At 46.4% G+C, this 71,851-nt stretch overlaps 1 protein-coding gene across 2 annotated transcripts; it reads left to right on the top strand.

Moving 5' to 3' along the window:
- The first annotated feature begins 26,596 nt into the window (after positions 1 to 26,596).
- On the top strand, positions 26,597 to 31,133 carry IRF2BP2 (interferon regulatory factor 2 binding protein 2). 2 transcript variants are annotated; one of them, XM_040967770.1, is made up of 2 exons: positions 26,597 to 27,712; positions 28,403 to 31,133. In XM_040967770.1, exons 1-2 carry the CDS (start codon positions 26,677 to 26,679, stop codon positions 29,116 to 29,118), a joined length of 1,752 nt encoding a protein of 583 aa, XP_040823704.1. In that variant the 5' UTR covers positions 26,597 to 26,676; the 3' UTR covers positions 29,119 to 31,133. The 2 variants fall into 2 exon arrangements, with proteins under 2 accessions (XP_040823704.1, XP_040823703.1); XM_040967769.1 differs by having other exon boundaries at positions 26,598 to 27,760.
- Positions 31,134 to 71,851: the final 40,718 nt, after the last annotated feature.

Here is a 71,851-nt window from a genome sequence, read left to right on the forward strand (position 1 = left end):
AGAGAGGAAGATCTTCCGTCCGATGATTCACTCCCCAAGTGACTGCAACAGCTGAAGCTGAGCCAATCCGAAGCCAGGAGTCAGGAGCTTCTTCAGGGTCTCCCATATGGTTGCAGGGTCCCAGAGCTTTGGGCCATCCTCAACTGCTTTTCCAGGCCACAAGCAGGGAGCTGGAGGGGAAATGGGTCTGCCAGAATTGCAACCGGCACCCATATAGGATCTTGGCGTGTTCAAGGCGAGGACTTTAGCCACTGAGCTACCATGCCAGGCCCCCCAGTTATTTCCTGAATATAAGTATCTGGAAAGAGATTTATAAGACAAGAGAATCTAAACACTTTTAGGACTCTTGCTGCATAGTTCTCTTTTTAATTTTTTCTTTCTTCCTTTCTTCCTGCTTGTTTTTTTTTTTTTTTTACCTTTTGCCTCCCCTCCCCCCAAACGTATAGATACATGAAAATCCTCTATACCTCCTGTCCCCATGTGTTTCTACATAGCTCTTCCCAGCACTCTAGCACATTTCAGAAAATATCAAGGGGCTTGCGGCCAAAGGATGTCAATGATGCAGTGATGGTCATTTTAGAGTAAGGTGTTCAGCTCTGTGCAAAGGTAACTGCAAGTCTGAGTTATTCCAGCTATTTCTCTCATTTGCTGTCTGCCTATAAAAGGTCCCTGGGCTTTCTAATTGCACCACAGCAGCTTTGCTCCTCTTGATCTCTAAATATTCACTTTGTAATGAGCAAAGTATACATTCCAGTTACAAACATTCACCTCCCTTTCCTAGTTAAGTTCAATTTTAATGACAGGAGAGTTCCTTAAGTGATTCTCATTTAACTTTCCTATGTTCTAATTCCCTTTCTTACCTCTGTCTTCTTTATATATAAAACATATTCTGAAAAATATGCAAAAACATTAGATATCATATATTAAGACAACTATCACATATAGGAACTTAAATGTGAAGCTGGCACAGTAGCACAGTGGACTAAGCCACTGCTTACCACATGAGCATCCCATCGAGAAGCACAGGTTCAAGTTCTGGCTCTTCCACTTCTCATCCAGCTTTTTGTTAATGTGCCTGAGAAAGCAGTGGAAGGTGGCCCAAGTACTCAAATTCCTGACATTCACATGCAGACCAGATAAAGTTCCTGGACTCTGGCTTTGGCCTGCCCTGGTCCCTTCATTGTGACAACCTGGGGAGTCAATCAGTGGATAGGAGATCTCTCTCCCCGTCTCTGTCTATCTGCCTCTCAAGTAAACAGATAAAACTTTTTACAGAAAGAACACAACTGTGAACACACCCGTGCTAACAGAATGAAAGCAAACATGTATTTAGCTGGGACCTTGGGATAGTAAATGTAACTCCTTCATTTAGATAAAGAAACCTCAACTTGGAGACGTGAAAAGGCATTGGGTTTCTCATCAAATCAAGGATACAGAATAGGAAAAATGATAGACGTAATATCTGGCCTCTTTACAGCCCCTTGCTGTTTACTAAACACAGTCACACCCAGCATTGAAAGGTACCACATTTCCTGGCTTCAGCAAATGAAATCCCCACCTCACCGTGTTCTATTTCCCTCCGGGAGAGTCATGTGGCTGATTTTATAACTGGTAAGATTTCATTTATTGGTTGTTGGGGATGCCAGCATCCTCCACCTGGTCCTTGGAAGGCACTGAAGATGAATTCAAGCAAGAAACAACAGGCTATGACTTGGGGTGGGCTAATTTTAAATGGAGAGTAACACATCTTATTGTAAGAGTTGAGAAACTATGGCTGCATCTGGGTGCCACAATCACAATTCAGAGGGAGTTGGGGATTTTATCTATTTATTTGAGAGGCACAGACAGAGAGCTTCTATCCTCTGGTGCATTCTCCAAAGGACCATAATAGCTAGGCTGCAGCAGGCTGAAGCAGGCAGCCTGGGGACTCCTTCCAGAGTTCCAGGTTGGTTTCAGGATCCAACTTGAACCAACATCTACTGCCTCTCAGGGCCCACACGAGCAAAAAATGGGAATCAAGAATGGAGCTGGGAATAAAAACCAGGCACTCTGATATTAGCATCCTAACTGCTGGTTGGACTGCTAGGCCAAGCACTTTCCCTGGATTTTCACATTTTACAAAATGTTGGTCTACTTTGAGGTTCCTAAGCACAGATGAATTTGTGGCTCAATGGCCAAGGGCAGGTTTCTCCAATGAAGGAATCAGTTGAACTACCTTTGCTGGACATGCCTTCATGGAAAATGGTGGTAAATACTTCTATGACATCATAAAATAACATTTGTTACTATCTGGAAGAGTCATCTCACTAATTCATTTCATCATTCATGGGGCACATTTGGTTTTCAGGTCCAAGGCTGGGGGAGGGAATGGCAATACAGAAAACAACAGGGTATGATTGCTGCCTCTGGAATGTTCCCTGTCTGGCAGGCCTGTCTGTTCGGGCCATATCTACAGGATCTGTCACCCACCCTAGCATAGTTCATTATCACTGTTTGGGACAGCTCCACCATGACCTTATCATCCATGTAAGGGGTCTTCTGGCATCACACATTTACTCTTTAGCAGCAGGTGCTACCTTTCTAGAACCGTTGTTAACAACAACCACAGCCAGGGTGCTTAAAATGTCAGAAATCTATTCTCACTCTTGGCTTATGGGGTTGCTTGCAGTCTTTGATGTTGTTTGGTTCCTGTTTCATTCCAGTCCATGATCAGACGGTGTTCTCTGTGTGTCTCACAAGGATGCCAGACACAGTGCGCCTTCCCTTGTGATGTCTGCAAGATCCTATTGCCGAAGACGACCATGGTCACAGGCATTGTGAATCAGGTCTTCAGCAGAGCTTTTAGCTCAGGGATCTGAGACATCCTTACTGCTTTCTCAGCAGAAACCAGTCCACCACACCTGTCTTTCCTTTCAGGCTGCAGCTGTGGCTTCATAGGGCTTTCTCCCAAGAGAATGCAGCAGCCAGAAACTGGGCTGCAGGAACTTCTGAGTGGTTTGTTGATGGTTAAAATCCTGTGCGCTGTGTTTTCAGGAATAAGAGGACAGGACAGCCTAAAGCAGACCTTCAAGTAAGTGACATTTCTTGTGTCCCTCTGTCTTTCATCTTTATGTGTGGATAGCACATTATCCTTCATCCTAATGTCTTGCTCTTCTTGTTCCAGTGAAGCGGCAAAGAGAGTAAAAGTGCTGAGCTGTGGCTGTAAATCATGGGCCATTCGAAGCACCCCCCGCCCATCCATTTGTACCACTCTTTGCAACAAGGGGTTGCAGCCAGTGTCCTGTTAGATCCTGTTTCCCTTCTCTTTAATTGAGTCTGAATGGCCTATCTAGTAAAGCTTTTATTTAGGTAGTAGAGTGCGTATCTTGTTTCCATTTCAGTCATTTGCTTAGCACATGTTCCCTCACCCCCACTTGCCATGAATGAACACATAACTCTGAAGAATCCAACCCAGCTGGTTGCAGGTACTGTCCCCGGTGCATATAATAATCCCACCTGAAGAACAGACTGCTAGTGCCTGTCCCCGCCTTTGGTTCAACAGCACTATGGCTCTCCTGCAGAGACCAGCAGTGCAGACAGGCAGCTCTCACTCATGCCAGCCCTGCTCTTTGTTAACCCAAGATGCTCTCCCTGTTGATTGGAAGCGATGCTCTGCTTGACCCAACCTCACCACTGAAACTGTGCTGGGCCCAACTCATTCCTACTGCTTTCACCAGGCAAAGAGCTGGAATCTTGCTGGGAAACGTGAGCTCTAGGGGAGCAGCTTTTCTGTGTCCCATGGCCACCTAGCTTTACGGAGAGCAAGAAGGCTTCTGTGCAAAGCAGAGGAAGAGCAATAATCTTTTCTGCCATCAGGAATTGCGATGAAGCTCCTTATGGCAGGTAACAATGTCCTGGGTGTCAATAAAGACATGTCCAGTCACAGTTCTGGAACCTAGTAATGTGTGACCTAATATGAACTGCAACGACCAGACAAGCATCTGGAGAACATCCAGGCAACTAAACAGGTGTACTTTTTAAATCTTTGAATTTGGTACAGGGCAAAAGGAAATAGCATTTCCTAGTAAATAAATAAAAGTCCTGGTAAATAAAGAAAAGTCCTAAGAGATCCTTGGGGGAAGAGCAGCTACCTTTCTTACAATCACAGACAGTATTATGAAGGAATTTTTAAATTCTTCTTTAAAAAGGATTTTTGTTTTCTTATTTAGTTGAGGGGCAGTATAACGGGGGCGGGGGGAGGGAGAGGGGTTTTTCATCCAATAATCTACTGCTCAAATGACCACAACCAGGTAAAGCCAAGAGTCAGGATCTCTATTCAGGTCTTCCACTTGGGTGGCGGGAATTAAAGTCCTGGGGCCATCGTTTATGGCCTCCCATGTGCATTAGCAGGAAATTAGAGCGGAAGCAGAAATGGGTCTCTGATGTGGAACATAGGTGTCCCAAGTGGCAGCTTAGTCTTCTACATCGTAAGGCCCACTGTAAGGTTCTTTACACACAAATGAGTTCAATAATAAATTAAGTGGATAGTCAAGTCTGTCAGTTGAAAATGAGAGGAATGGACCCCAAAAATGGAGTGTCATAAATCTACAAAATTCAACAGTAGTGCCACATCCTCAAGGTCTTTGTCTTGACTTGATTCTCAATTCAGCAGTTCCTATTTTTTGACATAGTGTCCACCCAAAGCTCTAGGCTAATTTTCTATCCATTTAATCATTCAAGAAGAGTTTCTTTTTTCTAATACTTCTAGTATAACTATCGGTTGGCTGCTGACAACCTTGGCTCTGATAGGCCTAACTTGCCACACATGCTGATTGCTGACCCAGTGTGGTCTAATGAATGTGGATAAAATGTTCACTAGCGAGGCTTGTACCATGTGTAGGAGTGACAATCAGCTCCTTGAGAATAACAAGGAGTGTCAGGAGGAGGTTAGTTCTATAAAAGAAAACCAAGGTCATGGTTAGACATGGATGTTGAACAGGCATGTTCATCAGATGCTTATGACACTATACAAAAACAATGCACATTGTTCTGAGATTCTGATTAAGAACTACAAAATCAACCCTGGTCTTTTAGACCAATTCTAAAATGGGTCAAGTTTCAGTGTCTTTCATAGGATTTCTGATTACTTTGTACAAATAACTGAGTCAACAATAAATTCTTTGTTCCTCTTGCTGGTCAAAGTTGTCCGGCAACATTTTCTGTTAATCCTTAGAGTATTATATAAATCCCCAAACCTTCTTTTTGGAAATAAAGGTAACAAACAGATTTTTTTTAAATGTTAGAATACAACTTTCCTGTTAAAAATAAAACAAACAAAAAGTCCAGGTGAGCAGAAGGAAAGAAATCATCAAGAATAGAGAAGAAGAAAATTAGCTTCAGGAAAGAGTAGAAAGAAAATCAATGAAGCAAAAAGTTGGGTCTTGGAAAATGGTAATAATACCAATGAACTTTTAAAAAAGAATTTATTTATTTGAAAGTTCAGAGGTGAGAGGAGCCACTCTCAGATAGCTGCAATGGCTGGGGTGGGGCCAGGCAGGAGCCAGGAGCCAGGAGCTTCATCCTTTCTCTACATGGGTGGCAAGGACACAAGTACTTGAATCATTTTCCACTGCTTTTCCTAGATGTATTAGCAGGGAGCTGGATTGGCAGTAGAAGAGCTAAGATACAAATATGGGATGCTGACGCTGCAGGCCATGGCTTTTACTTGCTATGTCATAATGTTGATCCCAAGACAAACTTTCAGGGAGACATGCAAAATTGAAGAATAGAGAAGACACAAGTCCCCAGATGATGTAACAAAACAATGGCTATGACTGTAGATCCCTCAGGCAGCAAAATAATTCAAAATTTGACAACTTAGAATATATGGATCTATTTCTTGAGAACTACAAACTACCAAAACTCAATTGGGATGAAATGAACAGACTGACTATTCTAAACATTAAAGGCATTGAATTTATAATTAAAAGGTCTTAATGGGACAGACATGTGATGCAGCTGTTTGTTACTTCTTGGGATGCCCACACGCTACACTAGAAAGCCGGGATTGAGTTTCCCTTCTTTTCTTTTTAAAAATGTATTTAGTTGTTTGAAAGGCAGAGTTAGACAGAGACAGAGAGAGAAATATTAAGGGCGATCTTTCATCATCTGACCAAGGCTGGAACAGGCTAAAGCCAGGAACATCAACTGGATCTCCCACATGAGTGGCAGAGTTCCAAGAATTTGGACCATCTTCCATTGCTTTCCCAGGCACATTATCAGGGAGTTTGATAGGAAGCAAAACAGCCAGGACACAAACCAGTACCTGTATGGGATGCTGGTATAGCAGGTGGAGGGGTCAAGCCACCATGCCGCAAAGCTGGCTCCATGGGATCCAGCTTCCTGCTAAAGAGCACTAAGCAACAAGAGATACTTCAGATACGTGGACCCCTGCCACCCATTAGGGAGACCCAGATGTAGTCACAACCTCCTAGCTCAACCTGGCCCAATCTTGGCTGTTACTTACAGGAGACCAAGCTTAATTTGATTTAAAAAAAAAAAGTACCTATAAACAACACAAATCAAAACCAAAAAACAAATCTACAACTAACATCATACTTAATGCTTAAAGACTGTCTTCCCTTTAAGATTGGGAATAAAACAAGCATATCAGGTCCAGCAACATAGCCTAGTGGCTAAAGTCTCACCTTGCAAACACTGGGATCCCATGTGGGCAGTGGTTAGTGTCCCATGTCCTGGCAGCTCCATTTCCCTTCTAGCTCTCTGCTAGTGCCTAGGAAAGCAATGGAAGATGGCCCAAGTGCTTTTCCTTGGGAAAAAAAAAATCACAGATGATTCACAGACATATATAACTAATTTTTGACAAAGGTGAAGAAGCAATTCAATAAGAAAGGGACAGCCTTTTAAACAGATGATGTTGGATCAATCCAACATCCATGGGCAAAAAAACAGTCAATCTCAACTGTAATAAGACACCCTATGAAAAATTACAGATCACCTACTTAAATATTGAACAAATCTTTAAGACTTTTAGGGAAAAAACACTATACATTTTTGAGAACTAAAGCCATTCAAAGAGTTCTTAGCTTTAATATCAGATACATGAGCCATTAAAAGAAAAACTGATACAACCAACCCCACAACCCCACTAAAATTGTCAACTTTTTGCTCTGTTGTAGGCAGGAGACCCATCAGACAGGGCTTTGTGAGCCAGGGTTAAAAAAATATGGATTTAATTCTTAGAAAAATTGGAAGTCATTAAGGGATTCATGACCAAAAAGAAATGACTTGATTTAAATTTTTAAATAATCATTCTTACTTGCTGTAGAAAGAATATATGTCTCTATGATGTCAGATTCAGCTATATGGGAAATATAGAATATGGACCCAATTATTATTTTTTTGGATTTTACAGTGGTATCAAAGAAATAAACATTTACCAGAAATCACACTTCAATCTTTGAATTTTTATCTTTTTCCAAGCTAGGGAAGTATGATGTGACCTTCTCTTGAAGCCCAGACACACCTCAAGAGTGAACCACCATACTCTGCAGTGCGCAGTGTTGCTCAGATGGGCCCAGCATCTCCATGTCCATTATAGCCCTGGTCTTCTCTATTTCCCTCATCTTAGCAAAAAGCTTCCATCCACAAAATCACTATATGGCCACTGGAATCTTGACATTATTTCTGCGTCAAAGACTATACCAGTAGGGAAGAAAAAGGAAACAAAACATTTCCTATCCCATCCAAATCAACTTCCTACAAAGTCATACAAATACAAACACATGTGCTTACATTACACTGACCAGGGTTTCGTTACACGATCCCACTTAGCTGATGAAGCTATGCTTTCACTATGAAGTTTGTGTTACTAAGGTGCTTAGAGCTTACCCAAAGCCAAGCAAACCCAAAGTCACCTAATGGCTCCAACATAATGCACATTTACTTACCACTATCACGAAGCGCAAAATGATTTCCTTGATTGGCAGGTGACCTTCCATTGAGTGGTGACTGAAGGACTCAGTTCTTTCTACCTTCTACCTCTTCCTTCCCAAGGCTTTGTCTTTTAGGATCTTCTTACTTGTTTGCATCAAGCTATAGAGGGAGAAAAGCAATGGGGGATGGACAAGGGAGGTTTCTGTGGTTCAGGATGGAGGTTGACAGATTCCTGACACCCACTAACGGCTGAAACTCAAGTGCACTGGTGCATAACTGCGAGGGAAGCCTAGAAATTGGGTCTAGCCATGCCCAAGAAGACACAGATTTGAGACCAACCAACAACCCTGGCCACTGGGGCACTGAGCTTAGCTGAGAAAGAAATTTGAGACACAAGTAGAAATCTGTGTCAGTCACAGGAGGCAGCAGCAGAGACAAGACCAGTTAAAATGAAAGGCTAGCAAGCGACAACTTGCTGTCAGCAGCGAGATGGCATGCATTCAGACCAAAGGATGACAGGGTTCTGCCACAGCTTGTGTTTTGCAATGATGCCTCACCACAGATATGTCACAGCATTATTTTCAGCCTGCAAAACATTCTTAAAATAAAATCACCATATTTTAACCAATCAATTTATCTCGACTATGTTATTTTCTTAATGTTATAAAAGACTATTTTAATAGTTTAGAATGTGCTCCATAATCTGGTAGTAAGGCTATAGAAATGCCCCCAGATTAGGGTACATGGAAAAGATACTGGGAAACACACTGTTAATGAGTTAACAGTACTGTAAACCCAACCAGGGAAATCCCAGGATGTGAATTTTTACATATAGCATGTTGATTTGGAGGTACTATTTTTATGTTTTCAAGGCCTATATCCACTGTGCATTGTATTAATTTACCTTTCTTTCATCTTGAGTTGTATTTAGCCTACAAAATACAACACTTTACAAAGAAGGAATCTACAGGTGAGACTCAATGCTCTTGATTCTTGCCTAAATGACTGATGTGTGGAGGGTATGTGCTTTGTGACTCTGCGATGGCTCTGTGGGGTCTGGTCAAGTTAGAGCCTTAAACAGATAGAATAATGGGCCTTAGCTACATAAGAAGAGAGAGAAAACATGACACTGGGAAGAGAATGAATAGATTTCAACGAGCTGCTGGTGGGACAGAACAGGAAATGAAGCTATGCTAAGAGTCATTGTCAGGGTGGGGGGCATGGGGTCAGACTCCTGTTTAGGAGGCAGCTAGATCACCAAGAAGACAACCTGGAATTTGTGTCAGTGATCTGGATGAGAGGTGAAGAAGCTAGGTTGGGGCAGGACCATGGTGGCATGGAACCCGCAGTTCAACCTCAGGTTCTCCGACAGGAGCAGGAGAGGAAAGGAAAGTGAAAGCCTGGCACCTTGGTGACTGGAGTAGACTACAACTGGTGATGCTAATAGGAAAATCAGAAGAGTTTGAAAGTCAGCGAGGATGGGGAGCCTGCTTAGTGTTTGTTGCTGGAACCAGTGATGAGAGACACAGCTGGAAACAGCCAACAGGCAGTTAGGAGTACAAAATTAGAACTCCAATACAAGGGTAGCGGTGGAGGGAGACTTGGGAGTCATTATAGCAGAGACAGTAAACAAAAGTCATGAAATGGAGTCAGTCTCTGAGGTATGAGTATAAATAGAAAAAATAGGAAACCAAAGACGAACTCTTGGGCGCTGTATAAATTAAAAATATGAGATGACTCCAAGAATACGCAGTATGCACTCACAAGCCTCAATAAAACCAGGTGTCAATACCAGAGCAGCATTATGACTTCAGTGGTTCCTGGAAATGATATTTTGGGCTTTGTGGGCCTTCTTCTCCATTCATAAAAAGAAATTAAAAACAACATTCTATCGGTACCAAAATATAATTAGATAGTAGAAGTATGTGCTAATGTCCTCTGGGGCATGTGGTACTGTGAGCAGTTTGTAAATTTCATAAAGAACAAAAAAGAGGCACCTGAAGTTTTCCCAGTGCAAAGAAATGATGAATATTCAAGGAGCAGAAAATGCTAATTGACCCATAATTCCACACCATATAAAGACAAATATAATCTGGGCTATTGCAGGCACCACCTCTAGTGGTGCTGGCATTCTTTATGGGTGCTGGTTTGTGTCCTGGCTGCCCTACTTCTGATCCAGCTCCCTGCTAATAACCTGGGAAAGTAGCAATGTGTGGCCCAATATCTCGCACCCATGCATTCACATGGAAGACTCAGAAGAAGCTCCTGGTTCCTATCTTGGGACTAGCCCAGCTCTGGCTGATGCAGTCATTGAGCGGTGAACCAGTTCCTGTATTAACATGTGCTGTCCAGTCTGACTTGTGGAAGTGAGGGTCTTTTTAGAGGGCCTATCTTCCCTGGGCACTTTATGTCAAGCCCAAGGCTGGGCTAGTCAGGCTAACCTCATGATGGAAACACTGACTGCACCAGGCAAGGTGCATGCAGTCATGACTAGCAGGTTGATGTTATCTTCCTCTTTTCATAGATGAGGAAACTGAGGCTCTCAGAGGTTAAACAGCTTGAAACTTGTGTAGCTTGTGAGTGGCTAGGTTAGCATTTGAGTAATGTTAGGCCTGGCACAATTCAAACATTGTGCATTTTACCGCCTTGTTAAATTAGCTCTGCTTTCTGATCAAATGATTGCAACAGCCAGCATTGCGCTGTGTCAAAGCCAGGACCTTGCAACTCTTGCTGGGTCTCCTACACAGGTGATATCGGCCCAAACATTTGGACTGTCTTCTGCTGCTTCCCAGGCACGTTAGCAGAGAGCTGGATCAGAAGCAGAGCAGCTGAAACTCAAACCCATGATCTGATATGGCATGTCAGCACTACAAGCGGTGCTACAAGATTCCCCTCAGTGCTGACCCCTCCTTGTTTCAGAAAGAACTACAATGAAAACATTTTGGCTTTAATATCTAAAAAAAGCATCACAGGTTCTACTGTGCCTAACTGACATGTAAGACAGTATGGTAGAGTGAATAAAATCCAAAATCATGGGTGATTAAAAAATTGCATGCTTCAGAAAGTATGTGTGTGTGAGAGAGGGAGAGAGAGACATAAGGAATGTGGGTTGTGCTTCTTTTTCTTTCTAATGCTACATGCTCATGTTTTGATTGACCTTGATTCTTGCAGGTACATTGGCTCTGAATTGAGACTTGCTACAGAGGAGTTCAGGACAAGATGAAAAGGACAGTTGTCTTTGAGAAATCAACTTTGGTTTCACCATGTTTATTCCTGAATTCTGCTCTCTAGAGAATATGATTCTCTGATTAAAATGTGTCTTGCACATCCTAAACACAGTTATTTTCAGGATAGCAGTGTATGATTTTGATGTTCAAGGATCAGGGCAGATGGGAGGGGGCTTAATTTCAGTTTCCTAAATAAAGTGAAATTTAGAACTCCAGACAAAAAAAAAAATGAAAACTTGAAACAGGTTAAATTTAACTATAAAAGATGACACGGCTCAAAAGAAGAAAGGGCTAGACCACAAATCAGGCGCTTTCAAGGATTTGCTTCATTGTAGAGGATACCAGGCACAGCAGCAAGGACTCAGACATCAAGAAAACAACACAAAGGGGCAGAGTCATGGGTGTGCTTGCACCACACAGTTGCACACACATTTAGGGACTGCCTAGCATGTGCCAAGCGCAGTCACCCTTCAGGGTCCAGTGTGGGCAGGAGATGGTCCCAGGACCAGTCCACTCCCATACCAACCCCTCAGGGTGACCAAGTCTTTCATAAAATGATAGCATTGGCATACAGATGATCTACACGCTTTCATATACTTTGTCACCTGCAGATTACATGTAATAACCTTGTAAATATAAACATTACCTATAGCAGTTACTGTTACACTGTATTACTTAGGGAATATTGTGAAGGAAAAAAAAAGTGGACACATATCCAGAAGAAGAGCAATTAAAAAAAAAAGCTGTTTCCTATGCGTGGTTTGTTGAATCTGTGGATGTAGAACTTACAAGCTCTTGTAGACTAGAGTCTGGAGCTAGGAGGAGGTAGAAAGGCAGAGAACAAACACAGGAAACAAAATCCAGGGAAAGGAATAGAGCTGGTACAGGATATTGGGTCAAGAGCCAAGGTGAGGAAAAGAATCCAAGGAATGACATCAAAAGCGGTGGATGACCTGAAAAGAATTAGCAGAGATAAGAGACAACATTAGAGAGACAGCTCCAGTGAAGTCATTGGCAGCTTTGGTGACAAATACTCCCATGTCATGGGGGTTGCAGAAGGTTGCTCAGGATCCGCATAGGCTCTACCAGCATGGGTGCATTGTAGAGGTGTAGGATTCAGCCTCCTTGGCAAACAATGAGCTTCAAGAAAGTCAACATAGACTAGGGTCTGCTGCATACATGTTCTAGTTCTTCCCATGTCACTGACTCCTCCCATCAAATATTTCTATGTCCACTTTTCACAAAGAAGAAAATTGGGGCACAGACAGGGTAAAAAACTTGCCAAAGATCACAGAGCTAGTAGAGTGATGGGGCCTGAGCTGGAACCTGGGCTGTCTAATGTACTTACCAACACTCTGCAGGTTCTGCCTCCTTGGGTTTAACCACAGACAGAAGAGATTCTGAAAGAATGGTTTATCCTGAATGTATGGAGGTTTTCTGAAAAGTTTATTTTTATTCACTTGAAAGGCAGGAAAAGAACAAGAAAAATCTTCTATCTGGTGGCTCACTGCACAAATGCCCACAGAAAGCAAGAAGCCCAACCAGGCTGAAGCCAGGAGCACAGAACTCCAGGCACCCCTCCCAAGTGGGTGGGAGAGACACAAATGCTTGAGCCACCACTCAAGCCTTCTAGGATGCACATTAGTGGGAAGTTAGATTGGAAGCAGAGATGGGATGTGATCCCAGGCACTGGACAGCTTCACCTTCTGTTCCATAATGCCCACACCTACACAGACATCTTTGCCTTTTGTCCTTGTTCCCCAAACACTACAGTATAACAGCAATTTACATATCATTTACAACATATCAGGCATTACAATAATCTGGAGGTGAAGCATACAGAACAACATACATAGGCTCCATGCAAATACTGTTTTGCACAAGGAACTTGAGCATCTGGGAATTTTGGTATCTGCAGGGGACTCTGGAACAAATTCTCCATGGAATTGGAGGATGGCTATACCTTCATATCCTTGTGGACTCTGTGGGACTCTCAGGACATTGGTAAGCCTCACATTTTACTCGGCAGTTAGTTTTGCTGTTCTTGTATCAGTTTACAGAAGTGAGCCAACTGCATAAAAGTGATCCAGCTGGGTTTGCACAGTAATGGGGAGGACACCATCCCAGCACCTGAGGTACATCCCCAAGGCTTGCACCTGGCAGGGACTGGGGAGCCGAGGAGGTGGAGCCCCAGAACTGTGTGAAACACAGTAGGGAAGCCCAAAGACAGTGCCCTGAGGTCCCAAGAAAAAGGAAGTGGGGACTCCCATTCCAAAGAGCAAACATCTGGTTAGTTCCCAGCCCAGCTCTGGCTCTGCATTCCTGTGACCCCTGTGGCCCCCGGAGTGCAGGCTTGACTTGAGAAGGAGTGATTTGTTTTCTCACCCTGGACATTTAGAAAATACACAATTTCAAAGCCTTTTTCCCATTAAACACAGTCTTGAGGGCATGTCTCCTGCTTTGTCTGTTGAGTGGAGGATTCATCCTGTAAGAAACAATGACACTATTAAAAATGTATACATACATTATTCATATATGTGATGTGCATGTGTGTTTGTGTGTGTATATGTGTGTGTGTGTGTAGCTAAGAAGGGAGAGATGAGCTCAGGTTTTGTTTTTGAATTCCTAAAAGAAAAGATACTATCTAGACACAAAGGGTTATAATTTGCTTCCTTTTAAAAATCAAAAATTAATGACATTACTTTATCAGCACGGAATGTGTACAGTTGACCTGTAGGTCTTTCTCTGTCTGGTAAGGAAAATACATCCCTTGAAAATGTGTGTCCATGAACAGAGAGAAAGTCGGAGGGATAATTGTCATAATGGTTGGGTAATAGGGTTAGGCCCTGATTTTTGTGACCACAATAATTGCTGCTTCTTGCCATCACCGCAGCTCAAGGAAAATGATGGTGCAACAGCCATCAGAGACATGGGAAGGGAGACAGTGTTTTCTGTTGATGAGAAATAATGGCGTTCACCATGACTGCGTTAGGGATGTCACAGCCGGGGAGGAAACGCGCTCAGTCCTGCTTCTCTCGCATGCATCTGTGTGGATCTTTAAGTATGTGCTGACTGCATTTTTAAAAATCCAGGACCACTTAAGAATATTAGAGAGAGCTGCCTTTTTCATCAACTGTGGACTTCATGAAGTGTCTGTAATTTTGAATGATCACCTCCCAACTTACTTCTTTTCTAAGGGATACAGCATTTCATTTAGAATACTCCTTAAGCAGATGCTCAGTAACAGATACAAATGATTATTAGCAATAAGAGTGCCTGTTGAGGAAAATTAGCATGAAAAAAATCAAGTATGCTTCTCCATTGTTTTGGGAAGTGCTGCTGGGCAAAGAGGGACTAAAGCAAAAAACCTGAAAGCTGTGTATTTTTCACCAGATGTCACCTCTTCATGGTTCTGAAACATGGCCTGAAACTCTCTGTTCTGTGTCACTGTGTGGCTCCAGCAGCGCTCAGTTCATGTGCTGTTAAGAATGGAATTTGCCATATTCATTTTCCCCTCCCGACAGAGCTTTTTAAAAACAAACTGCCTACAGTGATTTGCAAACTTTGTTTTCTTTCAAGACAATACAGTAAACTGTCATCTCTTGCACTCCCAGCTCCGAGAACCATCCTCCCCCCTTCCACAGAGTGCAGGGAGGCAGAGGCTGTTGTGGAGTCCTGGCCTTGAGATAGGACGCATTGAAACTGTTCTGCACACTTCATCCCGTGGGGCGCCTGAGGATGCAGTGCTGGCTGTGGTCCAGGTGCTTTGGAGGCAGTCCTAGAAGTAAAAAACATCCATCATCTTAGTAAGATCTTGGGTTGTAACGGTTGCCTTGGGCCTTCACTTTTTTCTTCTTTCTTTCTTTTAATGAAGCTCTGGTCACAAAGCGCTCTTTCCACCTGTGCTGCTGTGTGTTTTTCCAGCTGGACTTTCACCAGTCTTCCGCTCTCCAGAAAGGTCTCACTCTCTCAGCCCAAGGGTATCTTGTTTGATTTTCTGAGGATTCCTTAAACTTCCAGCAGGTGTATTGGCTTCATGGACAGCCTAGTGGCCCATGCTTGGAGACAGTGGTCTCCAGATGTGGGCTTGTGCCTTGACAGGATGTTTCCTTTGTTCAGCTGAAATCTAGAGAGATTTAAAAATATATATTTAAATACATGGAAGCATATGGGGAAATGTTTGTTAGTCTGCATTTTCTGTGACTGCAGCTTCCTCACCAAACCCAACTGCAAGGAAATCTAGTGACAGCTGTTGTCAAACAAAAGTTTTTGTCCAAAGATTGGAATTCACTGACCTATTTACTCCAATCAGCTGTTGACTTCCAAGCCTTATTTTCCATTGTTCGTCTTCCACTCTCCTGAGGCACTTGGGTGCATTTTGCCAATAGTGGTCTCCAGATTGGTGGATATGATGTTTGGAATTATCATAGATAATTGTAGTTCTTGCCTATGAGATGAAATCCATCCTCCCAAATGCTGATCTAAGGCTTGTTCTTTGTGCCTCCAACTCCACTGCTGCTTTGTTGGTCTGTTTGATTTTGAGTGAATTTAGAATTCAGCTCCTAAACCAGCCTTAAAAGTCCTAACTGGAAAGGAAGCAGATGACACTTTCTGTGGCAGACCTTCCTTGAGAAATACTCACGAGGTATGTGTGGGGCGGTGTGCATAAAGTGTCTACTTTAATGATATGTTTATTTTTGATTTGGAAATGAAGTCCACTTGCAGATTTTCATGGTGCCACCAAAACTTACTGGTAAGACACTCTTACACTGTCCGCTCCAACCCATGGTGCCTTCTCTCCTTGCCCCTGTACTGTTAAGAATGCCCTAGGCTTTTCTCATCACCTTTACACCACAAAATTTTAGGGGACAAAAATGATGCCACAGTCATGGAAAGAGGCCTCCAAACAACTCCAACTACCAGCATAAAATTTAAAACTGTGGACAGTAGTAATTTAGGGATATTGATGAGCTTCAGAGCCAGCTAAGGAATTATGCCATCTGAACGGATAAAGCATTTTTCAAAGTGGGTTAACAGAAAGCAATATTCTGAGAAAATCACACTGATTCTCACTTTCTTTCTGGCTTGTTGACTTCCCAAAATGCTTAAACTAGAATATAATTACAATATTTCTAAATGATCATACAACTACTCCGAAGCTTGACAATATTCCTCCCAACACTCACGATAATATCCACGGTATATATCTGGTAGGTTACCCATTAAACCATTGTGACAGATCATATTTCTGGTTAATTGTTAGTTCCTTATGACCGTAGACTTTGCCTGTGTATTTAATAACACCATCTGCTGTCTGGGGTAGCAATACTACCTTTTTACATGAGGATTACTGTTCTTACTTCATAAACAAAAATGCTCAATCTGAGGTGTTGAGACTCTACCATAGAATTATTTAAATTATACTATGTACAGAAAGCTTAAAAAAAGAAACTGACTTTCTTCTTTAGATTGGCTTTATTGGCTTCAATTAAAACATCATACTTTATATACCATAAGAAAAGCATAAAATGAAGATTTACAGGTTGTATTCTAGGTCTGCAAGGTGAATGTTTTCAAAGGACTCTGTTATGCCAGTCCTATTTGTCTTCTTTAGACTAGTTTCACATTGTCTATAATCTCTGGGAAATTTCCTAATGAAAGAGGCGATGGAAAAAGGTAATTTGCACAAAACTGAGATGAGATCTTTTAAAAAATTATGTTTCATCTATCGCCCAGGATCATTCTGATACACTTTGAGAATTCTGCTGGTTCCTAAGAAATAGTGAAGGATTTACTAACATGTGGTCTATAATAAGGTGAACTGTAGAAGGGTTCCAAGTCAGCTACCTTTGTTTGGGTCTCAACAGATAGTGGTGCCTGTAATATGAACTCTTGGTGATCAGAGGGAAGATGTTGGAAAGAGGGTAGAGCCAGGTCCGTGCTCTAGAGTACACCAACTTCATGCAATTCTCCAGAAGAGGTCTAGCAAATGGGAGAACTGGCTGGCATTTCAATTAATATCTTCTAGGTAAAGGGGAAATGACGTCTGTTTGAGTCAGGAGAAGAAAACTCCATTCCTTTGTGCTTATACTTATTCGTCCTTTAAACCTCCACCAGTTATCATTCAAAAAAAGAGTTGAGCTAAACAAAAATTACTGTTTTGTTTTGCCAGGGAAATTACAGCTCATTGAAGGTGAAAACGTTTTTGAGAAGTGATACTATTAAGAAGCAGGAAAGAGTACTGGGGAAGCAATGATTGTAGGTCCTTTGTGTCTATTGTGAAGTGCCTGACCTTGGTTATGAACTGTGACAAGGCTGGAGGACTGACCATAATAAGTCCAGCACTCATTCAGTAAAAGACCTTATGCTAAAATATGGACACTTCACAGAGTGTCGTGTGTGTTTTAATTATTTGAAACCATAGAGGTTGGTTTGAATACCCACCACATGAAACTAATAAGGGGGCTGTTTGCCAACAGAAAACAACTTCAAAAGTCTGGAATGCAGATTTCTGAGCCTAAACCACTTGACAGCATCCCAAAAGGCATGTCTTGACATGTTTTCAGTCTAAGAGGGCTTCAACATTCCAGTCTTAAAAGAATGTCTCTTATTACAGCTACAAGGGGCTGCATATCCTTTTCCATAGTCTGAATTCAAGGAATCTGGAAGTCTGGTTCTGGAACATTCATTTCAGAATGAATTGAATGGTCTTTAAATGAGAAATTATGTGTGTGTGTGTGTGTGTGTGTGTGTGTGTGTGTGTGTGCTTGAAAAATAAATTGAAATTGCACAGATTCTATGCAATAAGTTCTCCCTACATTAAAAAACAGAATTTTTATAATTTCATTGTTTCCCCACAATCAGACCCAAATAAATTGAAGTCACGCAGAAAAGTCATAAACACAACATTTCACCATGGTTAACAAAGTCATAACACTTTTGAAAATATTAGAATTCCTTGAATTTATCCTCATAAGATCCTTTATGAATTCAGTTTACGGCCAACTAAGAAGCCACATAGCTATTAGGCACTGCATTCCTGGGTGAGGACATTAAAAGAAAGAAAGAAAGAAAGAGAGAGAGAGACACAAAGAAAGAGAGACAGAAAGAGACAGAGAGAGAAAGAAAGAGAGAGAGAAAGAAAGAGAGAAAGAAAGAAACAAAGAAAGAAAGGAAGAAAGAAAGGAAGAAAGAAAGAAAGAAAGTCACATAAAAAATAAAACCTTAGAACAAGTCAAGTTTCCACATCCTGCTGACCTACACAGCCAAAAGCTGTCAGTGTACGGAACTATTCTTTGGTTTGTTTCTTTCTTCAATCAAGTTCCTCTTGAGTAATCTGAAATGTCCATGGGTAGCATTAAATCTTTCCCTGCTTTTTTTTTTTTTTATATGGCAATCCCATGCGGAAAGAAAGATGCAAATATTTTTTATAAATCCTGACACAATCTTGTTGGACACATGAATGCTGATATGGATGTTTTTCTCTGGCTCATTTAAACTAAGTATAGACCATGGTTGAGCCACTCCTAGCCTGGGATCTGACCCCAAACCAAGTAGACATGATGTTCTCAGATAATGTGATGATCTGGTAGCCATTTAACCTCACTACTTTATTTGGAATGGCACAATGCCCTAAAATAATGGGCAGATATTCACTGGTAGTTTTTCTGCATTGTTTTGTGATCCCATGTTGATCAGCAGAATCTTGGACTTGAGGTTGTCAAATTCCCCAGCATTCTCATTACCCCCACCCACCACATATGGAGGGGTTGGAGCAGAAATGACCTCAAGGGTGGCACCTCTCCTCTGTTCAAGAAAAAACACTGGCCCCAGAGCACCCAAGTGGCCCACCTCAGGACATGCTGCCAGGTGTATGAAAAAAGAACCTGTGAAGAATAGATAGGCCTGTCACAGGGCTAAAGAACTGCATCTTGGAAAACTTGAATGCCAATAGTTGTTTAATTGCATCTTTGGTTTTTTTTTTTTTTTTCAAGGCAAATTCCTCAACTGTCTCAGTGTCTCGGTTAACCAAATGCATAAAGGTAGTAGAAGCTGATGTTCTTACTCATCATTAAGAATGATGAATTGGCCTGATAATGCAAACATGGATGGATGACAGATAGAATAAAATTGTCTGACAACTGTTTAAAATCTAGCTACCTGTTAAATGCTAAACGGTAACAGTTCCCAGGAAGTTTGTGTGTGTGTGTGTTTCCCAGGCATGTTTCAGAATCAACTTCCTCAATCAGGAATTTGCTTGAAGCGCTGGGACACTTGCCAGCAATCCCATCAGAGTTCATTTGTATTTGTATTGTAGCTGTCTATGACGAGCTTTTCAATAAACACACTATATTTAGGCAATCACTTTAGGGAATCCACTTCTCTATTCCAACCACCAGTGGTCTCTTGCTAAAGCTCAAACCTGTCCTGTCTGCTCCCAGGTATATATTTTCTTCTTCCCTATATGAACTTTTAATTCTGAGTGTAAGTCTTAATTCTCAATGGTTGTGTATGCCTCCTGGCAATGTTGCAATGCATACAGAAATCCACTCCAATTGATCAATTGCAGACCATAATATATCCTTTGAATCTTTTTTTCCTCTACAGAGATCTTTCTGTACTTCTTTTATCCATAAAACTATTATCCTTCTCTCCCCAAAACGTAAGGATGAAAGAATTTCACCGTTAAGTGTTTAGATCTTTGAGAGGTATCACTGGCATGTACATTATACATGGAAAACAATTTGCTTTGCTTACATATATAAGACTAGAGCAATAGATTATTGGCACTTGGACAGATGCTAAATTTTCCTGCTGAATGGCATTCTTTTACAAGATATATTTTCAATTTGTCAAGAGAAAGCTAAATCTACTTCATATTGGCTAGCTTCTATTTCTTAAGAAATGACAACAATAACAATGAGAGCTTATTTAAGTAAGTTATGATAATTTTGTATTCCGTAGCCCCTTTATAACCGTGAAATTCTGTGCAAAATGTGGTTGCATGCTTCTTTTCTTTTCAGTGCCCTGTAGCTCCTTGTATTTTCTTGCTTGACTGCAAAGTTGTCAGGCCTGGAGTCCTACAACAGGAATTAAGTGATTTAATGAGTTTTTCCTCTGCTTCCCACTGTCTTAATGAGGTCAAAAAGAGTTGGAGGGACAGCATTCTAATTTGGTGAACGCCAAAATCATCTTATCACCCAGCTACATGCCAGAGTTGTCTTTTATCCTGGCATCAAATCAGTTTTTACCTAAGGCGTATAAAGACCAGTACAGAACGGCCTGCCACTTAAGCAGCCTCCCAACAGACTCAGCCACCGTGGCAACCACTCCCTACCTCTGCCACCTCCCACGTGTCCATAGGGAATGAGTGCCCTCTGAGTTTTTCCGGAATTCTCCTTTTCCTTACAAACACAGGTATAGATAAGCAAATCATAATAATCTTTCAGTGAATGCTCACGTTGCAAGATTTGTAAAATTGTAAAATACAAACAGAAAGTTATAGACTTTGTCATTAGACAACATGACTCATACCCAGGTTTCAGCTGACATTTACCTTTTTTTTTGAGAGAAGTCACTTGATCTTGATCTTTTAATACTTCAAGTTTTTAATTTCTGAAAAAGATGTCAATATAATAGAATGGATGTTTGAAACAGCTTAAAAATATATCTATAGGAGAGCCTGCCACAATAGCCTAGTGGCTAATGTCCTAGACTTCCATGCGTCAGGATCTCATATGGGCACTGATTCTAATCCCATCCAGCTCCCTGCTTGTGGCATGGGAAAGCAGTAGAGGATGGCCCAAAGCCTTGGGACCCTGCACCCACATGGGAGACTGGGAAGAGGCTTCAGGCTTCTGGTTTTGGATTAGCTCAGCTCTGGCCATTGTGGCCACTTGGGGAGTGAATCATCAGACTAAAGACCTTCTTCTCTGTCTCTCCATTTTAAAATGTATCTATAAGAAAAATAATAAACATGCTGTTGTACCTTTAACCTTTTAGAATTGTTAAGATCATTGTCTTTTTCAGTGCCTTCACTATAGAATGTGCATAAAAGGGACGCGTAATTGAATAGGACAGCTAATGAGAGCAAATTTATCATTTTAATTTTTTAAAAGATTTATTTTATTTTTATTGTAAAATCAGACCTACAGAGAGGAGGAGAGACAGAGAGGAAGATCTTCCGTCCGATGATTCACTCCCCAAGTGAGTGCAACAGTCGGTGCTGCACCAATCCGAAGCTGGGAGCCAGGAACTTCCCACGTGGGTGCAAGAATCCAAGGCTTTGGGCCGTCCTTGACTGCTTTCCCAGGCCACAAGCAGGGAGCTGGATGGGAAGTGGGCCCATATGTGATCCCGGCGCATTCAAGGCGAGGGCTTCAGCTGCTAAACCACCGTGCCGGGCCCTAACGTGCTTTTTTTTTTTTTTTAATTCTCCATGAAGCTAATTCACTATTTTGTCAGCATCTTTCTACTGATTTCTTCTAAAGTATTTGAGTGTCTTAAAAATAAATCAAACCCACATCCAGATATTATTCCAGAAAAGTGCATTTCATCCTGCTCTTTTCAAAAAGTCAATAGGAAGGTCCTGGCATCAGATGGCTGTTGAATCCCTTCCAGTTCTCCTACAAATTTCCTTGCAGACTGAGCAAGTGTGTGACCTCAATCTCTCCTTTGTCTGTTTTGTCTGCTTTTCACTTAGCTCTTTAAATTCTGACACAGTGAGTAGTTAACCTACATCAGGACCCCAAAGTTGGCTCTAAATGGGGATCTGCACCTATGTTGACACACAGGCTGGTGACTAACAGCTTCAGTGTGTAATATGCGGGTGATTAACAGGCTCCGTGATTTTACTTGGCCTGATTCTCAGGCTCTCTGCAGAGTTATCTCCTCCACATGAAAGTCTCCTTTATGTGCGAATGCTCTCCGTGCACAGGGGAGGCAGACTACAGAAGAGGTCAAACAGAGGGAAATGTATTTCTAAAAAAGAATACTTGAGGTTTGAAAAACAGTGGAATTTTCTCAGAAAGCGTAATGACTTAGAAAAAAAGCAATGATTATAGCAGGTTCACTTATGCCAGGTTGCTCCATGATATGCATACATTTAGACAGATAAATAAATATATTCAAGCATATACAGTATCTATACCTTTTTTTAAAGTGGGAAAGCCCTGAATATTACATGTACTCTCCTGGTTGTGTAGCGCTTATGCCACAGTCCAGGAACCAACATGATGTTCACAGGAATCCAGATGACATACGGCTGCATTTTTTCCCCCCTCTTTCAAATATGCTAGGGTCACAGTTTAAGAAGTTTTACTATGGTTGCAACATCATGCTATTTAAAGAAGCTGCATTCTCAAGAATGAAGGCTGTGATTCAACATCTGGACAGAGTGAAATCCGTGAACCCAGCAGGCCCTGGGAATACTACTTGCTGGGCAGCAGCCACCAGCTGCTGGGGGCACCAGGCTGCCCCTCCCCAGCCCCCAGGCTGCTCTGTGGCTTGGGGACAGAGTTCCACCAAGGTTCTCTGGTGACCTGTTTCTACTGCCTTATGCACTGTCACTACAGGTCTTCGTGTGTTGAACCAGAGTGGCTAGACACGAGTAAACCCTGGGGGACCCTATTCAGATTTTTAGACGTTTCATGCTCACCTGGTGAAAGCCCGTGTCAATCTCACTGTTAAGGAGGATAGATCTGCTCTACCCATTGAGCTATCAGTCCAAACTGCTCCCATTTAACTTCCTGTCCTGCTTTTTCACAAGGCTGAAAGACTTTCCTTCTATTTCTAAATGAGCATCTTCCATCATGAGAACTGGAACTGGAAAGGACGATGGTTTTCTCTTGTCTCTCAGGACTGCTCCCCTCATAGAATACTGCCTTGGGTTCTGAAGACACATGGCCACATTTCAGGGCTCTGGGTGGAAGCCAACCTCAACCCACTGCTTCACTGACACTTGGCACAGAATCGGCCTGCCCGTCCACATATAAATGTGCACGCAGCAGCATGCTGCAGCCAACCTCGGCACCTTGACTGAGAGTAGCAATGAGATCGTAATTCTCTTCTAAGAGGACCTGGAGCCTTAAGCAAGAAGGGCAGAATCTACGTGACTAAAACATACCAACTTCCTCTTTCATAAGTCATCACATGATGAACTACAATTACAATTCCTGCCTTGTCTCCGAGAATTGCAGACGCATTGCCTCACCCTAGAAACCCTGCTCCTGTGTGTGGAGGAGGCGGCTCTAACTGCTGCAGCAGCCGCTTTGGAAGGCATCCAACTCGAGTCTGTGCTGGGGGGAGGAAGGCAAGCTGGTGGGTGGAAGACAAAAACAAAGCTATGTTTACTTAGCATACATCGATAAAGCTGCTTCGGAGCTACATGAAAGGCCAGGCAGCCATGAAAGACTTTCAATACAATATAAGGAATCGCTGCCCTGCATACAGGGCCAGCCTTAACCCCCTGGACCCCGGATTCTTTCATGGGTAGGCAATCCATAGAACTAAAATAGCCTTTCCAGGTTCCAGCAGGCGTTTCATTAGGGAAGTTACAACCACCCAGTTTCAACACTCAACTGGCAATGCACAATAAAAAGGAAACACTCTTCTTTTTGAAAAGACACGCTGTGTTCTACAAGGTCCTTCCTTCAGATCTCCCAGGGCACTGCTGCTCAGTGGTTCTATTTTGGGGCGGAGTGGCAGTCACACCCGCACTCTCTCCTCTCTGGTATGACAGGGAGCAGGGAGCGCTCGCAGATAACTGAGTATAACTAGGCCACTGTTCCAATAGTGAGTTGTTTTCACTGAACACACGGGGCCCTCAAAAAGTCCATGGAAAAACACGTGATACCAAAAACCTATGCACAAATTTCACATTCTTTCATACCCAAAGAGATCTTGTGATCCCATTCTCTCTCTCCCTGCTCCCTGCAAACTCTCAGCGTTTTGAAACCAGCTTCCCTGCGTGTCCACACGGCTCAGGTCTTAGCACAAAAACTAGACTTCATCCTCTTTGGGCCCCGGGCCCAGTGGGTGAAGTCATCTGTGGGCATGGGTGGCACAGGGTCTCAGGGAGACAGGTGATAGAAGAGGGTGCTCCACTGCAGAGGAGGCCCCGCTCTTCCAGTTTGGAAAGGGTGACGCAGGAAGGCAACTGCAAGGCAGGATCTGAGAAGGGAGGCCTGGGAAGATCTCTGGAGCAGGCACTCCCTCTGGAAACCCCCAAGGGAAGACAGTCAAGGTTAGCCTATAAAAACACTCAGATCTGGCATTGCGCTTTCTCCACCATTTTCAAACATGTCTTTTCATGTGTTCTAGGCAGCTCCTCCGTTGTCTCGCTTAACCAAGTGTTTTTCCCTCTTCCCCGTAGTTAATCCTTTGAAGCAACCTGGCATTTTCAACAGCAACAACTTGAGAAAAATGTCAGCAGGATTTTTTTTTTCTCTCCCTCTCCACCTACCAATCCAGTTGTAGGGACGATAATATAATGAGTACCCTGTTCTTCCCACACGGAGCCTGCTCATTCCAGTCTCGGGGAGAGAAGGGAGCCTGGCTCTGCAGCCACGGCAGCTGCGGACACTGCTCAGACAAAGCTGCGGCGCCCAAGCCCCACGAGACGCAAGGCCAATCCAAAACCGAGGACCGCGACACACACCAGCTCCTCCTCCCGAGAGAAGTGGGGAACTCTAGTGTTTAGTGCAGTACGGGCAGCGTGGCTGCCAAGAGCTGGAGAGAGGCGCAGGCCCGGCCCGGGTGGGCCATGGCGGCCGCACCCCACCTTCTCACCCCACATGTGTCTGCTGCACCCACCATGACGAGGCCCGGGGCTTGGGTGCTGCAGAGGGCGCATGGCCGCCCCGTCAGCCAGCCAGCCCACGCGGGGACCACCGCCCCCCGCGCCCCGACTCCCAGCGGACACCACCCCGCCTCCTGCAGGCCAAGTTGGGGCTCGGGGGCGGGGCAGTGGGCGGGGCGGCAGGGGCGGGCCCGGAAGGCCAGCGGGGGCGGAGCCTGCGCCGTGACGTGCCGCGCCGCGCTGGCCGCAGCCCCCGAATCCCTGGAATGTGCCTTGGTTCCGCGAGGCCCCGGTGCCAGCGGCGCCCGGGCACGTTCGCGCCGAGCGTGCGCACTCGGGCGGCGGCGGCCCGCGCCCACGTCACGCAGCCGCCGCGCGGACGTTACTGGAGGCGCCCCGCCGGGAAGGCGGGCCTCGGCGTTCGCGAACTTCCCTCCGGAGGGCTCTGTGGAAAGCGCGCGAGCGACATGGAGGACACCGGGCGGGGCTTGGGAACAGATGACTTTTTCCTGAGTTTGTAAAAACCGTGAGGGACTGGCAGGCGTGTGTGTCGTTCCTAAGGCAGAAACAAGTGCAAAAGCGTTCCTGAGAGATGTGCTCACGTGTCCAACACTTGGCTTTCAACTTCTCAAAAAAACCCCAAACCGTGAGGCAGGCTAGCCCCACACTGGCCAGCGAGTCGGACAGAGACCCAAGCTTCAAAGTGGTTTTTTTGCTTTTTGTTTGTCTAAATTTTCGTACGCTCTGACGGAAAGGACGCGAGCAGGGAAACCAAATCCTGACAGGAGTCGGCAGGGCCGTGCTCACGTCACGGAAGCCGACAGCTCCCTCGCGGCGGCGCGAACCCGCGGAGGAGCCGGCTGTCCCGGGCGCGCTCCCGGGCGGAGGGGCGGGAGGGGGAAGCCGCGCGTGCGCGCGCGCGCGCGAGGGGAGGGGGGCCCCGCGCAGGCGCGGTGCGAGGCTGTCGAAGAATCAAGTCTGTAGAAGTGGAGCGGCCGCGGCGGGCAGCAGCAGCAGCAGCGAAGCCACCTAGGCGGCGGAGCTGAGGCGGGCTGGGCGCTTGACGCGGGCGCTGGAGAGCGGCGACGCCGGGAGCTGTGAGAGAGCGGCGGAGCGACCCGCGGCCCGCGCCGCGCCCGAGCCCCGCGCCGCCCGACCACCGCCGCCGCCGCCGCCGCCTCGGCGCGGCATGCCCCGCCGCTCGGGCTGAGCCTGCTCCGGCGGCCGCCCCCCGGCCCCCGCCCCCCCGGCCTCCCCGCCCCCCGCCCCGCACCCGGGGCCGGCCCCCGCAGCCGCCGCCGCCGCCGCCGCCGCGACCTGCTGCGCTCCCCCGCGCCCGCGCGGCCCGTCTTCGCCCCGGTCTGGAGGCCCGCCGCGGCTCCGGCCGAGCCCCCGCCGCCGCCACCGCCGCGCCCCGCCGCGCAGCCCGCCCGCGCCCGCGCTCGTGCCGGCGGCCGGGGGGACCTGCTGCCGCGGCCCCTCGCCCAGCGCCCGCCGCCCCTCGTGCACCGGGGGCGCTGCGCGGGCGCCGAGCCTCCGCGGGCTTTGCCGCCACCGCCGCCGCTGCTGCTGCCGCCTCTGCGGCCGCCGCCGCCGCTGGTCGGGGAGACGCGGGGTTGGGGGGGGAGGAGGGCTCGCGTGGTGCCGGCGGGGGGCGGCGGGGCCCCCTCCTCCTCCTCCTCCTCGTCCTCCTCGGCCCCCGGTGCTGCCTCGGACATGGCCGCGGCGGTGGCGGTGGCGGCCGCGTCCCGGCGCCAGTCGTGCTACCTGTGTGACCTGCCCCGCATGCCCTGGGCCATGATCTGGGACTTCACCGAGCCCGTGTGCCGCGGCTGCGTCAACTACGAGGGCGCCGATCGCGTCGAGTTCGTCATCGAGACGGCGCGGCAGCTCAAGCGGGCGCACGGCTGCTTCCCGGAGGGCCGCTCCCCGCCGGGCGCCGCGGCCCCGGCCGCCGCCAAGCCGCCGCCGCTCTCGGCCAAGGACATCCTCCTGCAGCAGCAGCAGCAGCAGCAGCTCGGCCACGGCGGGCCCGAGGCGGCCCCCCGCGCGCCGCAGGCCCTGGAGCGCTACCCGCTGGCCGCCGCGGCCGAGCGACCCCCGCGCCTCGCCTCCGACTTCGGCGGCAGCCGTCCCGCCGCCGGCCTGGCCCAGCCCCCGACGCCGCAGCCGCCGCCGGTGAACGGCATCCTGGTACCCAACGGCTTCTCGAAGCTGGAGGAGCCGCCCGAGCTGAACCGCCAGAGCCCGACGGCCCGCCGCGGCCACGCCGTGCCGCCCACCCTGGTGCCGCTCATGAACGGCTCGGCCGCCCCGCTGCCCGCCGCCCTCGGCCTCGGGGGTCGCGCCGCCGCCTCCCTGGCCGCCGTGTCGGGAGCCGCCGGCCTGGGCTCGGCGCAGCCCGCGGAGCTGGGCGCCCACAAGAGGCCGGCGTCCGTGTCCAGCAGCGCGGCGGTGGAGCACGAGCCGCGGGAGGCGGCGGCCAAGGAGAAGCAGGCGCCACCGCCGCCCTCGTCGTCCTCGTCGTCCTCGTCGTCGTCCGCGCACCGGGGCCAGGCCGACGGCTTGGGCGCCGCGGCCGGGGCCGCCGAGCTGGGCGCCTCCGCCGAGGGCAAAGGCCGCGGAGGGCCCGCAGAGCAGGACTGGGTCAACAGGCCCAAAACCGTGCGCGACACGCTGCTGGCGCTGCACCAGCACGGCCACTCGGGGCCCTTCGAGAGCAAGTTTAAGAAGGAGCCGGCCCTGACTGCAGGCAGGTTGTTGGGGTTCGAGGCCAACGGGGCCAACGGGTCTAAAGCAGGTAGGGGCGGCTGTGGAGCGAGGGGGTCCAGGGGACAAGAGGAGGGGGCCCCCCGAGAGCAGAGGAGGGGTGGTTTCTCTCCTTGCATCGCCCTAACCCCCCCCAGCCCAGGAACAACAAACACCCAACTTCCTGATGTGCCCGAGGCGGAACCAGTGCTTAGTGGCAACGTGTTCAAGTGCTGAAGCAGCACAACAGAGATGAGTCAGGCTGGGCTGATAGGCACTGACACGGGCTTTTCCTTTCCCAGCACATTCTTGGATGGGAGCATGAGGGCACCCGTCACCTTTTAGCCCCGCGCGGGGCGGGGGGGGGGGGGGGCATTTTAACCATCACATGCACAGTTCAGACCGGGGTATGTGCATGCATGTGCAAAAAAGCAGGCTGTCTCATATGTGCCCTCTGCTGGGGCCTCCTTTTCCTTTCTCCCTCGGCATGTAGGGCCTCAGAGCCCCCTCAGTTTTAAATGTTGGAGTTTCATGCAGCCACTTGAAGGCGGCATTTTGTCTGTGTGCCTTTTTATTTTTTTAGAGGGTAGAAATTCAGTAAGATGTTCGGTTTGATTGTAGTACATGTGCTTTGCGGTGCACTTTTCATTTATTTCCCGCCTTTTCCCTTTTCTGTGTTTTGTTTTCTTTCCAGTTGCAAGAACAGCAAGGAAAAGGAAGCCTTCTCCAGAACCGGAAGGCGAAGTTGGGCCCCCTAAGATCAATGGAGAGGCCCAGCCGTGGCTGTCCACGTCCACAGAAGGGCTCAAGATCCCCATGACGCCTACATCCTCTTTTGTGTCTCCTCCACCGCCCACTGCCTCCCCTCATTCCAACCGGACCACACCGCCTGAAGCGGCCCAGAATGGCCAGTCCCCGATGGCAGCCCTCATCTTAGTGGCAGACAATGCAGGGGGCAGTCACGCCTCCAAAGATGCCAACCAGGTTCACTCCACCACCAGGAGGAACAGCAGCAGTCCACCTTCTCCATCTTCTATGAACCAAAGAAGGCTGGGCCCCAGAGAGGTGGGGGGCCAGGGGGCGGGCAGCACAGGAGGACTGGAGCCCGTGCACCCTGCCAGCCTCCCGGACTCCTCGTTGGCAGCCAGCGCCCCGCTGTGCTGCACCCTCTGCCACGAGCGGCTGGAGGACACCCACTTTGTGCAGTGCCCGTCGGTCCCTTCGCACAAGTTCTGCTTCCCTTGCTCCAGACAAAGCATCAAACAGCAGGGAGCTAGTGGAGAGGTCTATTGTCCCAGTGGGGAGAAATGCCCTCTGGTGGGCTCCAATGTGCCCTGGGCCTTTATGCAGGGGGAAATCGCCACCATCCTTGCTGGAGATGTGAAAGTGAAAAAAGAGAGAGACTCGTGACTTTTCGCTTTCAGAAAAACCCAATGATTATCCTTAACTAAAACTGCTTGAATTGTATATATCTCTCCATATATATATATATCCAAGACAAGGGAAATGTAGACTTCATAAACATGGCTGTATAATTTTGATTTTTTTGAATACATTGTGTTTCTATATTTTTTTGACGACAAAAGGTATGTACTTATAAAGGCATTTTCTTCTTTTGTTAACGTTATTAGCATATCTTTGTGCTTTATTATCCTGGTGACAGTTACCCTTTTATGTAGGCTGTGACTTGCGCGCTGCTTTTTTAGAGCACTTGGCAAATCAGAGAAATGCTTCTAGCTGTATTTGTATGCACTTATTTTAAAAAGGAAAAAAAAAAAAGCCAAATACATTTTCTGACATTGTAAGATTGCCTTACTGTCTGTTATTCCTTACTGCTGGCCCCTGTCTCAGGCTGGAGGGCAGCTGACTGGTGGAGAAGGAAAGGAAAGGGGCACTGTTGGCAGGCGGGCATGCTGCTGGAAGTACCGCCAGGTTGACCCCACAACGTTGTCCTCTCAGGAGCAGGAAGATGGATTTTGAATCTCTGTTTTGTTCTTAAAGTTCCGTTCTGGGGAGGTGGCTGACTCTGAGAGAGGCTGTTGAGAGGTTTCTCAGGAGTGTGTGGCTGGGGGGTAGTTTTCCTGGTAGAGGCCCAGTTGACCGCTGTGCACTGTGCACGTGACCAGTTGTAAGATGACAATGCTGCATGCTAGTTGGTTGCATAATACACAGGTCCAGTGATGGAAGGCGGCTCCAGCGGGGGGTGGTGTGCACAAGATGGCACTGCCATCTTGGAGCAGAGCCTGGCTCTGCAGCGCCGCTCCTGCTTGATAGCCACCCTGGAGCTTGGTTGGTCGGTGCTGTTGTTGTTTCCCTTGAAAGAGTCACAAGCGAAGTTACAGTCCAGGTGAACTCGGAGATGATGGCATTGGTTCTGTTTTGTGTTTTGTTTTTTAATCATCTACCTGTAGTGCTATTGCTGTGGATCCTATCACCTACACCCTGTTTCTAGTGAGTGCTAAAATACAGTATGGTACAATGACAGTAACAGGCACCGTGGTGCTGCCAGGATTGCCCGTGGGCATATCAGGGACAGCCCAGATGTGGGTGGAGGAAACCTGTAATTTCCTTCTTACATGTATTTGAAATACCAAGTGAATAATACTTTTCTGGGGGAAAAAAAAAAAAGTGATGAACTAGTGAAAATCAAAGAAATGAAGGATTTTATGTACTAGGCCCCCACCTCAAACTATTTTTTGGAAGCCTTTTGTAAACTAACTTCTTTTGATCACTGTTTTACATCAGTAAAATGATTTTTTTAATCAATACATCCTCAGTTACTAGAAATAGTTGTCTCACAGTGATACCAGGTGTTCTGTGCTGTTATGATTTAACATTGACAGGAACACGTAAGTCCTTATGTTCAGGGGTTTGTAACTTGGCCTTCCGATTAGGCTCAATTCTGACTTCTGGGTCTACCGCAGTCTATGTGGATCATTCACAGATTAGCTTCTTTTAAGTTGGAAAAACACAGATTGCTAACCAACCTTGGTTTCTTTTTTTTAGTTATGTGTTTGTCTTTTAAATTGTTCAAAATATTTTTAATGGTCAAGTTACTAACACTTGAAAATCAGATACTGCACCAAATACAGTATTTTTTCGTAGTGTTTTTAGTGAGTGCACCTATAATTAATGCCATGCAAATTCATGTTACCAGTCATTGTTATACTACAAACAGACTTGCATGATTAGCCAGTTTGTTGTTACACCTTAAAAAAAAAAAAAAGTTGGAGTATATATGACTCGGATCAGACTGGTCTCTCTTCTGTGAATACACACCTGCAGAAACAGAGTCAGTTTCACATACCCGTAAAGACATTTGTAAAGAACTCAACTGTTACGGTCTGTTGTGTAAATGTGTATCTAGGCACTTTATTATAAACTGGAATTTGACCTCATAGATGTTGCGACTTGATCAGTCATTTGACCTAATTTGTGGTAGCTATCTGTATGTTTTGCAATCTTAATACAGATAAGCTTTCTAAAAAGATCAATAAAGAACGTTCCTGTTTGATGTGGCTAAGTCTGTCCAGCTGTAGAGAAGGATGCCCGCGTTGCTCTGTGCTGTTTAGAGGGAGAGCATGCACCGCTTTAAAGGGCTGTCATGGAATTAACTGCTGTTCAGACTCAGATCTGCAGGCGTCGGGACTGGGCCTCAGAGGCCTGCATGGAAGGCTGGAAGGCTGCACGGTGTCGATCCGGGTTCTTTCTCTGGCGTTCTCTTAAGTTCCAGACTGAGCAGTGGGACTTGGGTTTGATCTTTTGTTGTACCTGATGACAGTGCAGAGATTCTCCACAGCTGGATGAGAATGTCGGAGAGCTACTTACTGTACGTGGGCAGTATCAGATTTCAGATCCTCGTATTTCAGCTGTGCTTTTAATACTAAGAATACTAGGGGACGGGGGTGTTGAGGCTTTCCCTTTTTTGCTTTAATGATTTATAGAATTTAACAGATGTACTGTCTTTCATGTGGCCTCACATTTAAAGAACGTACACACACACATGGTTTACAACTTTTACTATATATCTTTCCTTGGCCACCAAGTATTTTAAAAGTGTGCCACCTTTTAACCTTTACTTTTTTTTAAGTTGAAGGTGATAACTTTTTCTATAAATGATGAAACTCATGTCAACTGAAGTGAGTGTAATCTCAGATATCAACATTATATTTTAAAAATCACGCTATGGAAATATCACCTGCATTCTGTCATTTGTCAGATTTACAGTACCTTTTTTTTCCCTTATAACTTTTAGCATTAAATAAAAATAAAATTGGGAGCACTGACCATTTTCTGAGGCCTTTTTTTAACTTTTAAAAGTAAGCTTAGAATGGTTACTGTTTTCATCACTCATGGCAATGTGGTTAAAGAATGTGTGGGGTTTCGGGTTGGGCTGTGACTGGAACTGTAGGAAAAGAATAGGAGATAAAAGACAAGGAAGAAAAAAGGCAACTGATGGCTAGGTACTGGGGAAAGGGCACCTGGAGAGGGGGATCAGATAAAAGAGTGGAACAAAGTACAGCTAGAAAGCACTTGTTTATTTTTCAACCAGCAATCTGGCCAGCCATTCTGCAGTAGTAGATTGGAAGGAGAAGATAGTCACGGCATTGAAAAGACAGTCAAGACCTGGAGCTGCCCTTTGGAAAGCTCTGGAATAAAACAGCCATTTTGGGCCATAGGAAACGCACTAGAGACAAAAAAAAAAAAAAAGGGTGGGGGCGGGGGCTGGAGGCAGAGAGCAGCCTACCCCTGGGAATGATGTGTGAGCCAAAGCCATGTGTAAGTTTTATTGATATCCTGAAGCTGAGGTTTATAAATAGAGATAAAAGGTGGAGAGCACTGAGCTCCATCTCTAGACTACCGCCTACCATCACAGAGTAAGACGTTTCCTAGATGTTGCAGCTTTTAGTCTTTTTATTGATCAATGGCTTGGCAGGCTTCTCTATGAAAGGAAGTTGTGAAACTTTTTATAAAAAAAGGAGTTTGAGGCTAGGATATACATAGAAGTATGGTATGTTTTAAATTAAGCAGCATCAGTGCATATGTGCTTGAATTTTCATTAGGGTGGTCCAGTAACATGGGCGGCCCGTCACTGTGTTTCTAACTGTTCACCCAGGAGCCTGTCGAAGGCAGTTTTCAAGAAACAACATAATTTTCCATTTATTAATTAGGTTAAAAGAAAAAGCTATTAATTTCCTTGACTTAGCAGCTAAGTTTTTAAACTTGGTGAAACTGAAAAACTTCTTGCTTGCAGAAGTCATTTTTAAAATTTCAAAAGCTCTTCCTAAAGATAAACTTCAATGATTGCATTCAGTTTTCAGTTAAAAACAAACAAACCCCAACTCTTGATGTGGCAGATGTCTTTGTTTATTCCCCAAAGGAGCACAAGTTGAAAGGAAAATATGGAACTCCTTTTAATTCCTAGACTTCTAAGTCCCTCTTTACTCAAAGTTGTTTTGCATGTGATTTAGAGATGGTTTTATTTGGTTAGTGAAGAGTACAGTGTTTCTCTTCCTGATTCCTAAGTGTATGCGTGGAATCATTCAGAAAAATGGCTCAGTTGTGTGTAGGCCACTAAAGTCCTGAGTCACCCTCATTTGCTTGCCTTTTGTTCATCGGGAACAGTGTGAGAAGACACGCCTTTCCTCTGTCACAGATCAAGGTCAGATGCACCAATGAATGGAATACATATTTACCCACTTCATCAGCTGGGGTTCTGGAAATGGGGAGGGGGCAGGGTGCCTTAACTCCTTCACTGCCACTGGCCAGGCCTCCAAGTGAGAGTGAAGGGGGTTACTGCCCAGCTTCTTCTCCATTAAGATCCCTTGTTGCTGTTTGTGTTGACGGCCTGCATTGTCCTTAGTATTTCTGGACCCCTCATTACAATTGAGAAGACACATAAACAGATAAATAAGTTGATTGGGAAAACACCTATTAAGAAGATGGACAGTGACTAGATTTATGGATTATCTGTGGATTTCTGTATTCATCTCCACATAAATCAGTAAGCAGCAATGGCTCTACACTGTCTCTACTTATCATTTACAAGTTCATGTGTACCTATCAGAGAAATCCATCAGTATGTCACCTATTTCTCATGCCAACACACCTAAAATGCTTGATTTAAAACCACTTTTCATTGGTTTGTGAATTCAAAGTATGACTAGTGTTTTTAGCAGATTGTAAAATTTAAAATGTTCTTAAACTTCATTTATGTCTGTTTTAGAGAGAGATATGTATGTTTGCACAACTTTGATGCTAGAACTGTGTGTGCTGCTTCTGTGTGGCATTCAGCAACAGAAGAAAGATGTGAGGCACAAAGTATACCACAGGCAGATCATCTAGTCAGCTAGATGTTGTCCTAAAAACTGTTCTTTTTCACCAAACTGGAAAAACAATAAAATTTCCTTGTGAGAACAGTCCTATTAGGATGACATAAATAGCTTATAATATCCAACGTTTCTTGCGGGGGGGAGGGGGTTGCAGAATGGCCCCCTGAGAACTCCCTAGCTCAAAACCAGAAAAAGGGCTCTTCAGTACAAGCAAAATGTATCACAGAGTCACGTGGGAAGCCTCTGGGGGATGTGTTTCCTCCCGGGTCAGATGAGGTCTGCAGACCAGACTGCAGGATTCCTGCTTCAACCAGCAGCACCAGTACGCTGCTTGTCTCAGGCTCTGAATGGGCTTTCGAAGTCCATTGCATAATCCGAAGAGCCTCCAGCAAGCCGGTGGAGCAGACAGACACCCTTGCTGCCGAGATAAGACATCCTGGATAGGGCAAGAATGTCACATTTGAATATTTCTAAATCGAGTTTGCATTTTGGAGAAAATGAACTGTGTTACATCATCTTTTGAGCCCATCACTTACTACTTTTACTTTGCAGTTAGCATTTCTAAGTATTTAGATCATCGCCACCAATTAGCGTTCAGATGCCTCTGAGGGGCCGAGCGTCACACATGAGTCAGGTTTTGTCATGCAGGCACTCAAGGTAGCAGTTTTGGAGACATTTAGGTCATTGCAGATTTCTCTACTAGGTAGAAAATATCTTTCCTATGGCAGTTCAATAACATATTTTGAACTTTGTATGTTGCTATTTATACTTCCCGGAAATAGAAACAGCATTTCTTTAGGGCGAAAGCTGCAATTTAACCTATGGAAAGAGGTTTTATTAAAAGAGAACTTTGGATTCCTGAGTTCTTCCTTCTTTTAGGGAATGATTTTTTTAAATATTTGCCATACTGGTAAGATTCTGCAGAGAAGTGATATGCAGGAGGAGGGGCTTTCTGGGTCATAATAAACCAGCATTTCTTTACACTCAGCCTAGGATGGGCCTGCCAAGTGCTCCCCAGCCTGAAACCATGTGAGCTACAGAACAGAGAATGCTGCCGTTAGCCTTAACCCAGGCTGAAAGCCCTTTACCCCCTGTTTTGTTATTTCTGCTTGCAACCAGCAATTCAATTAGCTTTTCTGGTGATAAAAGATAAAGATTTATTGTACCCCACATTATAACCGAAATCAGAATTTCACAGGAGGGTCACAGTCATTAGAGAAGTTTGGGAATACTATTATCTTAATACGCACCATATGGATTGTTGCTGTTATTATTTAACACCTACCAAGCAGGCACCTCCTCCCAGGGTTTGAACAGCTGAGAGTCCCCGTTTTCGCGGGGGCGCTGACAGTCAAAGCCAGAGGTAGGCAATGTGTTTGCCTAGCTGAGCAAGTATTGACAAGAGTTAGAGCGACTTGGTTTCCTTCCAGGGCTTTGGAAAGTATAATTAAGGCTAATTCTCACTTGCAGAACTGAGTCTCTTCCTAGAATTTCGATCTGCAACCAAGGTACGATGCTGACATAGGAACACGAGCTCAAGTCCAAAGTGCATTTTGTAAAGGACGTTCATTACGCCCGCCCGGTGTGCAACAGTCAGGCACCAGGCACCGAGCTGTTGGGCCCCATTTATCTACACCCAGATCAAAGGGCTAGGTGAGAACTCTCAAAACCGTAGCCTTTGCTTCCCGCCCCCCGGCTCCCCCACCCTCCAACACCCCTTTATTCGTGGCTCAGCAAAGCTGTTTGATTAAAAAAAAAAAAAAAAAAAGGAAGAAAGCCAGCGGCTCTGCTCTGCCAAGCCCTGTTTACTGGAGGGGAAGGAAAGGGGAGGACACACCCTCCCTCTGCAGCCGCCCGCGAAAGGTCCGCGAGAAGCCCACGCTGGGGTTGCCAGGGAGGACCCCCGGATTCGCCCTGCACCCGTCGGACTTCCATTCTAGAACTTTTCCGACGTTGCAGCGACTCCCCGTCCCGTCCTGCGCACGTGGAGCCGCGGGTCACCGGGCAGGACGTCGCGGCGGGGCGGAGCGGGGCGGGGCGCGCGGGCCCGGAAACGGGAAACGGCCCCGCGCGCGCCTCTGCGCCCCGCCCCGGCAGCCCCTCCGCCGCGTCCTGTCCGCCCGCGCCAGGCCGGCCCGGCGCGCCAGCTGCTGCGCTATAATTAGCGGAGACCACGGCCCGGGCCGAGCGGCCTGCCCCGCGCCGCGCGCCCCCCGCCCGGGTACGCGCGAGGGCCTGCCGACGCGCGCTCGGGACCCGGCACCGCGTGGTGAACCAAATAAAGTAAAAGGTCTGACTCCTGCTGGGCGAGGCCTGGCCTAGACCGTGCGCGCCGCCGGAGCAGGGGTGTGGCGAAGCCTCAGTGGCCCAGAAAAGAAAAGATCAAAAGCGCGTCAGCAGCAGCCAGGGCTGCCGCCTGCAAGGGTCCCTGGCGCGGGCCAGGCTGTCCCAGGTGGATTTGCAGAGTTGGAGATGGCGCATGACAAGAGCTGCCCCAAATGTCACTCCCTTTTTGGAAATCATGATGCTGCCCTTTTTTTTTTCTTTCCCAAAGGCCGTAGCTATAATAAGCCAAATGTTCCATGCCGGTGGAGTAAACACGCATGTGTAAGGGGCATCTGTGTTCACAGGAAGCACACAAGTGCTGGACAGATTTATTCAGCGAGCCTTAGGACAGGCCGGGCTGAGCATACCGAGTCGAATAAAGCGCTGTCCCTGCTGGCTGACTAAAAGGCACAGTTGACTTTTATTGGGAAAAAAAAAAAAAGATTGCATTACTGTTGGGTACTTGAGGTACCATCCACTTAATTAATCTCTAACTTTAATAACCAACTTAATATTTTTGCAATAATATCTGGAAAACCCAGCGTGACTCCTGTCACTTAAAAAAATTACTTATGTCACCAGCCTTGGAATAAGAGATGTCAGTTGGAAGCAAGATCTTCATGGTGGATTAAGTGTTGAATAATAAATTTGATCATTGGTGGTCAGTGATGTGGCACAGCAAGTCAAGCTACTTTCTAGATGCTGGCATCCTGTATGCCTCCTGCATTTTCTATGCAATTCCCTGCCAGTGTGCTACCGGGCAGCAGAAGATGGCTGAGGTGCCTGGATCCCTGCTGCTGATGAGAACCCACTGGAGGTCCAGGTTCCTGCCATTTAAGGAGTGAACCAGCCGTTGGAACTTTCTCTCTCTTCCTCTCTCCCTGCCTCCTGTCTCTGTAATTCCACCTTTCAAATAAAACAAGCAAACTTTTTAAGGTTTCTTTATTTTATTTCAAAGCTAAGAGTTACAGGGAGATGTGTGGAGAGACAGAAAGGGAGATACGGTCCATTGGTTGGGTCACTCCTCAAATGGCCACACCAGCCATTTCTGGATGGGTACAATCCTAGGAGCCAGGAGCTTCTAGGCTACCAACGTGGGTGCAGGAGCCCAAGGACTTGGGTCTTCCTCCATTTGCCGCTTTTCCCCGTCTTTAGCAGAGAGCTGGATCAGAAGTGGAGCGGCTGGGACTTGAACTAGCAGCCATATGGGCTGCTGGCACCACAGGGCGATTAGCCTGAAATGCCACCACGTACGACCCTCATGAATCAATCTTTTTAAAGGTAATTTTAGCCATTGTTTGAGAGGTGATTGCCGTACATGGATGGGAACTGAAAGGAAGTTTTTGTATGTTGGGTGTCCCAAACACCTGCCTACCCCTTCTAGACTGACTTGCCCAACCCCGCTGTCTGATAGTGGACACAGGGGCTGCTTTCTGAAGGGCAGGATGGCGATCAACCAAAGCAGGCCAGTCCTGGCACGTTTTAGCGAGGGACCCGAAAGCCTTTTTGGGTTGCAATACAATTGCTAGGCAATTATTCTTGTTCTTTTCCTGTGGCTGTTTGTCTCACCATGATCACAATGGCTCTGCCCTTCCCAAAGACCTTGGAGTGAGAACTCTGCTGAGAGTCGCAGATTGCAGTCTTTAGGAAAACACAGAATTGTCCACTTCTGTCCCAAATACACAAAACCGCTAGAGTGAAGGTCAGGATATTCTTGGGCCTTCTGTGGTCATCTTGGGTAATGCAGTTAACGTTTGTGTCTGTTTTGCAAGAACTTAAAAAATAAACAACCATCTATTCAACTTGGAAGAGGCTAAGAAATCAAACTGGTCATCCATAAGAGGTTTCTGACTTTTCGGGTTATCAACCGGCCGAAAGAAAACACCGTACACGTAATACTGGGCTCCACCATTAATACAGAGGTGTAGGCACTGTGTCCACTCAGACAGAGCTCGTTCTTAGATGAAAAAAAGGGATGGTAAATTGCCTAGAAGCATTGGAGACAAGGGGCTCCCCCTGCTGTCATCCCAGTAACTGCATCGTGTCTTAGGTCCCAACCCTGCACCCAGGACACCCAGTGGGTGTCAAGCAGTCATCAGAGCACTCATGAAGCTGTCATCACCTTGGGGCAATAAAAATCCTTGAAGCAAAGCACTCTGTATATACTCAGATTCATTTACTGAAGGAACAGTTTATCTAGAAACAACAAAAAAGTGGACCATGTATCTCAGTCCATTTTTGCTTTGAAAACCAAGGACTGTTGTTTATGTAGTTGGTATCTGCTAAGGTGAAGGGTGATGATATGTTTGAATACACTGCATTTTTTAAAGAATAAGGAACATTTTCATTGAGTTTTGGCCATGGTAAAAATGTTGTAAACAGTAGCTGACACTGTCGTACAGTGGGCTAAGTCTGTCTGTGCTGTAAGCATCTCATGAGTGCTGGTTCAAGGGGGCCAGAGCAGTGTCTCAACTTACAAGTGCCGATATCACATATGGGCGCCGGTTCTAGTCCCTGCTGTTCCAGCTCCCTGCTGTGACCTGCGGAAAGTAGTAGAGGATGGCCCAAGTGTTTGGCTTCCGCACCCACTTGGTAGACCTGGAGGAAGCTCCTGGCACTTGGCTTTGGATGGGCTCGGCTTTGCCCATTGTGACCACTTGGAGAGTGAAACAGGAAATGGAAGATTTTTCTGTCTCTCTTTCTCTCCATAAGTCTGACTTTCTGGTAAAAAAAAAAAAATTATAATAATAGATATTTGAGGGGTTAAAAAAAGGGTTGGTTTAAGTCCTGGCTGCTTCATGTCTAATCCAACTTTGCTAACGTGTCTGAGAAAGCAACGGAATATGGTCCAAAGACCTGGACCCTTGCCACCTATGTGGGAGACCTGAATGCAGCTTCTGGCTCCTGGCTTTGGCCTTTACTTAGCCCTGGTTGTTGTGACCATTTGGTGATCGAATCAACAAATGGAAGAAATCTCCATTTTTCTAACTCTGCCTTTCAAATCAGTGTTTTCTTTCAAAACTTGCAAACAATCATGTCATGGTCCTATAAATCATGCATCTCTTCACAGGAGTCCAGGGAACCAAAGATTAGCTTGCAAACATTGTGAAGGATTGGGCGTGATTGGCACGGATTTTAGCGTTGGAAGGAATTTACTGAAACTCTCAAGGACAAATAGGCTGAGCCAAATCTCAACCCACCCGAACTAGGATGGGGACCCTTCATCTGTGCCATGTTGGCTTCCATGATGGGGTCAGTCACGTTGGAATGCTTTGTGGGCCAGCTGGAAAGACCGAGATGGCATGTGCAGGAACAGAGTGGGAGGAGAGGGCAAGCTCCATGTAGAGCCTCCACTCCTGGGCTAGCTGTCCTTGGTCTTAATGTCCAGCTCATGGCCAGCTGGGCACTGAACAGTCAGGCTCCTGGCACTCAAAGCCCAGCCCCTCCTCTCTCTAGCCTTACTGTGGAACCTTCTGATCTCAACTAACTGGGAAATGTGTAAAGGACAGCACTTATCTCATGGGGTTGTGGAGGGGATTAATTGGCAAGAGTAAATAGGACACACATCAGGCTGGCTGGCATAGAATAAACCCTGTGGGGCTGGGCTGAGAGCTGGAGTTGGGTGTGAGAAAACCAGGTCTTCATTTCCAGCAACCACCTGCTATGTCTGTCACCTCCTTGGTGTCCCTTCCCTGTCTTCTAACTTGCTTGACGACCCCAAGGCTCAGTTCTCAGATGATTTTCCTTCTCTGCCTATATTTATTCTGTACTAATCTCATTCTGAGTCATGGTTTTATTTATTTTAAAGATTTATTTATTTGAAAGGTAAAGTTGCGGAGAAAGAGCGCACGCTCTTCTGCCTGGTAGTTAACTTCCCAAATGGCTGCAGCAGTTGGGCTTATGCCAGGCTGAAACCAGAGCCAGCATGTTCTTCCACATCTCCTGCATGCATACAGGGCCAAGCATTTGGACCATCCTCTACTGCTGTCCCAGGCACATTAGCAGGGAGCTGGATCAAAAGTGGAGCAGTTAGAACTCAAACCAGCACCCACATGGGATGCTGGCATTGCAGGCGGCAGCTTAGCTCATTGTACTGCAGTGCCAACCCTGTTTTTATTTATTTTTAAAATATTTATTTGAAAGGATGATAGGGAGGGAAGAGAGAGCGAGAGAGATTCTCCTATCCCCTGGTTCACTTCCCAAATGCCTGAAACACCTGGGGACAGGCCAGTTCAAAGCCAGGGGTCAACAACCAGGAATTAGATTCAGTCTCCTGTGTGGGTGACAAGAACCTGAAGACTTGCTGAAGGTGTCTCAAGCAGTGGTTTATCTGATCTGCCACCATGATTATCCACTGTATCATGGTTTTAAAATAATATGTATTGGGGCCAATGCAATCTGTGGTGCCAGCATCCCATATGTATGCCAGTTTGAATCCTGACTGCTCAACTTCCTATCCACTCCCCTGCTACTGGCTTGGGGAATCACTTAAGAATGGTTCAAATTCTTGGGCCCCTGCACTACATGGGAGACCCAGAAGAAGCTCCTGGCTCCTAGCTTTGGATTGACCTAACTCCAAGCATTCTGGGCATTTAGGGAGTGAACCAGCAGGTGGAAGATCTCTCTCCTTCTCTCTGTCTCTCCTCTGTTTGTCAATATGCCTTTCAAATATAAATAAATAAATGAAATAGTATTTATTTATTTTTTTTTTAAAGATTTATTTTTATTATTTTTTCATTGGAAAGGCGGATATACAGAGAGGAGAGACAGAGAGGAAGATCTTCCGTCCGATGATTCACTCCCCAAGTGAGCGCAACGGGCCGATACTATGCCGATCCGAAGCCAGGAGCCTCTTCTGGGTCTCCCACGCAGGTGCAGGTTCCCAAAGCTTTTTGGGCTGTCCTCGACTGCTTTCCCAGGCCACAGGCAGGGAGCTGGAAGGGAAGCGGGGCTGCCGGGATTAGAACCGGCGCCCATATGGGATCCCGGGCGTGCTAGGCGAGGACCTTTAACCACTTGCGCCACCGCGCCGGGCCCAAAATAGTATTTATTTATGTTCTCTCAAAATTTTTAAAGATTTGTTTACTTATTTATTTGAAAGGCAATGTGACAGAGAAGGATCTTCCATTTGTTGGTTTGCTCCCCAGAAGCCTGTAACAATCAGGGCTGAGACAGAACCAAGACAGGTGCCAGGAATTCCATCTAAGTCTCCCACCTGAGTGCAGGAGCACAAGCACCTGGGCTGTCTTCTGCTGCTTTCCCAGGGACATGAGCAGGAAGCTGGATAGGAAGAGGGCTGCCAGAACAAGGGTTAGGCTATAGGTATTGCAGGTAGCAGCTAAAACGATTGTGCCATCTCCCCTCAAATTTCTTGTCTCTAAGCTGGACCTCCCTCGAGTGCTAGCCTTGTACAGCAGCAGCTACCTACCTAATATACTCGAGTACAACTGGTGTCTTAGACTCAATATATTTAAAATGCAATGCCTGACCCCTCCCTTCCCACCTTGCCCCCTTTTCGGTCTTTCTCATCCTCTTGAGAGGTGAGCCCTCCTTTCAGTTGCTTGGGTCAGAAACTCCAGTGGTCAGTGACCTGGGTGTCCCTCACACAGTCTCCATCCAAACTGTCTGCAAACCCTCTGGCATCTGCCTTCAGATGTTCTCAAACCTACCACGTCTCCCCCACCCGCTGAAATCACTACTGTCTTTTGTCTAGTTGAAGTGCGTTGGAAGCTTTGTAACTGTTCTTCCAGCTCCAGCCTGTGTCCTCTGCAGTTTAGTCTCATCTCGGCAGCCAGAATAAACTTTTAAAATATTGGTCTGATCTTGTTTCTGCTTTGTGTAAATCCCTCTGATGCTTTTCTGTCTTTGCTTAAATCCCTTCGACGCCTTTCAGACTCCTACGAAATCTTTACAATAGCCTGCAGAACCAAGCTACCTCCCAGATGTGACTCCTATCCTTCTGCCTTCTGTTCTGGCCACCAAAGGCTCCCTTGTTAGTCCTTAACCCTGTTGCATGTGCTCTCACCACAGGGCCTTTGCACTTGCTCATCTTGGCTTGATTTGTCCTGTCTTCACTTGGATGCACAGCTCATTCCCTCATATCCTTCAGTTCTCTATTCCAATGTTCACTTCTTTGTAAGGTCTTCCTCACCACCCTGCATTCCGTATTGCTGCTGTCATGGATCTCCACAAATTTTGCAACTTAAAAAAAAAAAACTCACAAATTATTTGAGAGCTCTGGATGACATCATTTAAAGTGAAGCAGTTGACAGGGCTGCTTCCTCTGAGCTTTCACTTTTCCACCTGCACTCCTTGGCTCATGGCTCCTTCCCCGTGTCATCCCATTATCCTACCTCCACCGCCACATCTTCTCTTGCCTCCTTCTTAGGATCCTTGTAATGCTAGGGGACCTGGCTGAACAGTGCAACATGATTTCTCCATCTCTAATCCCTAAATTTAATTCTGCCTGCCAAGCTCTTCCCCCTTTTAAGATTTCTTTTATTTTCATTGGAAAGGCAGATTGTATAGATGGAAGAAGAAACAGAAAGATCTTCCATCTGCTGGTTCAATCCTCAAATGACTACAATGGCCAAAGTGGAGCCATTCCAAAGCCAGGAGCCAGGAGCTTCTTCTTGGTCTCCTATGCAGATGCAGGGGTCCAAGGTCATGGGTCATCCTCCACTACTTTCCCAGGTCACGAGCAGAAAGCTGGACAGGGAATGTAGCATCCTGTACACGAACTGGAACCAATATGGGATCCTGGTACTTGCAAGGGAAGGATTAGCCGGTTGAGCCATCATTCCAGGCCCCTTGCCAAGGCTCTTTTACCATGTAACGTTGCATACTCACTGACTTGGATGTGGGGACATTGATTGACATCTTGGAGGAATGACATGTCAACCTACCAAATACACCATGTGCAAAAACCATCCAAAGCCACTCCACTTTGTCCAGTCCTCATCTCTGCTTTAGTTTGCCTCCCAGCAGTTTCCCACTGCCAGCCTATGTGTCTACTGGTTTCTGTGGTTCGTCTCCCATGTTCCCGATCCTACATGCCCCAGCAGCCAAGGCAGAGCATCCCCCAGAGCCATCAGCATGCATGACAAACATATCTGTAAAGGAGTAAATGTGGTGTCTGGGTTCAAGAATAGTAGTCTGATGTGAAATTATAAAGGAGGAGAAAAGAAACAAGGCAGCCCCTGGGAGAGATAACTATGAACAAAAACTTTTTAAAAAGATTTATATTTTTTAATTAGAAAGGCAGATTTACAGAGAGAAGGAGAGAGAGAGAGAGAGAGAGAGAGAGAGAGAGAAAGAGAGAGAGAAGTCTTCCATTCTGGCTCACTTCTCAAATGGACACAACAGCCAGAGCTGGGAAGGTTCAAAGCTAGAAGCTTCTTCTGGGTCTCCATCATGGGTACGGGGTCCATGTACTCGGGCCATCTTCCGCTGCTTTCCCAGGCACATTAGCAGGGAGCTGAAAGGGAAGTGGAGCAGCCAGGACTCGAACAGGTGTCCATATAGGATGTCAGCCCTGAAAGTAGAGGCTTAAGTTACCATACATGGTGCAGACCCCAACAAAAAAGATTTTAAACAAAGATTCTGTTAGGTAAAACAGAAGGCGTGTCTTCTGGTCCTGGCTCCACCATGGCTTAGCTGTGCTTCCTGGATGTGTTCTTTGAACTCTCCAAACCTCAGTGTCCTTCTCTGTAGAAGAGGAATGATGATAGTACAACAGTTGGTGGGTCAAGTGACATACTGCAGAAGGCACCCACCCCCGGATTGTGATATAGTATACCTAGCGTCTTGTAATTTATCACAAAGCAGGAAGCAGCAACAGGTGGGGAGGGTGACTTAGCCTCCCTTACTCTTTACCTGCTCCTCCCCTCACCCCGCAGGTCTTCTCTGGGTGTCCTCTGTGGATGGATTCTTTCCAATAGGACCGCTTCAAGTGCCTGGTTAGCCTCCACTTCCAGGTTCCCTACCCACACCTGACCTATGCCTGCTATTTCTACCACCCCAAGCAATAATGGCCTTCCAGCCCCTACTCCAGGCTTCAGTGCAACCCTGGCTCTGCTCTGCCTAACTGTCTGTGCCAGTCCTGCTGTAGTGAGCTTGACTTTCTTTCTGGCCGTAAGGGAAAAGGACAAAGAAAGGACGTGATGTTCTAGAACCCAGGAACAAATTGGTGTGGAAAGTCTAAGGATGCATCAGTTCTGATTCTGTGTCTCCGTGAAGCAAGGACCATGGGAAACTTTATTTAAAGTTGCAGATCCATGCATTAGTCACCATAACAAAGGTACAGAAGGGACACTAACGCTTGGATTTTAGCATTGTGTGCAAAAACATAGCGTTCACTCTGACATACAAATGCTTTCAGTGTTGAACCTGTGCACACTTTAAATCTAGGGACTTACTTTGTTTTACACGTTTTATTTTTTTTAAAAAAAAATCAAGATTGATTTAAAAGAGAGAGAGACCAGTTTTGTGACACAGCTTTGCAGTCGGCAGTACTGGCGTCCCATATGAGTGCCACTTTGAGTCCTAGCTGCTCCACTTTCTTGTGATCCAGTTTCCTGTTCCCAATAGCTAATGTGCTTGGAAAAGCAGTCAAAGGTGGACCAAGTTCTCGGGCCCCTGACACCCACATGGGAAACCCAGATGGAATTCCTGGCTCCTGTCTTCAGCCTGGCCCAGCCCCAATCACTGAGGCCATTTGGGGAGTGAACCAGCAGATGGAAGACTTTTCACTCTTGCTCTCACTCTGTTATTCTATCAAATAAATAAAATAAACATTAAAAAAAATACACTGAGACCATTATCTGGACAACCCCACTGATGAACTCTCCTCTGACCAACTATAAAAAACCTTTCTTCCAAATCCCAAGCTCTTCCCAGGGATAGTCTTTTCTGGGAGTTGGTTCTTAATGGTGTTGGTGCAGGCACTGGGTCACACTTTTGCAGAGCCTGGCACAAAAGCCTTCCCGGAGTTTTCCCACAAGATCCGCAGTGGGAGCCAGGAGGAAAAAGAGGCCAGAGAGATGACAACTTTCTTCATGGTAAGGCTGGAAGAACCTGCCAAGTTAGCTGTCCTTCATTCTAATCCCCATAAGAAGGCCATGAGAGACAACAAAGTTTGAATACAAAAACAGAAGGAGGCTGGTTCCTTTGGGCATATCTGACAAGACACAGGAAATATCTTTGCTCCTAAAATACACAAGGTGTTGTATAAGGGACCTATAAAAATGAGTGTCCCGTTTCAACATGTATTTGAAATGTAATGTGGGATGGCTGACATGGGAGCTGCTACCTACATGCTTCGTTTTCCTTGAGCCATAATAAGTGAGTTGATAAGACTCCATGGAAACATTGCGAATACATGGCCACTCTGCCAGAAGAAATGTAGCAAGATGGGTACGTGCACAGAGGGCTCTGAAATGCATCCTCCCTGGGTTCCCAAATCCTACCATGTAGGTTCACAGCCACCCTGGTCGCCAGATAAATCCAGACATTAGGAAGGATTTCTTAGCCTTTGCTTGTCCTAGGATCCCCCTGCACTGAGTCTGCAGACGACAGCTTCCTGAGTTCCTTCCTAGCTCAGCCCTGCACTCTTGCCCTCAGGGAAGGCCCCAACATGGCTTCATGGCACCTAGATCACAGCTTCTAGCTATTTCTTTTCTTGACCTATGTTGGCCAAATCCAGGGTGCAGGACTGTCCTGGTCCACACCTGACGTCCATCTGCACCCCTTTGAGACATCTCGTAGCCCTGGAGATATTTCCTGACCCCATGTCATGAAAAATCACCCAGTTGTGAGGACCCTATTGCTTTTTTGGTTTCCCACCAAAATATCCTTGGAAATGGCTTTCTGACCTTGGTTTTCAGTCTTCATTTGGTGTCCACCTGTTGACACCCTGCTGCTACTTCATCTTGGGCTTTATGACACTAATCACTTTATGAACTGCACCTGACTCTGGGAACGTAAGGATGCTATACTTTATCCTTATCTTCATCTTCCAAATTAGATTTTGCCACCATATCAGTTGGGCCAGTGCCGGTCCCGTGCTAGCAAACCAGTCTGGTGCCAGTTTTATTCAGAGAAGCAGAGCCAACAGGAAAGATGCACAAAAAGAGATTTATTGGAAGGAATGGGAAGTCTCATATCTGTCTAGCAGGTTGGCATGCTAGGATGTCATTGAAGAACTGACTTTGTAGTTTACAGTCTGAAATCTGCAGGCTGGACAGTGAGGTCAGGCTCTTCATTGCAATATGCAGGTCCACTTCCTTCTTTGTGGGAAAATCTCAGTCTTTGATGGTCTTCAAGTGATTAGATGAAGTGCATCCACAGATGCAGGCTAAGCCTACTGACTTACATATTATTATTAAATATGAATATTAACCACACCTAAAAATAGCCTGCATGGCACCATCTAGACTAGTGTTTGACCCAACTGGACACTATAGTTTAGCCAAGTATATGCATGGAATTTGCCCTCATGGCCACTCTCCAAGTTTTATTTTCCTCCACTCCTGACCAGTTATGGTGCTGTCAAATGCAAAAAAGGTCTCCTTAAATAGGTTTAAACCATAAAGCGAACTTATTGGCTCTTGGAACTGAACAATTCACAGGCAGGCAGGCGTCAGGTCTGTCTCACTGAAGGCTTAATTAAACCACATTTTTTTCCCCCTTCCCTGCACTAATGTTATTTTCAGGCAAGCTTTCCTCATGATGACAAAATGGCTGAGCCCCTTCCTCATTCACTTCCAGGGTGGGTGACAGAGCAGAGAGTACCTATTGTACCAGGGGACAGGAACCTGAGCTGCTCTCCATTGCTTCAGTTCTCATGCCATCATTGCGACTAATGGAATACTCTGCCCTGATTAGCTGAGGTCTGCCCATGCCCTGGCCAATCTCAGGACAAGCACATGGGATTGCCTTGGCCAGCCTCCAGTTAGCAATCTTCCCTGGACCCGAAAAGAAGATCCATCTCAACCCTATAAGTGGGTGCTGCACGGTTGTTGGGGTTGGGTCAGAGGCTGGGGGATAACGTCAATGCCCTCAAGTCACCCTGCAGAGCAGACTGCATCCCAAGCAATAATCGTTGTGGTCCCAGCCTGTGGGCTCACAGCAGTGATCCTGGCCCCTAAAGTGGGCAGCTTTGGAAGGGGCTGGGGGGGTTCACGGTCAATCCAGCAGGGGGGCCGCTGCGGGTGGTGCTCACTTTCAATTTCTTGGCTGTGATCATTCTGCGTCTCCCTCTGCTGTGGGAGGAAGGAATCCCTTCAGTAGGACTGAACCGGCAACAGCCAAGCTCAGAGGTGTTGGCTCTGGGTTGGCCCTGGGGGCCACTGGGAACAGAGGTGCGTGACTCACTCGGCTGTGAATGAGGTGGAGTGGTAGGGACAAAGAATGAAGGAGAAAGGTAGCTTGGAGACATGCTGGGGCAGCCCAGAGGAGAGGCTTGTCACTGAGATTCCGATCTGTTTTTGTTGAAAAACACAGTAACTGACTTGGTAGTATTCATCTCTTCACAAGCCCAAGCCACACTCTGTGTGCACTGTCCCTGGCCTGCACAGCACAGCCTCCTCTGTCTCTGGTGCAGATCTGTCACTCAGGACTAAGGGCATGTAAGGGTGGGGATTTATTCTTGAATGGTGCATTCTCCTACGAGGGCCTTGCTGTGTGCTGGTGTCGTCAGCCCAGGAGCAGCGTGTGTGTCTGCAAGACAAGGTCCTCCGAGTGTCTGTGCAGTGCTGGGCTGAAGCCACTAGTCAACCACACGGCATCAGAGAAAAGATTGCATTCTTTTCCTCTCATCAGAGTATCCTTCTGGGCTAGGGAGGGAGGAGGCATCCAGGGGCTAAACCTTGCTGGTGTTAAATGAGGGTGCTGTTGATGAGCAGGTATGTGATTCTAGATTGTACTAGGGGAAAATAAAATCATGATCAAATATGAAGAAAGTACTTTATGGTTTACAGAGCTTTCTTTTTGGCCCTCTTTGGTTATTTAATCCTTATAGCAGCCCTGGAGACACTCTTCTGCAGAAAACTAAAGCAAGGAAGATCTAGTGACTTGCTTAAATCTAGTAGGTAGCTACTAAATGAAGTCTATTTAAATCTCCCTCTTCCAACACTTAATCTCACCTGTTACCACTCTTTTCAGTGTTCTGGAGCAATACTTTTTTTGGCCCTCTCTATACAGGCAATATTGGCTAAGATGTGCCCTGGAGTGGATTAAACAAATCTCCTAAGCCCTTTTGCTTACAGACTGTTTTACACTCATTCTTCATGCTTAGTTCTCTAATGTAGGAGTCACATGTTACTGTCTTTATCCCCCCGCTTTAATCAGGAAAATGAGCTAAAAGAGCTGAAATGATTAGCTTAGAATCATTAGAAGAGGAAAGAATTTATATTCACAGTGACTATATTTCTAGTCCATTGATTAAGCAATTTGGCTTTTATGAATCAGCTGTGGTGATTGCCATGCTGAATAAAATAGAGACATGCTAGCAAAGGAAAACACGAATTCTTAGTTTTAAAAATAATACTATCTGTGCATTGGTATAAACATCCAATGGGGTGTTCGTGTTTCCTCTTTCTGATTTATTCTTTGGGTTTTCTCAAGGAGCACTCTCAGTAAGGCTCCTCAGTTCCATGAAGCGCGGAGTCACGTGACTCACCTGGATACAGAACGTTGCATGTGTCACTGCCCTTTGACAGTGCCATTCTAGATGCAGGCTGGTGTGCAGCGCTAACACAGCGTGCTGCAGGGTGAATTCCAATGCCCACATATGCCTTGGACCTCTAGGTCCTCTCCAGAAGGCAAGGTGATTTTTAGAAATATAGATATAATTGCCTGTGGAGATTCTAATAGCATATGTGCTAGCAATCTTCTCTCTTTATTAACATGTTAATTTTTTTCTAAGGACATATAGAGGTCATTTCAGAAATTGCACATTTTGTACTGATTAATCTCCACGGATTACCTCTTGTGTTAGCACATGTGCTAACATCCAATAATTGCAATTAATAATCATGGGACTTTATTTCATGAAACGATGTTTTGAAAGCCAAATAATTGCTTTTAAGAGGACACCAGAAGATTGCATGGGGCAGCATAGGGACAGAGAAAGAAAGTTGAGGAAATGGAGGAGCACACAAGGATAGATACAGGGCTCAGGAAGGAAAGCATTCAAAGCCTGGTGTTTGAGATTTACAAAGAAGGGCCTGGCATGATAGCCTAGTGGCTAAATCCTTGCCTTGCATCTGCCCAGGATCCCATATGGGCACCGGTACATGTCTTGGCTGCTCCACTTCCCATCTGGTTCCCTGCTTGTAGCCTGGGAAAGCAGTCAAGGACTGCCCAAGGCCTTGGGACTCTGCACCCGTGTGGGAGACCTGGAAGAGGCTCCTGGCTCCTGGCTTCAGATCAGCTCGGATCTGGCCATTGTGAACCAGCGAATGGAAGGTCTTTCTCTATGTATCTCCTTCTCTCTATGTATCTGCCTTCCCAATAAAAAAAATAAAATAAATGCTTTTTTAAAGTTATAAAAAAGAAGGTGTTTGATTTTAATGCTATGGGATTTTAACAATTTTACCAGATATTTCATGAATTAATTAACTTGACACACATTCATTGAGAATAGTCTTTATGTGTGGCACATATCTATATATGAAGCATAAATAGGTAGTTAGTATTTATTTAAGATTAAAAACTCTTGTGGCTTACAAGAAGTGGAGAGAGAGACAGATCTGATGAACATGAAGGAAAAGAGAGAAAACAGGAAAGAGAAAAGGCAGAAATGAAAGCAGCAGGAGCAGCCAATGCAAACAAAAAACCCACTGCAAAACCCTAAATGTTCCCAAGTAAAACACGTGCAATGTTTCTGAACTAACATTTTACACAATTTGCTTCAGCAAAGATCAGTCCATCACGAGCATGAGCATATTAATTAAGTTCTGTTAGTTATTTCCTCTGGCAGGTACTGTGAGAAACACAAGATGATAAGACTCAGATCCTGCTCTCCAAGAACTCAGAGTCCCCCCTGGAAATGTTAAGTGAACATACACTGTTACAGACTCAATTCTACGACAGTCTCTGAGCTAGCACCACAGTTCAAATGGGCAGTGATAGGGAAAAGTTCATGGAGGAGACAGGTTCACGCAAGGCCCGGGCACAGGGACCCAGAGGAGGCACACAAAGACAGCATCAGGTGAAGCAGAAATTCATGGCGTGTATCCCAGGAACCAAGATGGGAGATACTGAATGAAAACAGAGTCATGGGAAATAGCATTTGAATGAACAGGGTACGTAAGAGGGAACATCTGGGGGCTGTGAAACTCATGCACAAGGAGTGGCCAGGAACCCAGGGATGGTCATGAATACAACAGCAGGTGAAGAGGCCAGCCCAGGCAGAGGTGTCTGTGACGAGGGCCTCATCAATGCCAAGGACGCGCAGGTGGGCCGCTTGGGAGACTGTGTTAGGAGAGCCGAGCCAAGTGTGTAAGAACAACTTGTGCTGGGACATGTCTCAGACAGAAACAAGAATTTCTTGCTCCTGCCCCCTAACACTCCCCAGGGTCAGGTCGGGATGACAAACGGCTGATGCCAATGACCACCAGAGGGAAGTGGGGGCAGGCTATCCTGGGGGACTACCTGAACACGGGGACAGTGTAGGACAGAGGTCACAGTCAGTATTTCATGCATTCCCTAGTGCTCAGGCCCAGTGTCTAGAAGAGCCCTTGAGTTTGTTGGTACATGTTTACATTGGTGCTGCACAAGTGGGGCTTGTCCATTCATCCCTCCTCTGACTCACTCATTCAACATGTGTGACTCTGCCACTCGTGTGTACCAGGCAGTGTATTGGCTGCCAGGGCAGACAGGAACAAGATGTGAGCCAAGCAGCCCTTTAGGAGGTCCAAGGCCATGGCAAAGGCTTAGGCACACACACTTTCAGACCTGACAACAGGAGCCCTGAAGTTCAAGGAAACCACCTGAAATAGCCACATCTGCTATATTTACCCAGAAAGGAGCCAAAGGCAGGCTGTGTGGAATTGGAATTGAATAAGGCGAAGGTTTCAAAGCTCTCCCCTCAGGAATTCTCAGCAGGAGTGCCCAAAGCACAGGGTGGCATGATTAAGGGTTAGAGGCTTGTGTCTCCAAGCTCAGTGTACCAGAGACTGCAAGGCTGGGAGGACAGCGGCTGCAGGAAGTCAGCCAGAGTTGGGAATCCACAATGGGGCCAGGAGGCTGAGGTGCTGGGCACAAGCCCTTTCAGGATACTACTTGCTGGGAGCACAGCAGAGTCATGAAATGTAGATTTTTTTTTAAAGATTTATTTATTTTTATTGGAAAGGCAGATATACAGAGAGGAGAGACAGAGAGGAAGATCCTCCGTCCAATGATTCACTCCCCAAGTGAGTGCAACGGCCAATGCTATGCCGGTCCGAAGCCAGGAGCCTCTTCTGGGTCTCCCACGCGGGTGCAGGGTCCCAAAGCTTTGGGCTGTCCTTGACTGCTTTCCCGGGCCACAAGCAGGGAGCTGGATGGGAAGTGGGGCTGCCGGGATTAGAACCGGCGCCTATATGGGATCCCGGGTGTGCAAGGCGAGGACCTTAACCACTGTGCCACCGCGCCAGGCCCCAAAATGTAGATTTTTTAAAAAAAAAGACACATTTTATTTTCATTGGAAAGTGAGATAGAGAGGAGGAGAGACAGAGAGGGACATCTTCTGTCTGATAATTCACTCCCCAAGCAGCCTCAACGGCCGGAGCTGCATCAATCAGGAGCCACGAATCAGGAGCCTCTTCCGGGTCTCCCACATGGGTACAGGGTCCCAAGGCTTTTGGACATCCTCAACTGCTTTCCCAGACCACAAGCAGGGAGCTGGATGGGAAGCGGGGCCACGAGAACATGAACTGGCACCCATATGGGATCCTGGCGCATGCAAGGTGAGGACTTTAGTCCGAAACGTAGATTTTTTAAAAAAATTATTTCCTCAAATATACATAGAAAGGTGTCTGGAGAAGGAGCATAGATCTCATCTCCGGCGTTACCAGCTCCGTGGCCAGTTGTGCAATTAAGCACCACACATGCAGCATAAGGCCGGACCCCCAAGGTGCTGGGGAATGGCCATGACAAGGCCAGGCCAGCACAGCCCCTGGGCTCCAGCCTACCCCTCAGCTCTCCCCTGCTCTCCCCTGCAGAGGGTCCAAGAGAGAAGCATCTCCTGGTACAGGATCAAATGTTAGATCTGTGTGACACTGTGACCTTACGTGCCCGACCTGAGCCCCAGAACCCAACACTGCTCTGATGCGCTCTCCCTAGGGGTGGCAGGACATGAACGCAGCAACTGAAGCCTTAATCTTAGAAACAGCGAATTACAACAAGACACCTCCACAAAGCAGGGTCACAAAACAGCTTGGACCCCAGTTCTATTTTAAGATTCATCTAGTTTTATTTGAAGTCAAACTTACAGAGAGAGAAAGAGAAAGATCTTTCATCAGCTTGTGCACTCCCCAAGTGGTTACGATGGCTGGAGCTGAGCTGATTCCAAGGCAGGAGCTTCTTATGGGTCTCCCATATGTGTGCAGTTTCCCAAGGACTCATTCTCCACTGCTTTCCCAGGTCACAAGCAGGGAGCTGAATGGGAAGTAGAGTACTCTGGACATGAACCAGCGCCCGAAAGAGATGCTGGCACTTGAAGGGGGAGGATTAGCTTATTGAGCCACTACTGCTCCAGGCCCCAGTTTCTATTTTACCTGCGGAAGAATGCGCTTCCTTCCTCCTCACCCCCTCCACACCACTCCCACACCCCACATCTACGCACACTGCAAGTCTGCTCTGCTGGCAGGTGGGCTGATGGGGGTCATGCCCCCCCCCCCACATAAACCCTGCTTATAGGAGACCCCACAAAAGAAAGAGGTTCTTCACCAAAGGAGATTTGATTTTGTAGTTTCCAAACGGTCACAGAACCCTTGTAGCATTTTTTTTCCCCCTTCCAGGCTCATAATTTAAAGATAGGACACTGAATGACGAACACTTTCACTTTGGCCCTGGTGCCTGGGGCATGGTGCCAGTACCAGGAGTTGGAATTTCTGACCAGTAGTAGGCTTGTAACTTGAACTTTCTGTTTCTAAAATTCCAATTCTGAGTAGCCGGCACAAGTTCTGGGCCACCAAATTCTGAGAATGATTGCACTTGTCAGCTGCTAAGTCACATGCCCTTTAGCCTGGTCCCTTCTCGTGGATAATAGTACTTCTGTTACAGCCTATGAATTTCACTGTCACATAAAAACTGGCCTCCCTAATAATACCACCCAAGGCTTGCCATAATCACCCAGAAATACACCGTCAGGCCTGTCATAATTAATCAATTTTCAGGATTCCCCAGGCTCTGCAAATACAATGACTACCAGCAAATTAATAGATACTTTGGATCATCCCATTTAACTTCATCAAGGAACTGACCCCCATAATGAAAATGTACTTTAATTAGGATAATGGCTCATATTTAAAGAGTGCCCCAAAGCAAGGAAGCCTGAGCATTTTGTCTTCTTGTTTTTTAAAGCAGCACTGTGGTGAACCACTTAGAGGCAACTCGGAGTGAACAGGTGTGTTCAGCCCCACAATAGACAAGAGATGAGAAGAGCTTGCTGTTCTCCACAAGGAGGATCGCAAGCATTGGCTCAGGGGTGGGGGTGTGAACCCAGCTCTCTGAATCCATGCTCCAACAAGCCTTTATTTGTCTGATTTAACATCTTCCAACTACCAGCAACACAAGACTGAATTGGGCTGAATTGTTTCCAAGTGCATGTTGAGTCAATAGGGTATCCTGTGAGCATGGCAAAGCCACAAATAGATATCAGTAGTGGAATGCCGGAGGGGACAAATATAGCCCGCAGCCTGTGCTCAGCCACCCTGGGCTCCCCCACCAAGCCCCACGCTGGTATGTTAACTAGTCTGTTTGGGAACTCTTTTTTTTTTTTTTTTTTAAGGTTCAGTTGCACGATGGTACAAAGAGCCCTGTGTTATGGTCTCAACACTACTATTTATACCCTGTGACCCGTTAAGCACTGAGTCTTTGGTTGGGATTCTGCCAACATCGAAAGAGAGAGAGAGAGAGAGAGAGAGAGAGAGGAAAAAAAATACCCTGACTGAAAAAAAAAAAAAAGCTGTTCTCACTTACAATACTTGAGTCAAGAATTTGGAAACATGACCCCAGCCACAGCCTTTGGAGCCCTGGTAGCTTGAATGTTGTTATTTTTGGGCAGCTTGAAAATAGGGCTGGCTGGGGAGGGGAGGAGGTGCCTGAGTGGCTGGAGCAGGAAGCAGGCAGGGGTGGGAGGGGCGTCAGGAGAGGGTCCCCCCTGAGACCCAAGAAGCCACCTTTCACGGGGTCAGCCCTGTCCTCACCCTTGGGACCTGTCCACTGTCAGCCTCACCCAGCAGGGGTCTGAAGGGACCCAGCACTCTATTTCCTCCCAAATATCTTGGGGTTGCTGGGAGGAGCCAAAGAAGCTCCCTGTCAGGCTGAGGTTGACTCCCCACCATCCACCACAACTCACTTTTATTTAAATAGTATTCTTCCCAGCTGTGGACTGCCTCCCCATTTGAGGAAGAGGGGAGAGGCCGCCAGATATTTTTATGCTCTGCCTGGGAGTGGTGAAAGGGGATCCTAGACTAAGATAGCACTGGTGGGGCAAGGCGTCCCCTCCAGCCTGGCAGAGCTGTGTCCTCGGCAGAAGTGAGGCACTGCCCTTGTTTGGAAACTCGTCCTATCCCTCTGGGTCTCCTTTCCAAGCCAGGCTGTCCCAACACACACACACACACACACACACACACACACACACACACACACACACCCTGACTTGGAGGCCATGTGGCCATCTGCTGTGTCAAGTACTTTCGGGACATATTGAGAAATTAGCCAAGAGAGCAGGAGGGTTAACTAAGATATCAAATAAACTTTCCAGAGACTACACTGGCGTGAGAGGCAGGAAGCTTGAGCTCTATTTTTACATTATTCACGTGCCCTTGGAGGTTACCTTAAATGAAAACATCTTTAAGCTGCTTGGATGCAGTTTCTCCCTCGGAAAGACAAATCAATTCACAATATGACTATTGGGGGGGCACCGATTTCAGGTTCTCATGCCTCCAAAACTGTCTCTAGCCCATCTGCCACATAGGCCTCTACATGCCCACTGACCCTGCCCATGGATCTGTAAACAGGGCTTTTGTTGGCTTCAAACATGAACTCCTCTGCAAGGCCTTCCATGGGCTTTTGGCTCCCAGCCCTGGACATCTGTGCATCGTGAAGTTTACTTTTCTTCTTCTAAAGGGTGTATTTCTCATACTCCTAAAAGAGAACAAGCTGTCTTCTTGGCCCTCGACACCTCTCAGGTCATTCCCAAAAGCAGTGTCTGCATGGCTTGAGGCTGGTACCTGCCAGCCTCATGGCCCTGTCCAAAGAAATTGTGAGCCCAAGGGATCAAAGAGGTTCAAAGGGTTCAAAGGTCCATCCCGGTGGGTGAAGATGAAGACAGAGCGGGAGGCGTACAATGTGGCAGGGGCGCACAGCACCCAACAAACAAACAAACAAACTGGTTGGGAGGTTGAGGAAGGCAAAAGAAATACCTGATGTGGGCCCTAGTGGGCAAGAGGAGGAGTGATTAAATCCCTGTGATCTTTAGTGGAGGTAACAGGAGATTGGGATTGCTACATGTCCCAGAATGCACTGCACCCCCTAGAAGGGGAAATGTGCACTCTTGAGTAAGAGAACATCAAAGACACTGGGGAGAGACGGGTTGGAAAAGAACAAACCTAAATTCTAGATTGCTAGAATCGCCACTGGCCAAAATGTTAGGTTCGCCGACCACCAGGGAAAGAAAAACTCAGCCAAATATGTATGAAAAGAATTTACATGGCTTTCATTTCAGAGAACCATGGTCACGGGCTTCCCTCCCCCATGCAGCAAAAAGAGACATGAAGGAGTGGGCTGCAGAGGAAGAAGAGCGCGGAAGAAGACAGGGAAAGGGCTTTTTAAACTCTCCTTGACATGGAAACCAAAACAGGGGGTCACCTCAGCCCTTATTTAGTGGGGAGATATGGGTCTGAGCCCCTTACCTGTGCGCTGATGGTTTCACAGCCTGACTGACCCAGCAGAATTCGGCCATCTGTTCCAGGTTCAGTTGGAAGCAAACTCCGCCCTTCCCCAGTTACCATGGTAGCAATCATAGATGTTCTCAGCCAAATTCAGAAGTTTTACTTGAAGGACTATAAGAAGCTATAGCTTGAAGGGAAGCCTGTTGTGTTCAAAGCAATATGGCTGACCCTGTGGTCTGTAAACGAATACAGAAATACTAAGCATCAGATATCTATGGCAGAGGACTGTGATAACTTCTGGAGTGTTCATGTTAAATTTTTGTGAGTCCTTCAAAGTATATAGATGTAAATAAGTTTTTTTTTTCTGCCTAGAATTTATTTTCTCATGAAAGTAGGATTTGTATGGGAATAGGACAAGCATTTGTACCCAGACATGTGGAGGACCATGGGTTGTCCACTCTCTGAAAAGAGTTCTTTTTAATCTTTCTTTAGTAAGTAGATCTGGCTTTTAAAATCAGTTTCCTAGAATTGTCACAGAGTGTATACTCCCTCACAAACAGAATGATCAAACAATTTATAATACATCTTAGAAAAGATGGAATGTGGCCTAAAAGAAACTAAAGTGAATTTAAGGTGCAAGCGCAAGTCGTTTACTTTTCTACCTTCCTGACAAGAAGTGTGAATCTTACTAAGTTTTGACTTAGCCATCATCTGGGGCAGAGGTAGGAAGCCTCTTTTCTGCAAAGGAAAATTTGGATATTTATAACAACATTCATGGGCCATTCAAAATTACCAGCTTCATAATTAACCTGGGGGAGACCTGATAGAGGAGCTTAGGAAACACCTTTGTCAGAACATAGTCTTTGCAGATGAGCGCAAGAGGCAAGGCAAGGAGCAGCCCAGACCAGGCCAGGTCACAATACCCACTGGCATACCTGTGGTCAGGTTGGGGAGAGTGGGTGGTGAGCCAGGCCAGGCCAGTTCATAACATCCACTGGCAGATCTGAGAACCAGGATAGGTTGCAGGAGGGGTCAGATTGGTTCACAACAACAACCAGTTCACATCAGGGCGAGGGCTGGGGGCTGGCTGAGCCTGACTAAGCTGTAGCACCTACCAGCATGAGCTGGAACTAGGGACCTGCCGGGCCACCAGGCTGCAGTACCCACTAGTGTATGCCAAGGTAAGGCAAGCTATGCCAGTCAGGGGAGGTGGGTGCTGGCTCCATGAGCCCTGCTGAAGAGAGGTCCAGTGGGGGTCAGGTTGACTGGCTTGGGTCCTTGGCCCACCTGTTAAGAACTGGTCCTCATCAGTGGAAAAGATAGAGTAATGGATAGCTGTCCCAGATCCACACGGAGGATGTAGCAGCCCACTGAGGCCTCCAGAGGACATCTGTACCATCCCAGAAGAAGGAGGACAGAACAAATTGGACAATTACCCCAACCAAACAATGACAGATAAGAACTGGGCAAATGGAGACTCTAATTTTGACTATGTCAGCCAACAGACATTGAAAGGGTCCCCTCATCCTTGGATTAGCGAGACTGACATTTCAGAACTACCAAAATTACCTGGGCAGAACTCGGATTGTGTGCCACATTGGGACCATGGGTTGATATCAGGTGTCCTTTCCCCAACCCTGGGGAACCGGGGCAGTTGGGAGGCTTTGGAGATCTTCCTAATCTAAATGCTGGACTCAAAACCCTAACCAAGAAGAGAGAAGACAAAACAGGTCAACCAACCATCTCAGCTATGATGGACTATGTCAGTCAGTGGATTTTTCAAAGACCTCATAGTGCTTGGAGTGGCAAGATGGGCAGCGATTCATAACTGTTGAAATATCAAAACCACTTGAGCAAGAACCTCAATGCATACCCTACATCCGGGACCTGGGGAGGGTGGGAAATTGGGTGGGCCTTCTCCCTTGATACCCCCTTTAAACATGAAGGAAACAATATGGAAAAATACTAGTCTTATCCACTTTCCTGTAGCCCTTGAACCTTTTTACCCTAATTAACTATGTAAAGATTGTCAAAACAAATAAAATAAATTAATAAAAAAAAAAAAGAAGAAAGTGCCAGGATCCCATATGGGTACCAGTTCTAATCCCGGTTGTCTCGCTTCCTATCCAGCTCCCTGCTTGTGACCTGGGAAAGCAATACAGAACAGCCCAAACCCTTGGGACCCTGCACCTGCATGGGAGACCTGAGAGAAGCTCCGGGCTCCTGGCTTCAGATTGGCTCAGCTCCAGCCATTGCAGCAACTTGGGGAGTGAACCAGTACATGGAAGATCTTCCTCTCTGTCTCTCCTCCTCTCTGTATATCTGACTTTCCAATAAAAATAAATAAGTCTTTAAAAGTATATATTAGTCCGAGATAGATTTGTTGAGTTTTGGGTCCCTCCTATGGTTGGTTGCCTTGGCAGGGCCCTACCAAATGATTCTATGAGCCTTAAACCACCCATAAGGCAGACATTCCCCACCCTGGCTGAGGCCACGGTTCTGGTATAAATTGGTTAACAGTTGGGTTCTATCAAGAGCAATGTTTATAGCAGCAAGAGGTATATTACAGTTTTACGTTGGCACAAATTACTGGCTATCTCTCTCTAACTCAAATATTTCCTCTCCAATGTCAGTCTGAAATGTTTCCTTAGAACAGCCATCTTGAATTTGGCTCTTTTGCCTGATTCTCAATGGGAATGTATTGGTTTCTTCAAAGACTACAGGGAGGAGAAAAAAAGGAACTCACTCCCATCTGGAACCAATATACTTGACCTCTTTCTCTGCATGCCAAACATACAAAGTCTTTCTGTTGTTAGCATGTGTGATTTCCTTGGAAGAATTTACACAGCTCCACCTTTGTCTCCTTCTCCTGATAGCTTCTAATGTCAAAAGTTGGTTTCCTGGGCCCGGCGCGGTGGCGCAAGTGGTTAAAGGTCCTCGCCTTGCACGCCCAGGATCCCATATGGGCGCCGGTTCTAATCCCGGCAGCCCCGCTTCCCTTCCAGCTCCCTGCCTGTGGCCTGGGAAAGCAGTCGAGGACGGCCCAAAGCTTTGGGACCCTGCACCCGCGTGGGAGACTCGGAAGAGGCTCCTGGCTTCAGATCGGCATAGTATCGGCCCGTTGCGCTCACTTGGGGAGTGAATCATCGGACGGAAGATCTTCCTCTCTGTCTCTCCTCTCTGTATATCCGCCTTTCCAATGAAAAAATAATAAAAATAAATCTTTAAAAAAAAGTTGGTTTCCACCCAGTGCAAGAAAAGAGTTTTTAAAGAAAACTCCCCATCATACCTGCAGGATGAGAGCTTATGCTCAAGGTTGTGTTCAGAGGCTGCCTGTTAGCCTCTCATTTCTGTTTGAAAACATTTGTCACTTCTTGATGCCAGTAAGGTCTGGGATGACTCCTAAGAGGGATATGGCCTAACTTAGAATCCTCTCCATGGATGAAGCATCCTTTCTGAAAGAGGCGCACTGTCTCAATTTTAATTTATCTACGTAGAAGCAAAGCTGACATCAGCAAAAACAAGACTCCATTTTTAAAACAAACAAACAAAAAGCAATCCTATGAGGTTATGAAGAACTCTTCCTATCTGGAGCATTAAATGAGAGGAGGGTGGAAGTCACAGGTGACCCTGCCGCTGTCCCCCAACATGTTCCAGGGACTTGAAGGACTTCCTCTACTGAGAGGCTGAGCATGTGGGCTGTGTGTTCCAGAGGTGAGGTCCTGGGTGAGACTGGGTGATGTGAACCTGAGAACAAGGACTCAGACACGACCCCAGGGTTGTCTCATGCCTGGTCTAACCACTGTCCTGTGGGTGTGCTCGCCTTCAGCTGCCCCCTGCAGAAGTTAACACTTGCTTCCTGTGTGTTCCACGCCCAGTCCCTGCTGTCCCATCCACAAAACCTCCCAGAACAGGCGGGTCAGGGTCCTTATGACCAAACAAACCTGTGAACCTTATGCCAATCACATATAATTCCAGATGGTGCTTATAAATCAGCTACATCTGTACTTGGATGTCACCTAGCCATGCCAATAACTCCAAATCACTGGGTAGCACCTTTTAAAATCCAGATTTTGAGTCAAGAGGTCTGGGGGAGGGAGCTTGAGAGGGCCTTTCCAGCAACCCCTGGGCCATGTCGCTGTTGCCTCCACTTTCGGTGGATAGTGTGGTCTCAAGCTCTTTGAGCAGCAAGGTTATGGCGGATCAGGCCTTGTATCCTCAGAGCTCAGCACTGTGTCTACCACATGATGGGATTTGGGAAGTATGAAAGATAGGAGGGCAAGTAACACATCTCCCACTGGGAATGCCTTCCCTGTTCCCATTATTGACTACATATTAAAAACCAAGACAGACATAGGTGAAGCAGATAAGCAACAAGGCTGGTGGCCAGTCTTTGTTTTCCAATGTATTTCTTTATTTGAAAGGCAGAGCAATAAAGAGAAAGGGAGAGAGAAAGACACAACTGCCTTCTATCCACTATCTATCACACTACAGAAACTTGCAACATCCAGAGATGAGCCAAGCCGGAGTCAGCATCCAGGAGCTCCATCCCAGTTTTCCATGTGGGTTGCAAAGGTCCACTCTAGTGGTCATTCTTCTGAAGGAGAGTTTAGAGTTTTGCCACAGTGGCTCAGTGGTTAAATCCTCACCTTGCATGTGCTAGGATCCCATATGGGCACCAGTTTGTGTCCTGGCTGCTCCACTTCCATTCCAGCTCCCTGGTTATGACCTGGGAAAGCAGTTGAGGACAACCCAAAGCCTTGGGACCCTGTACCCATGTTGAAAACTGGTAAGAAGCTCCTGCTTCCTGGCTTCAGATCTACTTGACTCTGGCAGTTGTGACCACTTGGGAGTTTTTTGATGTGGCAGTTAAGTTGTCTCTCAGGATTCCCATCTCCCATACTGAAGAGCCTGCTTGGAGTTCTAGCTACTTCACTTCCGGTCCAACTTTGTGCTAATTTGCACAATGGGAGGCAACAGATACTGATTCAAATGTTCTGGTCCCTGTTAACAAGATAGGAGACCTGGATGGAGTTCCAGGCTCCTGAGTTCAACCTGGCCCAGCGCTAGCTGCGCAGCATTTGGGGCACAAATCATAATTAAGAGATCTCTGTCTTTCACATAACATAAAGACAAACCAAATGTCTTCAGGTGATTAAAAGAGAGAGAGAGAGAAAGAACTTCTTCCCAGCTGGGCACAGCTGGGCTCAAGGCTGGCTTCCCTGGGAGGCGAAGAGGGCTCTCAAAGGTGAGGGAGCTCTCAGGTACCCATAGGCACTGGCCACTGGAGAAAGCAGGTGTCTGCGTAGGTGCTGTTTTCATCTCCAGCTCACTGGCCACATGCTGTGGCTCCAGGTCCCTGGGAAGCACTTGATGGATAACCATTTGTAAAGTGCATAAGCAAGGACTGAGACCTTCATCTCTGCTCCTCATATATGAGACCGAAAACGCTGGACCTTGTAAATCACATCTTGCCAAGGGCAAGCAGCCCTCTGGCGAGCCACCCTCATCAGGTAGTCTTCATCTGAACTTGAGCATAGGGTCAGGAGTGCGAGGAGCCAGCTAGGGCAGGGTGAGGTGGTAGTGGGCCTGTTATGAAGGTGAGAAATGAAAAATTCTGGCAAAATTCACCATCACTGTTTTCAGAAACAAATGTATCCTAAATAAACACTGCTTTTTGTTGGAAAATGAGCCTAATTCCAAACCATGTTAAAAATAGAAAAGGAAAAAAAACACTGTTATACATTAGTACCCACCATGCTAAATGCAACTCTTCAAATTCTCTCCTTTTCTTTGTCTCTTCTTTCAGATTTTTTTTTGGGGGGGGTATACTGATTTTCCTATAGAATATGTGTCATATCATATGGTGCTTTTAAAATTTACCATTGTATCTGCCATTAGTATTTTCCATTCATAATCTTCGTTTTCATTTCCTGTATGATAATTCATTCAATAGCCATATCTAATTTTGTTAACTCCGTTACAAATACAGGAACATGTATAAAGCATTTAAGTTGTTTTGAACTTTTTGCAAGTGTCATTGTATTAAAAAGGAAGTGCCTCCTTGCACCTGCATATGGAATGTTCACACTAGCTAATGAGCTTGAAATCCGTAACGTTTTGGTCCAGATGCTCTTGAAGAACCGTATAGCAAATGACACAACACAAGCTTTCAACATAGAGTCTCTCTAGAATGTCACTAAGGAACAGACAAAAGCGAGACTTGCCAGCCAAGGAGATTGTGAGGCAGCCAGGAAACTGCAGGACTGGGATCAGAGAGACTGCTCACCTGGCTCTGTCACTATTGACCAGTGATCTGGCTTCCCTATCTCTGAGACTCCTCAAGAAACCCTGGTAACAGGATTTACAATACTGAAGAGAGAGATTTCCTGTCTGCTCATCTGCTGCTTTACTTCCCAAATGTGCACAAGGGCCAGCATTGGGTCAGGCAGAAGTGGATTGCCTAGAACTTAATCCAGGTCCCTCTTGTGGAAGGCAGGCAGCCAAGTGCTGTGAGCCATTCCCTGCTGCCTCCAAGGGTTTGCATTGGCAGGAGCTGGAGTCAGCAGCAGAGCTGGTGATGGAGCCCATGCACCCTGATTTGGGACATAAAGACCTCAACCAATGTCCTAACCTCTAAACACCTGTCCCCAGGACCACATTTTTTCCCATTAGCAACTAAAAGAACTTTGTTAGAACTATAGAGTTTTATTTTATAAAATCTACAATAGATGTTATTAAATCTTTGAAAAATTAATAACCGTTCAGAGCTACTTAAATAATTTTAATTTCTGACAACTACTAATTAATTTGTACTCTGGTTTGAATGGATAATTTTGGATATTTTGGAAGAAAAATAACTTTTTAAAAGTGCACCTAGAATAATTAAGTTTTCCATTTCTTGTATTAACATTTATTTATATATTGAAGTGCATCCTTTATTTATTACTTATTTGAGAGACATACCAACAGAGCCAGAGGGATCTTCCTTCTTCTGGTTGACTCTCTAAATGATCACAATAGCTGGTGCTTTTCCAAGCTAAAGCCAGGAGCTTGAAACTCCATCTGGGTCTTCCCAGAGGCCCAAAATACTTGGGCCATTTTTCTGTTGCTTCCTTAGGTGCATCAGCAGAGAGCTGGATTGGAAGCAGAGCAGCCAGGAGGTGAACTGGTGCTCCAATATGCAATTTCAGCATTGCAGGTGATGGCTGTTACACCCTACTGCAACCCTCTGTGACCCTTTAAAGCATGAACACTGTAAGGACTGCGCTGGACCATCTGAGATAACACTGCAGAAAAGAAGCAAGTGATGCTATGAGCAAATATTGACTGGAATAATTTCCTATGTGGTATGCAGATTCTTCTCAGTGTCATCACTCATGTTTTCTCCTTGGTTGAATGTGAATCTATTCTGGATAATTTTTTCTCCATACTTTGCCCATCTGAGATGACTCAACTGTTTAACATGGGACCTGTGTTGGTGTAGATGTCAAGGTTATGAAAGAAGAGTTAAGGACGCTCCTTTTTTTGCCACAGGATCTGATTCTGGAATTCCACAGCCAACCCTGAAATGGGACTGCCTCTCTGGAGACAAGTCTAATGGCAGAGCATCAAAGAGACAAAAGCCCAACAGAGTGGAACGAGGCCTCAGCACATTAAGCCCTGCTGTGGCTTAACAATTTTCTGATGTGGCAAGCAGATTACCTCCACCTACAAGTGCCAGCATCCTACGTGGGTGCTGGTTCATGTTCCAGTTTCTCCACTTTCCATCCAGCTCCCTGTTTGTGGCCCGGGGAAGCAATATAGGTTGGCCCAAGTCCTTGAGACCCTGCGTCTGTCGGGGAGGCCTGGAGGAAGTTCCTGGCTTTGGATCTGCTCAGCTCCGGCTATTACAGACACTTGTGGAGTAAACCAGCAGACAGAAGATCTTTCTCTCTGTTTCTCCTTCCTTTATAAATCTGCCTTTCCATTAGATGTAAATAAATGTGAAAAAACAAACCAACAAAACCAGTCTCTTTAAATTGTGTCCCCGCCCCCCAACCTTTTCATTATATCTGAGGCAGAACCAGCTTTGCTTCCTACCTACTAGAAGCCTCTAGCCATTTATCAGGAAAGAAGGGGGAAGTGTGCTTGCATGTGAGCAGTCATTTCTATAGCCTGTGCAGTGGTATCATGAGGACACTGCTGAGAGCTGGGCCTCCTGGCCCTGGGCCCTGAGGGTGGGACACCAACCTTGGGCCGCCTGGCAGGCAGGGGTCAGAATCTGCAGAGCTAAGCCGTAGGTCCCAACACTTACCCTTCCACCCCCTGCCCACCTCACCAGCAGCCTGAAGGAGTGGCCAGCTTTCCAGTTGTCTGGGAAAGGGCATCAGGTACAACAGGAAGCTGGAATTCTTTCTATAAACCACTCACTTTTCTTGTCTGCAAGTTGTTTCTACATTTACCACAGCCTGTCTATGATTTCTAAGGTGGCTTATACTGTCTTTCTAGAAGGCCTTTCCCTACCCTGGGTTTAGGCCAGATTTAAGTGCTGGCCTTGCTTCTGATTGCAGCTTCCCGCAAACACACGCTCTGCAAAGGCAGCAGTGGCTCACAGTTGGCTTTCTGCCACCCACATGGAAAAACACAGATGCAGTTCTAGGCTCCTGGCTTCAGCTGATCCAGTCCCAGTTATTCAGGCATTTGGGGGAGTGAACCAATAGAGGGAAGACTGATCTCTCTTTCATATGATTAAAATAAATACCCACATGAATAAGTTATTTTACCTTTTGAATGCCATAATTTCCAAACCTGACATGTCTTCCTAACACAGTGACCTCATGGTAGATCTACATGAAGTTTTAAATTTTTTAAATTATTACTAATTGTCCTTTATAAGTATAAGATATACTTTAGGTCATAAGTCTCCTCTACTGCAATGCATGTGTTGGGGTGTGCAGCTCATGCTTATTATGATGAAATAACTGATTCCTGTAACACCAGGAATTGTTTCAGGAACATAAAGCCTTGCAGGAAGGCAGGGAGAGGGAGGAGAGACTAAATCTATAGCTTGGGACCCCAGGTGCCATGGCTCAGCAGAGTAAGCCTCTGCTTGGGATGTTGGCAACCCATATGAGCACCAGTTAGAGTTCTGGATGTTCCACTTCTGATCCAGCTCCCAGCTAAGGGCCTGGGAAAGCAGCAGAAGATGGTTTGCAAGTCCTTGAGTTCCTGCACCCATGTGGGAGACCTGGAAGAAGCTCCTGGCTCCTGCCTTTGGATCAGCCCAGCTCTAGCCTTTGGGACCATTTGGGAAGTGAATCAGCATATGTAAAGTCTCTGTCTCTCTCTCTCTCTCTCTCTCTCTCTCTCCTACTCTCCTGGTAACTCTGCCTCTCAAATGAAAATAAAATAATTCTTCCTTTAAAAAATATCTACAGCCCAACTTGGAGGCGACACATGACCTTGCCAAGCCCCGTTGGCGAGTCCATCACAGCACTACTGTTAGAAGTGCAGCTTCTGCATGACTCCAAACCGGGGATGGGATGGACATACAGAGGAAGGATGACTGTCATGGCAGGGGTACCTGGGAGAGGTAATTAGAAAAGTGCCTTCCCAAGTGTGAGGGCTCCAGGTATGGGTGGAGAAAAGTTGGCCAGCTGATGGATTTGAAGAGGAAACAATGAGTGGATCACAAAAGCCGGAAAGGCTGGCCGCTGCACAAGCCAAGAAGTGACCTCTTTTGATCTCAAGCAGGCTAGGGAGGGCCTCTGGGGTCAGGATGCAACAGTGACACATGCACAGTTCATTTGGGAGGTAATGACAACACAGAAGATTGTAAGCAGACAGGCCATGTGTTATGAGAGCATCATTGATTAAGATAAAACTGACAGCAATATGTACCATGGACAAAAGTCAAAGGGGTAGGAGATATGGGCCCAACACAGTGGCCTAGTGACTGAAATCCTTGCCTTGAAAGTGCTGGGATCCCATATGGGTGCCAGTTCTAATCCCAGCAGGCCTACTTCCCATCCAGCTCCCTGCTTGTGGCCTGGTAAAGCAGTTGAGGACGGCCCAGGGCTTTGGGACCCTGCACCCATGTGGGAGACCAGGAAGAAGCTCCAAGCTCCTGGCTTTAGATTGGCTCAATTCTGGCCATTGCAGCCTCTTGGGGAGTGAACCATCGGACAAAAGATCTCCTTCTCTGTCTCTCCTCCTCTCTGTACATCTGACTTTGCAATAAAAAATAAATACATCTTAAAATTATATTTTTTAATACATACAGAGAAGAGGAGAGACAGAGAGGGAGATCTTCCGTCCAATGGTTCACTCCCCAAGTGAGCACAACGACTGGAGCTGAGTGAAGCCAGGAGCCAGGAGCTTCTTTCAGGTCTCCCATGCAGGTGCAGGGTCCCAAAGCTTTGGGCTGTTCTCGACTGCTTTCCCAGGCCACAAGCAGGGAGCTGGATGGGAATCAGGGCCGCTGGGATTAGAACCAGTGCCCATATGGGATCCTGGCACATTCAAAGCAAGGACTTTAATCACTACGCTATCACGCAGGGCCCCCCAAAATTATATTCTAAATAATACTTAGTATATAAAAAAAAGAGGTGGTGGAAGAGATAAAGAGGCCCGTCAGAAAACATTTGGTGTTTGGCACTGGAGAAATGAAGGTTGGTACTACAAGGGAGGGACACTGCACCCAGGCCTCCTGGGTTGACCTGTAAGCATACAACTATCAAGACAAGGTGATACTTCTACTCCTAAGCATGTCATTTATGATTTTTATGTATTTATTTTAAAAATTATTTATTTGGAAGGCAGAATTAAACAGAGAGGAGAGAAAGAAATCTTCCATCTGCTGGTTCATTTCCCAAATGGCTGTAACAGTTGGGTTTGGACCAGGTTGAAGCCATGAGTCAGGAACTTTGGGTTTCCCATGTGGGCACGGGGGCCCAAGCACTTGGGCCATCTTCTGCTGCTTTATCAGGCACACCAGCAGGAAGCTAGATTAAAAGTGGAACAGCTGAGATTCCAGCTGGCACCCATACAGGATGCTGGCACTGTAGCAGGAGGTGGCTTAACTGGCACAACACTGGCCCTGGTTTATACATTTCGAATGTGCCTACTGCCTGACATGCGAGTGTGGGCCATGTAAAGAACATGGTTAGCAGGACTTGGGCCCTGGTTAGAGCCTCTCATTGGCATCACTAGGACAGCAGGATGGGCAAGAGAAGGCCCTGACCAGAAGCACAGACTTGTGGAGCACAAATGAATACCATAACATAGTAAGGAATACCAGAAATTTCTAGTGAACCAAGTGTGGGGTGGGAAGAATGGGCAGGAACATTGAAACACCTGCCGCATCTGAGCCCACATCCTGTGTGAGGCCTCACTCTGGGGATCAGAAGGGTGGAGCCATGCCAGGGGTATTTGTGTAATTTTCCCCAGTTAAGTTGGATTCCCAGAAATGAGTGCGAGAGTGAGGTGTGCATACTGGATGTTTACAGGGTGGGTGTTCTGGGACTACCACCTGTCACAGGATGGAGGAAACAGAACTGGCTAAGGGAAGGATTCCTCTGTGAGACATTTGTGACAGAAGCCTCAGTCAGTCGATCAGTAGGAAGCTCTGGAGTGAGACGGCTTTTGTGATTCGATCCCAACTGAGGCTAGAGCATTGAGCTTTGCATCCTGTGTGTACCCCATCACTGGCTATGGACGGGGGCACAACCTTGGGCAGGTGACCCCCATCCAGTGAGGGTTTAGTTGTGAACACTCAGCGATTGACTCGCCTGGCAGCTGGGGCAATGAGGCCCCAGTTCTGAAGGAGAGATCTGACATCACCATAGCATCACAGCATCATTCACTTTCAGGGAATTCATTTTGTCTCTCTTGACAGTTGAGGACAAGGCTGGGGCGCGGGGTGGCAAGGGCAGCAGAGGGAAGGTCATTTCCTAGAACCTGAGCTCATTAAGGCTAAGAGGGCAAAAGCCACAGTTGAGGGGGCATGGACAGGCATAGCCAGGGATTCTGAGCTGGTAATTGAACAGTGGGAAGGGTAAAGGGTCCGCTGTCAGTTAGCTTGGGCTTGAGCCAGTCACATAGCAGCAGTATGACCTTGGGCAAATGAGTCATCTCATTGACCCTCAGTTTCTTCATTTGTGAATTAGGGACCAGCACGGGACTTACCTCATAGAATTGTGATGAGACTAAATGAGATAATGCATGCAAAGCTCATAATATGTAGGGCTCAAAGAGGGTGGCTTCTGGTAGAGTCTGTTGTTAATCCTTAGAAGAAGACTATCTTCACCTGAACAAGATAGATCTTAGACAAATGTTGGGAGCCAAAGTCTCAATCGAAGAGGTCTAAGAGGGAGGAAAAATGGAGTAAATTTAGAAGCAAGATGTGTGTGTTCTTATGGAGCAGGATCTCAACAAATACCTGAAAAAGGAGCTATTTCGTTTTCGGCTTTCATGCCTCCTTGACTACATGAAATGGCAGAAGCAACCCTATTTAAAAAGTAAAGCACAGAATGGAGTACATCTCTGCTAAGAAAGTTGTCTCCTTTTTCATTTTATCCTGTACAGGCACAAACAACTTCTTTCCATGGGATTTTGGTGGCCTTGGATCCCAAGTTCTAAATTTGCCATCTACCATCACCTCCCCTACGTGTATAGCCTGGCACAAATCAGGGTGCCTCTTGAATCCTGAGTTTCATCATCTATAAACTTCCTAACAGAGCACGACTTGGACCTTGGGGACAGTCTCAGAATGAGCCAGGCATTGTCCCATGCAAACTCTTGGCATAATTTAGATTTCCAGTGTGTCTCAAACATACAGGGATCACAGTTCCTGTTGCCTCACCCAAAGCAGTTATGGAAGAGGCTTGTTGAGTCCTAAACAAACGTGACTGATGTGATGAATCCTGGCCATCAGGCTGAAGTTAGCAGAAAGGACATTCAACTGAAGCTCATTCTTTTTATCAGAGTGTAGGCCTTTAACCAGTGGAACCCCCAGGAACACTGTCCCACTCTGAAACAGACTGAAATGCTCTTCAGACACCCGATCCCAAGCCTGGCAGGCTCCAAAGGTGTGGCTGTGACTGCCCGTGCCCGTGTGGCTGATAGGCAACTGCTGCCTTCGGGAGCCAGTGTAGTTAATAAGCCTCCCGAAGGAGTTTCCTTGTCCCCATTTGGAAAGAGATGAATGTATGCTGTTTCCCACCAATTTTTTGTAAAATGAACTCAGTTGTGAGGGGTCAAGAAATAGCCTTACACAGTTATGTCATCTTTAATACCCAGATGAACTTTATATCAAGTTCTGTTAATATCCCAAAGGGTGCCATGAAGAATGTTCTATGGAATAATAAGATTTGGGATGTTAAAAAATGAAATATGGGGCCTGGCGCGGTGGCGCAAGTGGTTAAGGTCCTCGCCTTGCACGCCCGGGATCCCATATGGGTGTCAGTTCTATCCCAGCAGCCCCGCTTCCCTTCCAGCTCCCTGCCTGTGGCCTGGGAAAGCAGTCGAGGACGGCCCAAAGCTTTGGGACCCTGCACCCGCGTGGGAGACCCGGAAGAGGCTCCTGGCTTCGGATCGGCATGGTATTGGACGTTGTGCTCACTTGGGGAGTGAATCATTGGACAGAAGATCTTCCTCTCTGTCTCTCCTCTCTGTATATCCGCCTTTCCAATGAAAAAATAATAAAGATAAATCTTTTAAAAAAATGAAATATGTACTTGTGTGTGTTTCTGTGTTTTATTTATTTAAAAGGCAGAGTGACAGAGAGAGAGAAAAAGATCTTCCATCTGTTGGTTCACTAGCCCCAATGGCCACGGCAGCTGGTTTTAGGATAGGCTCAAGCCACGATCCTGGAACTCCATCTTGACTTTCCACCTGTGTGTCCAGTGAGAATGTCTCTGAATTTGGACTGTCTTCCTCCTCTTCCTGCCTTTTTTTTTTTCTTTTTCTTCGCAGGAGCTTCATTTTGCTTTCCCATGTGCATTCAGTGGCCAAAGCACTAGGGTCAGCCTCACCAGTTGGGCCATCTGTTGCTGCCTTCCCAGGTGCATTAGCAGGAAGCTGGATCAGTGGCAGAGCAGCTGCGCCTTGAACTGGCACTCCCAAGTAGGATACTGATATTACTTTGCCTGTTGTGCCATGATTCCAGGCAGGTTTATCCATCTATATCCATCCAGCAATTTATCTGTCCATTTACCCACTTACTGTCTGTGCATTTACCTATCAGCCAGATCCCACAGTCAACCCCAGCCAGTTGCCTAACATCAAGTCAGCTGCCTCATATAGTTGCAAGCCATTCCCCACCCCGGTGAAATGAAATGTAGACTTTTTACTGTACAGTTTGGGACTCATGGGATTTCCAATTGATCCAGTTTTTCCAAGTATTGTCTCCTTTAAGATTTGCTTTATTCACTGTTAGGTAAGGTGTTTCCTCTGTGTATGCCTAACTCTTGTACCCCTTCTCCATTCTGCTGGCTAAGTTTCTCTAACTGTAATGGAGAAAAACACTCTCAAGATTATTTATGCAAGCACAAGACTGTTGGTTTGCACTGCTGAAGGACTGGGTGGATCCTGAGTAGAGTTGAAGCAGTAATAGCAGAGCCAGGGCCCTGGATTAGAAGTGGGATCCTAAGGGATCTAGTCACATTTTGTTTATGATTTTCTGACTGTCTCCACAGATCTCATTTTTTTACCCCGAGTCATCTGTCCAAGGACAGGGATGCTTAGCAGCTCCTGCTTAAATCACTCTCCGCTGCTTGGAATTCAATTTTTCTGGAGAAGGACCCTTTAATCCATAGCACCAGTAGAAGCCTGTGGAAGTGGAGAAGGATGGCTCATGCCTAGAAAGAATGTGAAACAACCGAAAAAGCAACAATAACAACAACAACAACAAAAAGGCAATCCTACTGATTTCATAGTCACTGATTAGATAATAAGGTACTCATAGGCCAAAATAAAATTGACCCTGAAATGTGAAGACTGAGTGGTGGTTAAGTGTGGTGCCCGGGCACAGCTTAACTAAGTGAATTCCAGCTTGACATTTCATTGCTGTGATCTTCAGCTAGTTATATAATCCTCTTTAACCCTCACTTATTTCACTATTCTATGAGGAGATTAATACTACCCAAGTCAATAATTTGATCTATGGATTCAATTGATATAAAACACCTAGCATAAAATAAGGGTTATAATGGGCTTGCTCTCACTGCTACTATTGTTACTACCAATAGCAATAATCAGGTGCATAATAACTGAGTCTGAACTACAGCAGTGCTTTTAGAAGTGGAACTGGAATCTCTTCCCATCACAGCACGAATTAGGGCAACTGAGTCTTGGAAGGCAGCAGGTGAAGCTGTGGAGGAAGTGAGCAAGCAGGATTAGCTG

This window comes from Ochotona curzoniae, unplaced genomic scaffold (assembly GCF_017591425.1).
Source record: "Ochotona curzoniae isolate NIBS_2020 unplaced genomic scaffold, NIBS_Ocur_1.0 scaffold_4683, whole genome shotgun sequence".
NCBI classification, from domain to species: domain Eukaryota; kingdom Metazoa; phylum Chordata; class Mammalia; order Lagomorpha; family Ochotonidae; genus Ochotona; species Ochotona curzoniae.

Coding starts and splice junctions, on each gene's coding strand:
- IRF2BP2 (XM_040967769.1), top strand. CDS start 26,677: ATGGCCGCGGCGGTGGCGGTGGCGGCCGCGTCCCGGCGCCAGTCGTGC. Junction 27,761..28,402: donor GGCCAACGGGTCTAAAGCAG/GTAGGGGCGGCT, acceptor TTTTCTTTCCAG/TTGCAAGAACAGCAAGGAAA.